This window comes from Sciurus vulgaris (genome assembly GCF_902686455.1).
Source record: "Sciurus vulgaris genome assembly, chromosome: 5".
In the NCBI taxonomy this organism is placed as follows: domain Eukaryota; kingdom Metazoa; phylum Chordata; class Mammalia; order Rodentia; family Sciuridae; genus Sciurus; species Sciurus vulgaris.
The window spans coordinates 96,981,156-97,053,244 of NC_136465.1; positions in this window are offsets into that span (position 1 = coordinate 96,981,156).

Here is a 72,089-nt window from a genome sequence, read left to right on the forward strand (position 1 = left end):
ATAATAAATGTTCAGAATTAAAGCAGAATAAAGCAGTAGAGAATGTCTGGATGTCCACATTTTTCTGGATGATGTGGATCAGGAAAGGCCTCTTTTAGGAGGTAACATTTAATCAGATCCAAGATGAAATGAGGGAGGAAACCAGGGGATGTTTTAGGGAGAGCAGGCCAGAGAGTAGGAAAAGCCAACAGAGGCCTAGAGGCTGGAGTAGGTTTTGTTTTCCTGAATAACATCAAGAAGTTCATAATGGCTGAGCATGAAGAAGGAGGAAGAGTAGGAGGAGATGCAGTTGGTAAGGAAGGGAAGGGTCATTGCATAGGACTTGTTCACTGGGGCAAGGAATTTCAGCTTCATATGGAACACAGTGGGAATCTACTAAAGGATTTTGAAGACTGGAATAATGCAGACTTGGTGTAGGCAGTTATGGCTTTGAGGACTCTGTTTATTCTTGTGTATGCATTCTTCAATTTCTTTCAGTGAAATTCTTTATACTCGCTTTTTTACAATAGTTCATGAAGAACATAACCTTATGCTCAAATGGTTTATAGAAATTTTATCCATACAGTCCTACCTGTTATAGGCCCCTTTCCCCATGTAACTAACTGGTCCAAGACCTTGGATCAGAGTTGCAAAGCTTTGGAAGAAGAAAGGAGCAGATATTCCACTGTTCCCCAAATTCTCTTTTGAATGTCACCCATCGTTTTTGGAATAATGCTTCCCAAAGAATTCCCCTCTGTCCTTAGGATCAGTTTTCTTCCCTGCAGATCCTAGGTATCATGTGTAAGATGACCTCTGGAGGTTCCTTTCCACCTTCTAGATGCAGAAGCATCCCTGTCTCATGCACTTGGACAGAACCCTATCTAGTGTGGCTTTAGCAATCTTGGCCTCTGGACTAGTGACTCATAACATCAGTCCCTTGTGGCTTCTATGGCTTCTCCTGTTTTCTCTCTAGGTTTTCCTCTAACATTTTAGAAAGCAATGTCCCAATGCTTCTTGAATTATTAACCAAATTGCCAAATGTTCCTCTTCTGGACATCTCGCCTTTAGTCTGTTTACCTTAAAGCCTTGAAGGAAGGTGAATGCTTTTATTTTTATCTTCATTTCATTTTGTTATTGTTTGTTAATTAAGCATGTGTTTATTGACTATAGTGACTCTGTCCTTGACATCTGGTGAGGAATGGGATGCCAGTGACAGCTGATGAGTCAGGGATGAGGAGCTGCATGATGGGTGTATGAACTCCTCAAGGTCAATTGAACCACTGAGGATCTGGGTCCATCTGTACCTTTTGCTACTGTTGTTGTTTTGCTTTTGGCAAAGACAAACCTATTGTTAATTGCTTAGACAAACTAAAGCTTCTACCACTTGGTAGAAGTACAGAGGATAATATGGTTCTTATTTCTACCAGTAGCATCTTTAGGGTTTTCTGATCTGTTTGCCTGAAGAATTAACATAGAAAACAATGTTTGTCTGTTTTATGAGGCCAAGATGTCATCCCATTAATGTGCTTAGATGCTCAGAAAGAATGTTTTTGTTTTTCCAAGGGAAGATTTTCTGCTAAATGGAAACCTGACTTGACTGTACTCTTCTTGTATTTAAAAATGAACCTGCTGGTTCTATCTTGATGATATTTATCATTTTTAAATCTTTGATTTGTATATGCCATTATCAATAGACTTTTCTTTAAGAATTTGATCCCCTCTTTAGTTATTGCATCTTTTGTTTAAAACTAAGTTTCATACTCAAATAAATCTTCATTTTATTCTCCAAAGGGCTGTTGTTTTCTGTTCAGCTTAATATATCCTGCTTTCATACAAACTTATAAAAGTCCCTGCTTCTTCTCCTCATTAAAAAAGTGGGTATTACACCCAAAGGCACTGCTCACCATTTAGTTTAGAAATACATGAAATGAGCTGGGCATGTTGGTGCATACCTGTAAACCCAGTGGACTTAGGAGACTGAGGCAGAAGAATTACAAAGTTAAGGCCAGCCTCAGCAACTTAGCAAGACCTTGTCTCAAAATAAAAAGTAAAGAGAACTGGGGATGCAACTCAGTTATTGAGCACCCTGGGATTCAATCCTCAACACTAAAACAAAACAAAACAAAACAAAACATGAAATGCTTGGAAAATATTAATTCTCTAAACCTACTGAAATGATGGAATGAATAACCCTGCATTCCCTTTAAAGAGGCCATGATGCTCCAGCAAATGAGACACTTAAGGGGATACTGGCCCAGGACCCCTCTGGCAGTGTGGGGAAGGTACTCCTAGCGGTTCATTCCTGCTGCCTTCATCAAACAACACTTGGAATGCAAAGTCCTAAAATTACTTCTTTGCATTTTTGGACCAATCTCATTCTGGAAACTTCTTGATGCTGCTTTTTTTGTTTTCATATTTTAAAAATTGTCCTTAGCATGGCTGTTTTAACATTGTTTGTTCTTCTCTAGTCTTTCTTCCTCTGCATCCGTCCCTTGCTCTTGATGTTAAGAACATTTACATTGAGGACATTTATTTTATTGTTTAAGCCTCAGTTCTTGGAGTTCTCTATTTTCACTCCATTGTCATTGTTTTTCTTTCACCCTGCTGCCAGATGTGCCCCATGGGACTGGAACCTGTCTGCGAGTCACAATCCGGACTCCATCAGTTTACCACTTTCTTTACTTGCAGACGAGCACCTCCATGAAAGGGGTGTTTACTCAACATCAAAACCTGCCAAGGAAAACAGAGGGAAAAGCAGAGAGGCAAAGAAGGTGGAATGGGTGGGGGTAAGACGTGTTTAGAGATTGAAAGAGCTTTTTAAAAAAGTGATTGTTTAGGAGAGGTTGCCAAAAGCATCCCGTCAGCACAAGATCTAATATCTGAGTAAGGGGAAAATCTTGAACTCCTCACTTCTGAGACAACATGAATTAACATTAGGACAGACTTCGGACAGGGAAATGAATATAATGACCTCACAGGGAGTCTCCGTAGGGTGGTAGCCCGTTGGATTATGAAATAATCTCTGGGAATTAAACACTTTTGACCTCTTTAGTGTGTGGGAGAAGTCATGCATGAGCAAATAGGAGCATTTGAGTTTCTGCTGGAAGTAGGGTGGTCTTGCTTAGATAGGGTCAGCTCTAGGGCAAGGAACAGGGACAGAAGCAAGTACTTTGGCTGGATGACATAACCCCTGGATAATTAGAAAACTGAAGTCATGTCTTGACATTCTCATGATGCCACAGCCTGAGCATAGCAGGGAGAAGGGAATGAAGATGCAATTGTCAGTCTGGGTTTATGTCCTGCTGAGCTGGTCTTGGTGCTTGGTGCTAGGCTTTCTCCCCCATTTAGTTAGCCAACAATGAAATATAGACTATTCTTTTCTTTCTCCTTTTCTCTGACACTCCAATAGAAAATGGGTGTTTAGAAAGTGGCAGGAAATACAGAAACAGAATGATATCTTTTCTTCCATTCCAGAGAATGAATTCTGCCTTATCAGCTACACCTTCCCCAATGACGTGCAGCTAGCCACAGAAATGAGAGGCATGTTACATGGGTGTATCCATCAGAAACATTGTGTTTCCCAGCTAACTGCTGTCCTCTGTAGATAGAAAGCTCCAATTAGGAAGATTCCAATTTGGACCAGGAATGCCTACAGTTCCTTTGCTGTCTTTATAGAATCATGGTTACCATCCCTTGTCCCTATACTGTTCTTCAGGACTGGGAAAGCCAGTGAGGAAGAACACTGGGCTGCCGGAGACTAAACTCAGTGGAACAGAATCAACAGACTGACCAATCACAGAAACCTGAACCTTTCTTTCTTCTCCCATGTGACTTAGGCTCCTGTACACCATGATGTTCCAACCTCCATTATGCCGAGGGTCTCTCTCCTGAATCTTAGATTTTGATCTAGGTCTTAGTTCTTAGATCCTGGATCTAAGACTCTAAGGTACTCCTCTCCATGCTTTACAACTGCAATTCAATTACAAGTGAAATGTTAAGTGGTGTCTCATGAACAAGTACTTCTTAGTCAAGTAAATCCCTCTTCCCCAAGTGGCTTTTCTAAGTCTTTATAAATCTAACATGTAATTGAAGAACTAAGAGTGCTATAATAGGAAGCATTCCCACTTACCTTTGACTATGAAACCCTGTTGTTGTTGTTGATATTTTAGCCAAAAATCTCACAGGACTAGAGGTGGAAGAAATACATATGTGGAATTTATTAGAGCTCCTGTTTATGATTCAGAGGAAGGATAGCCCTACAGTTATAAGATTATATGGACTTGAACTATTTTTCGTGGATCTAAAATATTGGAGTCACAGCTTCCAATTTCAGTTTAAAGGATTTTCCCTGAACTCTTTGACTACAAACTATTTATAAACCATACATCTGATAAGGGGCTAATATCCAAAATATGTAAGGAAGTTTAAAATCTCAATAAGAAAACAAACTGATTTAACATGAACAAAGAAAAATAAAGTGAACAATAATTTGAATAGACATTTCTCTACAAAGAGATATGAATGGCCAAAAAATATATGAATAATGATTGATATCTCCAATTATCAAAGAACTGCAAATAAAAATCACAAGATATCACTTCATGCCTGTAGAATCAATATTGTAATAAACAGAAGTGATAACGAGTGTTGGTGAGGATGTGGAGAAAAGGGAACCCTTGTACACTATTGACAGGAATGTCAATCAGTACAGCCATTTTGGAAAATAGAATGGAGGTTTTGCAGAAAACTGAAAATAGATTACCACATCTATTTTCCCACCTTTAGGTATGAATGTAAGGGAACTGAAATTGGTATGTCAAAGAGATCCGCCATACCATGTTCATTTCAGCATCATTTACAATAGCTAAGATATGGAAGCAACTAAGTGTCTATCAGTGGATGAACGGATGAAGAAAATATGTCTGTCTATCTATCTATCTATCTATCTATCTATCTGCACATATACACAATAGAACACTACACAACCTTTAATAAAAAAAGGAATCCTTGCTGAACATGTTGGCACACACCTATAATCCCAGCTACTTGGAGACTGAGGCAGGAGGATCACAATTTTGAGGCCAGTCTGGGTAACTTAGTGAGACCCTATCTCAAAATAAAAAATAAAAAGAGCTAGGGATGTAGTTCAATGATAGAGCATTTGCCTAGCTTGCATGAGGCCCTGTATTTAATCCCTAATGCTGAAAGAAGAAGGAGAAAGAGAAAGGAGGAATCTGTCATTTGACAACATAAATGAAACTGGAAAACATTATGCTAAGTGAAATATCATGCATAAAAAGACAATTACTGTATGATCTCACTTACATTTAAATTTTAAATTTAAAAAATATAAAACCCAAAGGGGGGAAAAAGTAGAAAGGTGGGTACCAGAGGTTGATGGGGAGGAGGGATGAAGAAAGGAAAGATGTTGATGAAAGCGTGGAATGTTTCATTTAGAACAGAGAAAAAACTTTAGTGATCTATTTCACTGCATGGTAGCTGCAGTTAGTAATAATGTATTGTAAACTTCAAATTTGCTAAAAAAAGACTTCTGAAATTCTCACAGAAAAGATGAATTGTTGAGGTGATGTATGTGTTAGTTTGAATCTTTCGTAAGTATCTGTAGATCCAAACATGACATTGTATTGCAGAAATATACACAATAATTAACTAATTAGATAATTTTAACTAAAATTAAAATTTTAAAAACTTTCAAAAATAGCATTTGAATCCTTATATATGTAATTGGTTTATTGGCTTTGGAATTATGTCCTTGTATAATGAAGCCACACAGGTATAAGTTAATATTAAAAATCCTACTGCTAGGAGTATGTGTATAAGGGTCAATTAATTTAAAACACAAGTATTAAATTTACCACGGATTATTTTTGCATTCAATGGTACTAAAAGTTTATATATTCAGAGTTTATAAATGCCTTTCATCAAATGAATTTAATAGAATTAGGCTATCTGAGATGTATATTTTCTAACTTGATTGTTGAATTCAGCTTATTCACTCTTGGTAGACAGTTGCCACCTTCCCCTCTTTGTTCCACCTAACTAAAACAAGCCAGAATCTGACATTTTCCTGATTAAAACCCATCAGACCATGCTTCTTTCTTCCTACTGTTTTGAAGGAAGACTGTATAGTGAAGGGCTAATGGTTCAAATTCTGTTTCTGGCACTTGGTGGTGTGCAACTATCCTGTTTTCATCTATGAACTGGGTATGTTATTACGTTTCCCACTCTACTATTCTTGCAAGTACCCCTTTAAAATGTAGTGCTACACATAGATGCTTCAACATCTAGCATGAATTATGCATTAGTCAAAATATTACTTTTGCTTTAATCAAGTTAAGCTTGCTTGCTTCTTGTCTTTACTAATTTCAGTCTCTCAACCAGAATGCCTCTTTCCTACTTTTCACCAACTAAACTTCTTTTAAGTCAATAGTTTTTAAACCCCAACCTAATTTTAGCTTCCTTTCTAAACCTTTTCTTAATGTCTCCTGGCAGAGTTAATTGTTTTTGTCTGGATTCCTATAGCCAGCTTACAAATATCTGTGTTATTTAACTTTTATTAAAGATCTACTATATGTGAGACACTGTAATAGCCATTAGAGATAAAAAGGCAAATATGACTTGATCTCTGTTCTTGATGTATCACAAGTTGGACATATTGCATGGAGTTTTTTTTTTTTTTTTTTTTCACACAAGGAATCCTTTATTTTTGCGCAGACGAATTCACGTCTGCACGGAGGAAGGGGAAAAAGAAAAAGGAGAAAGATGGCGCACGGTTTCTCTCAGACATAGGAATTTTGCGGGCTGAGACGAACCAATCATGGAGAATCTTACAGGACTGACTGATGGACCAATGACATATAGGACGTAATGCTGGAGGCAGGAAGATTACAGCAATGTAAGCCGGAAATTCCTGTAACGTGAGAGGTGGGGAGACTGCGATTGACAGGTGGTGGGGAGCCTGGGAATTCCTATAACCGGGGAGGCGGGCAAACGCAGATTGACAGGTCGTTGGAGGTGGGCAAATTTTGTCACGGGAGAGAAAGGTGGCTTATATCTCACATTCCCCATTCATTTTATATAAAAAATAAAAAAAAATCTTGCTCTCCAGTTCTTTTGAAGCCTTCTCTCCTTCCTGCCTAGGTGAATGGGGTTGGTTTTTGCAGGTGAGATGTAAAAAGGTTCATTCTCCTCCCAGGCTTCCAAAGGCAGATGATTTCATGGACTTCATTTTCTCGATTGATTGATCCCCTATTTCTGCATTAACTGCCTGTCCCCAATTCTGACTTCATTTACCCCTCTAATACTAGGAACTCCTTCATTGCTGTAGGGAAAAGGGCTGATGACCAATCTGACTTCTTCGAGCTGGTAGTGGACAGCGTGGGGCAAGCAGTTTGGAGTCTTCCTTTTAGAAATTGGGTCAATTGAGGGGTTCATGGTAGAAGTCCAGTTGCAGGGAGATCAGGCTGTAAAGGCATCTGGGGATGGGTGGCTTCTATGGAGAAGAACAAAAAGCCATGAGTACTGAAATGAGATTGATACAATATAAATGTTGCAGGATCTGGAACATGCTAATGCATATTATAAAGATGACAGAAATCAATAATTTCTCACCAAGGGGTGGAAGAACTGAGAAGTTTGTTCCCATAACAAGGTCTAGCAAAGGCTGGAGAGGACAGGCCTTTATTTGGGAGCTTTAACATTGTCTAGGTTATCAAGAATGTGAACACAACATTTAGTAGAGATCTCTATACTTCTGTTACTAGCAAACATAGATTAAGCCTACCTGTGTCTGTAGGCCTTAAACTGACTAAAAACTTCTGACTCTGGCAGTTTCTCTTGATAGTTACTATTATTTTTAAATGCCCAAGAATGGCTATACTTTGGTTTTAACTGATTTGCTAGGTGTTTAAGATCAAGCTGGTCGAAGTGACCTGTTCCTGTCTGTTAAAGAGTCAGCTGAGTTTCCACAGGGGTCACTCATAGAGAACTTAAGAGCAGCTTCTTAGCTCCATTAGTGCCATTTGGTTAGGCAGGGTCTTCTCCATGATGTGGCTTTCTTTGAAAGCATCAGGGATGTCTCCCTTTTTCCATGACCCTCCTCTGCAGCAGGTGCACTGAGTGGCTTTTCTTCTAGCGGCCTCATCAATCTCCTTGGTAAGGAGGTTGTGTGACTCAAAGTTGCAAAGCTCCTTTGAGAAGTCCTCTTGTTCCCTGGGTTCAGGCTGACTTTGAGGGCAAGACCCAAATATGGACTTTTCTTGACCTCTCTATTTAAAATCTCTATTTCTAAGTTTGATCTTAACCATCAAGCAAGTCAGTCTCACCAGTCATAAAGTAAGAGTACTGGGCTTTGGCTTTAATGTCTATAACTTTACAGTTATTTACCCCCTTTTATCTAATTGGGGTTTACATTATCCATTCTATAGGTGATGGCTTACTATTCCAAGTTAATTTTTGATGTTTCCTCTTGAAGCAGTACTTCTGTAAAATATTGATCAGGCAACAATTAGAGTTTATAAGGAAAATACAAAATGGAGTCATCAACAGTAAAACATTCAGTTTGTGCAATAGCTATTTTGAATTTTTGGCTGAGTGCCATTTGAGATCACAGTAATCTTTACAACAAACATTAAACTTTTGAACACAACTTTAAATGAGTTAAAGTCAGGCTTACTTTGGAGCCATTGTAATGTGTAGCAGGGTGGTGAGGCAGAGCCTTATCTCAGGTAACGTGGGGCTTTTCAGTGAGGGGCAAAAGAGTATATAAACACAGATTTTGAAGATTAAGCTGAGATCAGATGGAGCTCTGTTCTCTGATGGAAATGTGGATCTAAAGAGTTATGTTAGCAATCTTACAATCTTTATATGTGTGCAATGTTAGGTTATATATACCCTATTGATGACAGGTAATAGAACATTAAATGATAGGTTTACCATTACAGACAAGTTTAATTTGGAGAACAGCAGCTTAATAAATTTTCTGCTTTAAAGGCTTGTATACCTGGAAAATATGAACACATTTAACATACAAAGAATAATGTTTTTAAGTATGTTACTCCATGGAATAGCTTTATAAATTAATCAGATGTCTCTAACAAACACATTTGAGTAATCCCATACATGTTGCTTATTGTAGAAAAAACCAAGACATCAGACAAGTGTGCCAATAGAATTTGCCATCTCTTTCCTGTTGAAGAAAAGTCCTAGAAAAATTGATGTTAGACATTTTATAAACATTAATATTTTATTAGTTTGACGATTTAGAGACTTGTGAGTTAATTTTAAGGACATTTTACTTTATTAGTTTACCCAATTTAAATTGACCTTGTTAAATCACGTGACTTAAAATATTTGGATCCATTTTTAAAATTTTAATTTTTATGCGCGCTTATATTTAACACAAAAGCAAAGGCCTTGTAATATTTATTTCCATTGCAATGTAATGGATGTTCAAAAATAACTCTAGAGTTGGATAAAAGAACTGATCAAAAATTATTAACCTAGGTCTGTAGGATTAAGATTGTGAGCTCAAAAATACAGCATTTAAGAAAAATAAAGTCCTGGAAGAAAAATGATAATGGTTATTAATTAAAGCATGAGAAAATGAGGAGAGAAAAGTTGAAAGGGAGAAAAGTATTCTGAGTTGTAGCCGAGGAGAAATTTAAAATGGACACTTTTACACTTTTTTTTTCCTTAGGTTTGAAACTGGTTTCCTACTGCACCTTTCTTCATTTACATGTCAATGTAACCCTTGACTGAGATCTGAATCTGAAAGGGGCTAATATGTTCTAGCAGAAACTTGATGCTTAGGTCCTTTTAATTTCTTGATCCTGCAGGAAGAACTAAGAGAGAAAGAAAAGATTTGAAAATAAGGAATCAACGAAGAGAAAGTGTTGAGGTTTTACTCCCTCTGCGCCAGCCACCTCCTATAAAGGAGCTAGAATGTGTGTACGAGACCACGTGGTGGGGGGGCTTGGTGGGCTGAATGGCGGAGCGGAAGGAGAAAAAGAATGAGGCAAAGGAGAGAAATGAACAGGAGCTTCTGCAGTAGGAGACCTGTAAGGACCTGACTCATCAGCTGGATTAAACTTAGAAGAGAAAGGATTAAAAGGGGGAGGAGAAGCAGCAAGAAAGAGAGGAAAAACACGAAGGGGAAAGCTTCCTTTCCATTCACCAGGCTGCCCACATATGTACTTAATTATAACTAGTATAATTAGGCATATAATTTTACCTAGTATAAAGCTAGAATTTAAGGTGCCATAAATAGACCATTCTGACTTACTATCTAGAGGACAATTTAGCTCTGATTTAGGGAATAGGTGAAGGGGTTCGAGATGATTTAAACATCTCAGGGGCGAGTTTGCTGGGGTGGATGTCCTGAATCCCATGGTAAACTGAGACCCACCTGGCTAGTGATTTCGGCGTCCCGAGACCACGGTGCCAGACAACGAGAGGTTAGAACAAAGGCTTGGTCGTCACCAAAAAAAACCCAATGTTTAACCGGGCATAAGCCGAGAGGGTCTGAACACCTGGCCAGGATTTCGAGCGAGATGCAGCGGGAAATAAGAGAGAGAGAGAGAGGTTCAGACCCTGAGAAAGAATCTCAGCACCATAAAACCCAGGAGTCCACCCAGCAACTAGGACCAGCTCTGGGGACCATGGAGATAGGTCCACAACTCCGCAGTCCGGCGGCAGGAGCCGTGGCCCAGGCGGCGGAAGCCACGAGAGGGAAGGGGTGGGCGGCACCACGACGGGAGCCACGGGTGGTGAGAAAAGCTGAAGGCAGAAAACCTCAATGCGGCGAGAGGGAACGGCAGCACGGCATGCCGCGGGATGCAGAGATGTGTTTCTGGTCAGGGGCCTAAGGGAACTCACCAATTCTGGAGTCCGGTGTTGTATGCAGAAAACTGGGCATCCAGGTAAATGGAAGATGAGCCTGTATAAGGGGGGGCACAGGAGCTTGCTATCGGATGGGGTACTGCCTGCTTAGGCAGCGGAAAAAAACCCATCCCCAAGTCTTCGGCACCAGATGTTAGGTGGTAAAAAAGGGCGCAGTTATGGTTCGTCGCTAGCTCCCAAAAACGCTCCACAGATACAGGTCTCACACAAGGAACCCTTTATTTTGCACAGACGAATTCACGTCTGCACGGGGAAGGGGAAAAAGAAAAGGAGCGCATGGAGATTTCTTGATCCCCCTCACCAGAATGTGTATTGACTAAGGCATGACTCCAGTTTTCTTCATCTTCGCACATTAGCACAGTACATGCCAAGTAGAAGCATTGATAAATGTGGCTTGAATTGGGTTGAATTAGAGCAAAGATAGATTTTCATTTACTTCCCTTTAATACCACTATATGCATAGTCGAAGCATCCATATGAAAACATGCCAACTTTGTTCTGTGGCCTGGCAGGACCCTGCATAGGGTGTAGAGATCCAGGTTGTTTTGGTATTGCTTTACTGCAGATGGCTATCAGCTGAACCCCTTTCAATCACACTGCTCTGCAGAGAGAATAAAATATCCTCTGCTGAAATGAAGTATGGGATATGCCCATCTTTTTTTCTCATCTTTTCCAAATTTCTTCTAGCTCTCTATGACCTAAAACAGTTTTCATCATAAACTCTTCAGAATGTAGCACAAACTTCCTCTCTACCAGGCCTCTTCTAGAACATGCCCTTAGTTCAGTTTAAGTTGAGGATAACTAAACCCTATTACTCACTTTAGTATTAGAACAAAATATTTTATTTAAAATTCTGAATGTAAATCTTTCATCAAAACCATAAAATCTCCATGACAGTTCATTTTCACATGCTCTTTGCCAATCCAGAAAAATAAATAAGGAGATTAATGAATGTTGAATCACACCTTAAAGAAGAAATCCAATCAACCTCTCTGACACAATACCAAAAGGAAAAATAACCTTTTGGTTTTGAAACATAAATAAAACATGGACCACATCAAGAATGTATCATAGTGAATGTATCTTGGAGAATCATTTAAAAAAAGAATCAAGAGATTTTTGAAGTGACTCTTTGAGGAAATAAGGGGGAAAGAGAAAAGAATGCAAAGAATACTGAAAAACCAATGGAAAGAAACTAGAACCTCTGTATTAGTTTTCTAGGGTTGTTACAGCAAAGTATCACAAACTGAGTGGCTTAAACTGAGTCTCCTAGACCAGGAGGCTGTAAGTTCTAAGATCAAGGTGTGAACACATGAATTCCTTCTGTGGACTGTGATAAAGAATTTATCCCATGCCTCTTTCCTAGATTCTGATGGTTTTCTGGCATATATATGGTTTTTTGGCATATATTAACATCATCCTGATCTCTGCTTTTATCTTTATCTTCAAAAGGTATTTTCCGTGTGTATGTGTGTGTGTGTTTCTTTGTTCTATAAGGACACCATTCATATTGTATTAGGGGTCCACCCTTCTGCAGTATAGCTCATATGAATGTATTTACATTTGCAATGACCCTATTCTTAATAAATCACATTATGAGAAAGCAGTTAAGGCATCAACATATCAATTTTGTGAGGACACAATTCAATCCATAACAAAACCTTTTTATACAGAGAGCTCATGTTGTGTGACTTTGAAGCACACATGACAGTGAGGATTCAGTCCAACACTAAAGATCCCCAGAAATGAAGACATTTAGAGACCATGAATAAAAACAAAGATGGAGAGTAGGAGTGTATTTTAAGAAGACAACCAAGAAGACAGCTGCAATGACTAAGAAAACACATGTAGGAGAATCTCCAACATTTGCAGCAGCCCCCAAAGAGGCCACTCACTGAACAGTGTCTGACATATTGCTGGAGAGTGACTTTAGGAAAGGGACAAAATACAGGGAGTGTTACTTGACCTCTCAGGCTTACTTCCTTCAACTGTTCATTTGTTCCTTTGTGACAAAACTGAATTTTTTTTTTTTTGCTTGCATGGCATCTCAATACATGCAGAATGTCATAAATTAGTTAATATCTTCCAAATACATATTTCAGTGCCTTTAGCATTCATAGTAATGAACTTATTAAATTACCAGCTAAGACCTAATTACTTCAGTATCAGTTCTGACTGTATTCAGCTCTTAATGGTATAAATCTAAGTAATAGTGTATTAAATACTGATGGCTTTATTCATATCATGTAATAATAAATAAAGAGATAGTTCAGGGTATTTTAGTGATCCAGTTGGGATCCTTTCAACTCTCTGCTCCCCTATTTCAATTTGCAGGCCATTATCTTTCCAGAGTTGTCAATGGATACGAACTGGCTTCCTGGAATCCCGTTCCTGCAAATTTCCAATTATATCTCATTAGAACTGTAACACTTTACATATACAACTCTATGATAGATAAAGAAAAATTAGCTTATATTTTCAACTCTGAAATTTCTATTTGATTTTCTCTTGGAATTCAGATTTGTTTATCTACTTCCACCTGTTGTCCCACAGAGGCAACTTGAGCACCAGACTCTAATTCAAACTGAATTCTATTCTACTCACCTTGTTTATCAATACATGTTCATCATTCCAGTAATGACCTTAAGACAGAATTTTTGGAATGATGCTCAATTCGTCTTTCCACACTGTATTTAATTGATAATCACATTCTGATCTTCAAATATCTTGAATTTTCTCTTTACCTCTATTTCAATAGTTTTTGCCTTTATTTGGGCCCTCACATTTCTTAAGTAGAAGATTTTAATAGAATTCCAAAATATTTCTTCACCTCTTCCAATCTAACTCTGTACTGCTCAAACAATTATCTCCTAAAATGCATATCTTCCTCTTCAGACAAAGGGGAATGAAGGGAAGCGGGGGATGGGAATAGGAAAGATAGTGAAATGAATCAGACATAACTTTCCTATGTTCATGTACGAATACATTACCAGTATAACTCCACATCATATACACCACAAGAATGGGATCCTAATTAGAGTAAGTTATACTCCATGTATGTATAATATGTCAAAATACACTACTGTTAGATATATCCAAAAAGAAAAAATTTTAAAAAAGAAGCAGTGATCTTCTAGCAAATGTATGCACTTTCACGTATACTATTTTATTTTCATAAAAGAAAAAAGCAAAGACCTATGGGCAGAAATCTAGAGATAAGAAAAACGTTGCCCCAGGAACTCAAAAAGGTTTACAAAGTCCCCCAAGTTGTAGATCCCGAATTCATACCCAGATCTTTTGATTCTGCTTCCACCTGTTTGCCACTATTGCACAGAATTGGCCCGCAACAGTGTAATATTATACCTTCAGATTTATAGAGTGTCTACTCAAGAGCTGTGCATTCTAGCAGCATTTATGTATCTTTTCAAAGTCAGAGAATCTCTGAGTAACTCTTGCAATAAATTCATGCTTGCATTTATGAAAATAAGATAAATCTAACCAGGTAGCCTACCACCACCTATATACTCCTTAACATCATGTATATGTCTATTAATGGTCTTCCCTGTGGCTACTATTTTAGTTGTTTTTTTCTGTTGTTATAACAGAATACAACAGACAGATTAATTCATAAAGAAAAGAAATTTATTTCTAACAGTTCTTATGACTAAGAAGTTCAAGAGTATGGTACCAGCCTGTGGCCTTTCTTCTGTGTCATAACATTGTGGGAGGGCAAGTGAGCATGCATGAGACAGAGAAGAGAAAAAGAGGGATCAATAACCAACCCACCTTTGTGATAACTCACTCCCATAATAATGGCACTAATTCATTCAAGAGGGTAGAGTCCTTATGACCTAATCATCTCTTAATGACCCACCTCTTAGTTGTGCTACAATGATGATTAAATTTTAATGTGGATTTTGGAGGGGACAAACTATAGTGATAACTTTCAATCTTATAAGTTATTTGCAATTCCCATGCATAACAAACCTTCCCATCTTGCTGTAACTAGTCAATTAAAGACATTGAGTAAGTTACAAACAGAAAGTTCATTTATTCCTTTTTGAGCCCATTCTTTTGAGTTGCTCTTAAATGCACTTAAATAAAATATTGTGCTGACCAGACCATTCTTAAATCAACAAATATTTTCAAGTTTCAGATATCAAAAGTTCTAATTCAACCCATATGAAAGTTTCTACCTCAAATTCAAACTATAACTTTTCCCATCCTTGATGTCAAGCTTAGAGACTTGAATCTAGCAACTTAGATGCTTATCCTGTTTCCTCTTGGATCTAACACTTTTCTCATGCACTACACTATTTCTGGGTCCTCTGTGATCACTCTCACCAAAATTTAAGTTCTACTAGGGAATGTAAACAATTAAGATGCAATTACAAATTAATGTGCCAGATGTCACAACTATATAAATACAGGACACCATAGAAGCATATAGAAGGATCACTTGACTTGTTAGATTTGGTTGTCAGGGACTATGTCCCAAAGGAACAAAAATCTAATTTGGAACCTGAAAAACAAGGTGGGGATAGTCAAGCACATTAAGAAGGGATATCATTTTTTAAAAAGAGAAATGCATACTCAGAGCTCAAGAAAAGAGAATAATTGCACATCCAGAGGAACTAAAAGAGCTTATGTCTGGACTAAAGTACTAAAACATAGAAATAATCCCATATCTTCTCATAGACCAAGCAGATGTTCTTCGGCCCTTGCTTTAAAAACAACTCTGAGCCATTAACCCCAAATAATTAAATAATGTAGTCTTCATAAAGCATGCACAGAGATTACAATTATTATTTATGCCTTTGGAATATTATATTTTTAATCATTTATAAACATCTCAACATCTTTGGGTGACACATCATTTTAAAAACTCAGAGTACATAATTACATCATTGAAAATAATAGAGTATATGGCCAAAATCTCTTTTGCTCCATAAAGAAATGAGAATTGATTGAAAAAAAAAAAGTCAGAGCCAACTGAACCAACTTTACAGAACTTTGGAAAAATAATCAAAGGCTTATAAAAGCACAGACAGCATTTATTCAAGATAAAATAACCGAATCTCAGGAAGAACAATGAGATTTGTGACATTTTAACTTGTTCTATTGCAATTTTACCTTCTACACTGAAGTCTTTGAAGACTGACAGACTCACAATCAGACTGAAAACCAGCAATCTGGCAATCACCAGATGGGAAAGAATGGGGTTGGAGCTCTTTCAAAACCTCATTCCTAGAGAATTTTTATTATTTCACTTCTCTGGTGGTTTCCTGCAAGACCCCACTTGCAAGGCTGCCTTTATTTTATCTAAATATGAGTTCACTCAGTGTGAACAGCCTTTATTCCTTGGATGGTTGTCAAAAACAAAACAAAACAAATAAAAATACACAGATGCAGTTGTCTAATAGAGTGGATCCCTTAAGAGGTGGATAAAAGTTTGAAGGAATAAGAGGTCAAAAACATTTAAAAATAAAAATGGAAGAATATGAGATCTATAGAGAACTTTGAAAAACTCTGGAGTATTCCTGGAAATCTAGAAGACCACACACATGTATAGAGCTATACCCATCTTCAGGACAATATGTGTGCTAAGAAGGAGGGAAGGCCCTAAACCTTTGTCTCTGGCTACTGTTGAGGTTTTGCAAAAGAAGAAAGTTAAGACTAAAGCAGAGTTGTAAAATGTCTGGGTGTTGAAGTCATGTTTAAAAGTATACACATAGAGCAAAGACTGGGAGATACATGTTTTAGACACTTAAGGAAATCTCCATGTAATCATTAGATGACTGCTAGAAAATAACGAAGACTCATCACCAAACATGTCAAAACCACACTTTCCAGAATTAGTTCAGAAAAGTCACTTAACATAAAGAATACACAACAATAATGAACCATAGGAAGGTGGGACGAATCTGATTTTGAGTTTCCACATCATATTATTATTTTTTTCTGTTTTTATTATTTTTTTAATTAAATTTTTTTTATTTTTACAGACATATTTTGATTCATTGTACACAAATGGGGTACAACTTTTCATTTCTATGGTTGTACACAATACAGACTTACACCATTCATGTAATCATACATATATATGGGTAATACTGTCTGTTTCATTCTACTGTTTTTCCATCCCCACCCCTCCCACCCCTTTTTCCTCTACACCATCCAAAGTGCCTTCAATATTACTCAGCCATAAAGAAGAATAAAATGATGGCATTTGCTGGTAAATGGATGAAGCTGGAAAATATCATGCTAAGTGAAATAGGCCAAACCCAAAAAACCAAAGACCAAATGTTTTCTCTGATAAGTGCATGACAATATATAACGAGGAGGGGTGATGGAGGAAAGAGAATAATGAAAGTACATCACATTATTTTAAATTTCCAATTTTAAATAAAAAGTTATGAGATGTGAAGAACCAAAAAAATATGACCTGTACACACAAAAAAACAAATCAATCAATATAAATTGACCAAAGGGAAGCCCAAATTTTGGATTTATAATTTGAAGACTTTAAATCAGCTCTTTTAAATAGTTCTTTGAATTAATGAAAAGCATGTATAAAGAACTAAAAGAATGAGAATGTTTTCTCATCAAATAGAGAATACAAATAAATAAGTAAATAAAATTCAATTTTTAAAGGATCAAATAGAAATTTTAAAGTTGAAAAGTATGACAAAAGAAATAAAAAAATCACTAGAGAAACTCAGAATGAGAAGAAAGAGGACAAGAAGGAACAAATAAACATGAAGTTAGTTGAGATTATGCAGTCTGAGGAACAGGAGAAAAAAAAAAACTGAACATGGCCTAAGAGAACTAAGAATACCACCGTGCTCATCAAGGTATAAATAATGAAAGTCCTCAAAGATGACTGAGAGAAAGGAACAAAATAATATTCAAAGAAATGGTAGCTAAAAACTTCTCAAATATATTGAGAGACATTAATTTACACATTCAAGCAGCTCAATGAATTCCAAGTAGGATAAACTTAAAGAGGTCCAAACTGTCGAAAAAAGAATGTTTTAGAAAGCAAAAGTGACTCATCACATGCAAAGGATTTTCAATAAGATTTGCTTCTTATTTCTCATTAGAAACTATGGAGACCAAGAGGCTGTATGATGAAATAAAAGAAAGTCAACCAAGAATTCTATTTCTACATTCTTTGAAAATCTATATTAAGATATTCTGAGATAAGCCAGAATGAGAAAATTTGTTATTAGGAAGTCTTTCCTACAAGAAATACTCATGGAGTCCCTCAGGCTGAAATAAAAGAACTCCAGACAGCAACTTAATAAGCATGGAGAAATGAAGACTAGTAAAGTTAATTTCATAGGTAAACATAATAAAACAACATGGCTTTTTCTTTGTAACTCTCTTTTTTTCCTTTCTGACTTAAAATGAAATTACATGAAGCATTAATTATAAATCTAAGTTACTGGGGACATAATGTGTAAAGACATAATTTGTATGACAAAAACAGCCCAAAGGAAGAGGGAGGAACAAAGTTATATAGGAATAAAATTTTATATGCAATTGAAACTACATTGATATTAAACAAAACTAGATTGTTATAAATTAAGATATTGATTATAATTCCCAGGACAATAATAAAAAATATATAGTAAGGAAAAGACAGAGGTACTGAAATAGTATATAGGAAATATCTAGCACAAAGAAGCAATGATGGAGGATATTAAAGGACAAATAAGATATGACAAATAGAAAACAAACAGCAAAATAGCAGACGTCACTTCTGTTTTATTAATAGTTGCATTAAATGTAAATGAATAAAATTCCCAAATCAATTGGTAAAGAGATTAAAAAATGTTCCAGCTATATGGTCTGTAAAAGAAACTTTTAGATTCTAAGACATAACTAGTTGAAGTTAAATAATGAAAACTTTATAAAGCATATACAGTAACCAAAAGAGAGTAAGTAGTTATACTAGTATCAGAAAAAGTAGACCTCAGAACACACTTGTTACTAGCAACAGACAAGAGCATTTTCATAATGGTAAAGGGCTAATACATCAAAAATATATAACAATTATAAGTATGTATGTTATGTATACATAATAATTACATAATATAACAATTATGTAATTGTTATATAAATAATATAATATGTTATATAAATAAATATATAACAATTATAAACATGTATAAGAAAATTCCAAATTATGTGACTCAAAAACTGACAGAAATAAAAGGAAAAATAAATAATTCAATAATAATAATTGGAGATTTCAATACCCCACTTCCAATAATGGATATAACTAGACAAAAATTGGAGTTGGACATGTAGCTGAGTGATAGAGTGCTTGCCTAGCATGCATGAGGTCCGTGTTTGATCCCCAGCACCATAAAAACAAAGTAAAGCAAACAACGACAAAGATGAACAAGGCAATCAAAGCTTTAAACAATATCATAAAACTGAACTTAACAGATATCTATAGAACTGAGCAGAACATTCCTCACAAGATAATCCATATTAAAAATGGGCAAAGGATCTGAATACATACTATGATTAGTGTCTTGAATGTTTCCCGAAGGCCCATGTGTTGAAGACCTGACTACCAGTCTCTGGTGCCATTTGGAGGTGTGGAACCTTTGCGAGGTGTGGCCTAATGGGAAGGAAGTTAGGTCAGTATTTACTGGAAGGGAGTCTTGAGACCCCAGCTCCTTTGTCTCTGTCTTTTCCTACTGGCTGCCCTGAGTTGAGGGGTTTCCTCATCCACATTCACCCACCATGATGTACTGCCTCACACAGACCCCGATAAAACATACTCATGTTGGGTATGAAACCTATAGACTGAAACCTCCCCAACTGTGAACCAAAATAAAACTTTCTTTCTTAAAATTTGATTACCACAAATATTTTGTCACATTAATCCAAAGCTAACACATAAGATATTTCTCAAAAGAAGAAATGGACAAAAAAACAATCAAAAGGTATGTGACATCATAGAGATTCACAAAAGATCACAATATTGCTTCTGAAGAATAACTTGCAGGAAGCGCCACATTATCCCTTTATCGACGAGAGCCATGGGCTGCCTGGTAGAGTCCCTGAGCAGGACAGGGGTACTCCTCCATGTCCTGCAACTCTGTACCAGTGTCCTCAAATCATTCATTCCCTCAGACATCTGGTCTTCTCTTACACATGCTGGAGCCAAGTGATGGGGATAAATCACAAGTCAGACATGACAAGCACCTCTCTTCAGAACTTTTCTGTACTTATTTCCTATTATTTTCAGTTTTAGGATTTTAGAAAAAAAAATTCAAGACGAAAATTGTCTCAGCTTGCTTACTTCAACTTTAGACATAAGTAGAATATGAATGCATCAGTACCACTTTGAATCTTCTCTGTTACAACCATAATATCTAATGATGTCTTCAGGGGTTATTTCTCTCATTGTGGGTGCTGTTTTCTCAGTGGAGTCTTTTTGGTTACCCTACTTAAGGACTCCCCTCACCAGACCCTGTTTTTTTCACATCTCCAAGCTTGCATCCTTTGAAGCACTTCAGAATCTCTGAAATCACCTCGCTCATGTATTTATCTATTTATTGTGCTTCTCTTCCCCCTAGAATGTAAGATTCATTGGGGTAAGTGCATCTTGTTGTCCTGATCATCCTTGTGTCCTAAATGCCTGAAATAATTCCTGACTCATAGTAAATGTGCAATAAATATTTGTTGAATGAATAATTAAGTGAATAAGCAATGTTCTTAAGAAAAAAATAAAGAAAAAAGAAAAAGCCATGGCCCAGTTTGCTGCTTATCTTGATGTAGGAGTATTTTTGCCCTCTGGCAGAAGAATTTCATCCATTGCTCATTTCTAAGATGCTCTCTATTTCTTGCATTTTGTCCACTATTATTGCCTAAAGTTTCTTAGTATTCAAAGAGTCCTTGTAATTAATCTACTGTGACTATCACAGCTCAGGACCTCCCAGCAAGCCACCAGGCAACGTAGACTAAGAAAATTTCCATGAGCAAGTTTGACTTTGCCTACAATGTACTATCATAGTTCTCAAGGCAGCTTTATCCGAGAAACCTATACTCATGAAAAAAAAAAAAAAAAAAAAAAAAAACCAGAATACTTATTGAGTCATACCTTTGTTTTATACACCTAATCATTTCAGATAACTTATCTTCAAAATAGCCCCCAAATCTGACTACTTCTTTTTAGTTTTGCCAGCTCTTTCCTTGCATGCATTACTAAAATAGCATCCTCTCTCCCTATCTTCAGTTTTTCTTAACCAATCTACATGGCAGCCAGAATGATCTTTCCAAAAGAGAAATGCTATGCTATCTAGCTTAAAAAAAAAAAAAAAAAAAATATATATATAATCCTTAAATATTTTCTACTAGTTCTTAAGGTAAATTGCAACTTTCTGAATATGGCTTGCAGGATATTGCTGAGAATCAGAAAATGATACTCCAAAGTAAGGCACTTCGAATGCTGAACACTTAAGCTAAAGGATGTTGGAAAGGCCTCAGAAGGTCTTTCTCTCTGATGCTATGCTTGCTGTCCTGTCGCCTGCCTGTGCCCCTGATGTGTTTCATACAAACCTGAATTCTTCTCCAGGATGAGTCATACAGACAGGAATCAATTCTACTCAAAGCAAGCCATTAAAACCTAGAAAAGTCATTCTGTCCCTTGAAAACTCTCTTTCCAGAGGGGTCCTGCTCTATGCTCTCTCTACTCAGGGGGAGGCATACTACCCACAGTGGCCAAGAAGAATTTGAACAGACAGGCCTTGCTGCCTCCCTGGTCTCTTCCATTTGATTTTACCCTTTTGTCCAATCACCTTTCTACAGAACTCACTTCATTCTCTATCAAACCAAAGTATGGAAATGGTTTTTCCTGGTTCTTTAAGTATTCATTTCTGAAGGTTTTCATTCAAGACTATGGTTAAATTGGCTAAAGTTTTTGCTATACTTCCCTCTTGTTAAGCTGCCTTCTTTCCTTCCTTCCTTCCTTCCCTCCCTCCCTTCTTTCCTTCCTTCCTTCCTTCCTTCCTTCCTTCCTTCCTTCCTTCCTTCCTTCCTTCCTTCCTTCCTTCCTTCCTTCCTTCCTCTCTCTTCTTTTTCTTTTATTTATAGGCATGTAGGTCATGACCCTCATTATGAGTGAGGAAATATGTTACATCTTTTCTACCCCTTATATATTCCACACTTCCTGTGGCCCCCTGTAAATTTATTTTAAACCATTATTCAACCTCTTTCAGTTCCTAGAAAACTATTCTGACTCACAATTAACCTCTCACTAATAGGAATATTCTGTTAAATGGAATATTTTTCCTAGTTTTATTGTCGGATTACTCATTGTTAATATGCAAAAACAGTTGAATTGTATATTGACCTTATATTCTGTAACCCAACTGAAATTGCTTATTAATTCAAATAATATTTTTATAGATTTCATAGGATTTTCTTTATAGGCAATTGTATGTCTATGTCTCTGATTTCTTTTCCTTGCCTTTCTGTCCTGCCTAGAATCTCTAGTATGATGTTGAATACAAGTGGTGAGAGTGGACATCCTTGCCTTATTCTCTGTCTTAGAAAATATTCAGGTTTTGATCACTAAAAATTATGTTAGCTGTTATAGTTTTGATGGGTGTATCTCATTCCATGTCCCCTCCTCCCTGTCTTTGTCTGCTTCCTGGCCACTGTGAAGTGAGCATATTTGCTCCACCACATCCTCCCTGCCATGATGTTCTGCCTCACCACAGACCCAGAATCAATGGAGGAAAGCAATCAAGGTTTGAAACCTCTGAAACAATGAGCTCCAAATAAATCTTGCCTCCTCTAGTTAATTTTCTCAGGTGTCTGTCTCAGTGATGGAAATGTTGCTAACATATCAACCATAGGTTTTAAAATTTGCCTAATATTAAAAACCTTGTAGCTAATATCTTAGTAACATTTAATACCAGGTAACTTTTACAGTTATCAAGTCAAAGAAGTTTCCCTCTATGTTAGTTATCTATTGCTTCATAATAAATCTCCCAAACCTTAGCACCTAAGGCAATATACATTTATTACATGAAGAGTGTTCAATGTGCTCATGAAAAGAATGCGGATTCTGCTGCTGTAGAGTGGAGTTTTCTATATTGCCAGATAGTTGTAATGATCCAGAGCTATACCAGAGTCTCTTATTCTGTCTACCCTGCTGGTTTTGAGAGAGCTAACTTAGGGACTGAGGGTGGCCTTTGGCCAATGATTTGCAAGAAACTGAGTTCAGTGCAATAACTGCAAAGGAGTAAATCCTGCCAGTAAGTGAGCTTAGATGACACTGAAACTGTCACCTGGACTGTAGCCTTGTGAGGTCCTCCGCAGAGGACTCAGTGGGGACATGAGGATTCTTGACCCACCGCAATTGAAATACATGGGTAGAATGTTAATGTAGCTCCTGTAGCCCTCTTAAGGTGGTTGTTCAGAGTACTGTTTTCATGGAATAGTTTTTATCAGTCTTTTAAATTTGAGATGATGCGTGTCTTTGAATGTCAAGTGTATCTATTGGGGAAGCATATAATCTATCATTTTAACCCAGACACTCTATGCCTTTGAACCAGAGTGTTTAGTCTGTTACTTTTTGGCATTTGTATTCTATGTGTCCCATCTCTCTCTCCTTCCTCTGCCTTTCCTTTACCACCTTCTTTTGGTTAACAGATTCTGTATAATTTTAATTCCTATTTTATTAACTATATTTTTGAGGTTTCTTTGCTCTGGAGATGGTTACATGAATCTTTATTTTATTGAAATCTTACCATAATTAACTTTATGTTAGACTTAAATTTCAGTAAACTTAGTAACATTGTTAAGTTGCAAGTTTCTGTTCCCTGACTGAAATCAAGTCTGCCTCCTGTGGTGGCAAAAGTGAAGGTTTTTGAGTAGAGTTCCAAAGTACTGAAGTTGCTGTTATTACCAACTAAGCTAGTGGGGGAAGGGGCAGAGGGCGGGAAACCCCCAGCAAGCAGGCCACACACCCAGGCATTCTTACCTGGCACTCTAGGAATGTTTCCACAAAGAATGCCTCTTAGTTTATCACCTGCCTGTAATCAACAAGAAATGGTTGTTTTGCCAATTTTGCTCTCTTAGTTTTTTCTTTTGTGTGCTGTTTGGAGAAGATTGTCCACCTCAGGGCAGTCCCTTGAGCAGAACGCCCCACTGCACCTTCATTTTTCTGTGTTTGTTTGTTTGTTTTTGGTACTGGGGATTGAACCAGTGAGCCACATCCCCAGACCTTTTTAATATTTTATTAGAGGCAGGGTCTTCCTGAGTTGCTTAGGGCCTTGCTAAGTTGCTGAAGCTGACTTTAAACTCTATCTTCATTTTTAACCTTATTTCCACTCTTCTTGAACCAGAGCTATCAGGTACTCGGTCTATTATTTAGTGATGAAAAAAAAAAAAAATCCAATGAGTTAGAGAAGACTGTTTCTCAATACATAAATCAATAGTCCTGATTTAGGGGAAATGAATTAATCTGTAAACCTATTGATTTATACCTATTTACTATCACTAAATAATTATTCAATTAAATTAATCATTGTTTTACATGCATTGAAATAGCTTAATAATTAAAGGATTAAGCTAATTAAATAATGATTATTCTCTTTATCTTGTGAGATTTTTGATGTTCTTATGTGCCTTTTTGTGGTCTATATCCAGGTGCTGATTGAGTTCAGAGCATATTTTCCCATTTTCAAAATTCAGGTGAGACAAAACACTACATATTCAGTGTTTCTGTTTTTTTTTTTTTTTTTTTTTTATTGTTAACCACAAAGATGAGTCTGAACAAGACAAGAAACAACACAAAATTTCATCTACTATAATGAGAAAAGACTTTTAGGTTAAAACAATCACTGAAATTATTTTATGGAAAATATAGTAACTAAAATGTTTTCATTATCTTCATTGAGAATGTGCTATGTGAGATTATTCCCTATAATGAGAATTTATTACATTATTTCCAATTTTTTTTTTTTATGTAAGAAGAGAGAAAAACAGATGAGGGAAATAAAATTTCAGAATTTTTAACACTCTGGCTACTAGTAAACCAAAGAAATACAACTTGTTAGGGAAAATTTTTTATGCAAGGCAAAGTATTGCCCCACAAGTCTCATGTGGGTCATCTCCATAAGGCCACTTGCTCACAAGGGAGTGTATGTGAGAATACAAGTGATGACTTCCATCAGTGACATCTAAAGCCTATGGAGGGGAGGCCAGCCATTGTGCTGGGGACAAGTAGAAACACTGTGTTTATTAACACACCCTGATACAGTCTGTCATTTAGCCTGCACATTGAGCCTGTGGGACAAGAAGCACTTTGTGGCACATGTTCAGTGAGGGAGGGATTAGCAGTGACCTCCCACCCTCGGAAACTCTGTCTGGTGCCATGGGAATGTTCTTGGCTTGCTTGGAGAAGGTAATCCGAGGCTGCTCTTAGGCCACAAGCATTGCAGTTTAGCAGTAATTACCTGGAAACTCAGCAGAACGATAGAGTTTAAAGAAGCCTCCACAAATGACTAAGTTTTTCCTAGAGAATTTCTCAAGCACTGGAAAAAGGTAGCTTATTATATGTAAACATTGCTGAGGGTGTTTTTGTGTGAGAGTGAAGAGTGAAGTGTTTGGGTGGTGGGGACATGAAGGGAACATTGAGGGAACTGCAAGACAAGCCCCAAACAGGCATGAAATGATGAAAGAATGGGCTGCATTGGCAGGCTGAGGCAGTTGATTGAGGGGAGTCTGGGGACCCTTAAGCAAAGTCATGTAAATAGAACTCCCAGAAAAGCAATTGCTAATAAAGAGCAAGGCAAGAGTCTCAGAGAAACATCCAGAAATTTCAGGAGAGAATTAGGTTACACCCCAAAAATAGATGTCAAAAAGGTGGAGGTGCCAGAAAGATAAAATCAACTCCAAGGGGAAAAAAGTCATTGCTCAGTGGTGATGATGACCCCCCACAGGTTAAAAGAGATTCTTTTCTCTAAACAGCTGCTGGCCACATGTTCCAAAGCAAATGGCAAATGATAACTCGCAATCCATCTCCAGACTCTCCCCCACCATGGAACCCAGTCAGAACTGAAATTCTCTCTTGAAGGCTCCCAAACCTCAAGTTTCAGTGCCTCAAATCCTGCCAGTTTTTCATTTGGGAATTTGTTATTCATTCTCATGAGGAGTTTCCTGAAAGATCAACAAACTCTATCCTCACAAATGTGACTCACCCTGGGAATGATGAGGGGAGCCAGGTCTCCCCAGGCTACATGTTATCTGGGACTCCCAGTGGTGGCCTTGGACTATCTCCCAGGGGTGGGGACAGTGGGCAGCCTCCATACAACCTCTAGTGGAATTGGATCTCAGTGGAGGCAGCTCTTGTTGGGTATGCATTCCTGGGCATGTCTCATCAGCATGTCCCAACGATGGTGACTCTTGTTGGCAAGGCTTGCCCTTGGCAGTGGCAGTACATTCTTCTGTCAGCACCATTCACAGGGCCCACGCTATTTTCTCTTTTATGTCAGTCTTTTGTTGACAGTTCGGTAGGGACAGTTAAGTGTCACTGAACTCCTGCCAGTGACATTTTGGTAGGGGTTATTCCACACTAGTCTGTAACTGACCTGGTTGAACAGTTTCTGTAGGTGCCACAAAGGACAAACCTAAATAAAACCACATACAGCATTTTCCTCATTTAAGGCCATTTAGGCTTAGAGCCATTATTCTTTCTTGACTTGGGATAAGTTACATCCACTTACAAGGACTTCCATCAAAGGATACAGCCTATCATTCTCTTGGGCCAGTGTTCACACTTACTAGAAAACTGACTTAATGTGGAGGCAGTAGATGTGAGTTTTAATCCAACCTATACACCAATTAATTGTGTTTCTTCTTAGCTACCTAATTTATTTACCAACCCGACTCAGCCTCAGTTACCAAACCTAAAAAAATATTTATTTCACAAGATGACTATAAGAATTAAATTGAATGTCATAATTAATTTTACAACAGTTTAGTTTCTGGTTACATATTGATTTTCCTAATAGAAATAAATGAACCAAAACAGGTAAGAATTCATTGATATTTTAATTCACATATTCCTGAGACTGGAGATTTCCTGACAAAATCAACACTAGGTGAGCGTCACTTGGAGTCTTACTTCTTTTTTTGTTATAAGTGAACTATGCAATTTGCATAGACTGAATATGTTTGTGTCTTTCCACAATGTCAGACTTTATTAAATAATATTATAATTTTGATGTGAGGTATAACCCCAAACTCCTTTTAATGCAAGAATATTCAGTTGAAATGATAAGCTTATGAGAGCTATAACCTAATCAGTCCATCCTCATTTGAATGACAGGATGGAACTGTAAGCAGGTGGATCATGGCTAGAGGAGGTGGGTTACTGGGGTAACACCATAGAAGGGTTCATTTCCTGTGGCTCCTTCTTCCTTCTGTCCTTCTGTTTTTGATCCCACCATGAGCTAAGCAGCTTTCCTCCACTGGACCTTTCCCTCACGATGTGCTACCTCACCTTGGACCCAGAGCAATGGAGTCAGTCATCGATGGACTGCGACCTCTGAAGCCATCAACCCTAAATAAGCCTTTTGTCCTCTAAGTGGTTCTTGTTAGGTATTTTTGTCACAATGATGCAAAAACTAAAACACATAACAATAAATTCACAAACTATATCACTTTCATCAGCATTATATCACAGAATATTCATGGCTATCTTGGTAGCCATTAACAGTGCATTGACAGGTTCTTCTAATCTTTTAAATTTTTTAAAAATTTTATTTGTTTTTTTTTTTTCGTTATACATGACACTGGAGTATATTTGACTTATCTATACAAACATGAAGTATGTCTTATTCTAATTAGGCTCCCAATCTTGTGTATGTACATGATGTGGAGATTCACTGTGGTGTATCCACATATGTACATAGGAAAGTCATGTTAGATTCATTCCACTGTTTTCCTATTCATTTCCCACTCCCTTCCTTCCTTCCTTTTTGTCTAATCCATTGAGCTTCTGTTCTTCCCCTCGCTCCTTACTAATCTTTATAACACTGAACTCACACATCACACTTTACACAATGGTATATGAGTTACAGAATAGCTAAGGAAGGGTTAATAATGGCCAGGGTTTCAAGAGGCAGAACCCAAAGCAAAGGTAGCAACTGATACAGATGCAAAATAATCACTACAGATGGTTAGATCAGGAATCAGCTGAGGAATTTGTTCAGGGTGCCCAACTGTTCCTGTTACAGAACTTTTTCAAGGCAAGGATCCCCAGGGCAGGCAATTTCAAATGGATTAGGGAGACTGACCTACTGTAATTCTGGAGAAAGAGTTGGGATTTTGGTGCCTGTTGGCCTCCTAGACATTTACAGATGGTCTGATAGATGAAAGACCAGTTAGTGCCACCATACCACAGTCTTAAATACCACTCCATTAATGTGTTTCAGGGGAAGGGGTTGCATCATTCAGTGTCTGGTGTGGTTGATAAGCTTATGAGCCTGATATACCTGATGTGGGTTTGACATGCCCATGCATCCATCTTTTCAGAATCCTTTCTCCTTGTTAATGAAAAGGAAACTTGGAAAGAGTTTCAGCTATCTCCACTTGAAGTGACTGGAACATGTCTGACCATGTCTGGTGGCTTGGTGTCCAGGCCTGCAGAATTTGCATGAAGAACTAAGGAAAGAAATGAATCAACCATTCAAAACAATCAATAATTATTAAACATATGCATGTTCCAAGTACTGTACAAAGCTCCCATATACAGTGATATAGACAGATTGTATAGAACAGGAAGAGAGAATCAGGCAGAGGAGGAAGTCGAGGAGCAAAGACTTAGCTGAGGGGTGAGACAGCTGTGAGTTGGTCCTGCAAATCGCACTTTGATGTGAATCTCCAGAGGTGTGGCAGGGCCCAGAAGGGACAACACTTTTCTCCCTGCAGGTGCACAAGTTACATCAACCTTAAGTTCAAAAGCACTTCCAGAAAGAATGTGTTGGCCACTGCCTGGTGCAGGGAGATTTTCGAGAGAAGCTGCAGTTGTGACAGCCTAAAGAGTATTGTCTGTGGATATAGAGAAAAGGGTTGGAAATAGGAAAATTTGAGGAGGGGGAGAAAAACAGAAGGTACCAAGTGGTAGCTGACAGGACTTACCTATGAATACACATGAACTAGCCAGGGGATTCACAGACTCAAATGAGGGGACTTTGCCTTTGCTTAAAGGTTGGAGAACTACACCTATTCAAATAAGAGGGTATCCCACTGGTGGCACTGTTCTGAAGGGACTCAGAATAGGAGCATGAACTAAACCTCAGACACAGAGGACAATTAGAGATGGCAATAACAGCCATGGCAAGGGGAAAATGGTGTATTTCCTCCTCTGACCCCCTCAAAGATAATGGCTTCTTACCTGTGAGTAGGTAAGATAGATGTTTTGATGAGTGGGTGCTTTGGGCAGAGGATGAAACCAATGGAATTGTTCTTCTGGGCAGTGGGCCACCATTTCTGTGGAGGCAGAGGGCTTCACACCTGTAAGGTACACACTCACACCTGTAGGATACATAGTCTTAGGTACCCTCCTACATTCTGATGACCTACGTGTACAGTGACCATTTTCACAATCTTACCTCTATTATTATCATTCATAACATGAAATAATTACCATTTACTTCCTAAGATATACATTTTAGAGCCTGCTTTATAGCAACATGGACTAAGTTAAATTTGCCTATGGTAGTATGCATGACCTTGGGTAAATTACTTAACTCAGACCTACTTTCAAATCACTTGGTGACCTCTTAAATTGCCAATGCAGATTCCATGGTTGTTGGGAAAAGTCTAGATTTCACCTTTCTTACAGGCTAATGCTGCTGCTACTGCTGCTCCTGGACCACATCTTAAATACTAAAGACCTAAACTCTTTGAGCCCCAGTTCACCAATCTGTGAAACAGGGATAATAAAGGTTAGGTTATTGTGAGGATTGAATGAGAAGATACATTTAGAACAGTGCCTAGAAACTGGTAGGTGTTCTATAATAACATAAAATGGTTTAGTAATACATGTTAGTTGCATTTTATAGGAAAACCCATAAAGGTTTATACCACATAGCTTTGATGTGAATTTGTATGTGTGTCCTGGAAGAAATATCCTATTGCACATTTTCTACTTTACATTTCCAAACATTGTAGTAATTCTTTTAAGTAGCTATTTTGGTTGTTTATACAGTCTTTCAGTGCAGTGAATAAATGTATTATTATTGTTAATAATAAAAGTAATAATGTATTTACTTTTGACATAGTACTGTATATTAATTCTCCTTGTATCCAGACCTCTGGACAAGCTACAAAAGAAATCAGAACTTTATTCTTCCCTGGTGGCCTTGCCTATGTTCTGGTGTTGTTAGCATGTTAAATGTTTGTTCTGACTTACTTTCTAGAATTACCTTTTAAGTATGGAATAACTTAATTATGGATCCCTCAATACTAGTAACAAACTGCTATGAGATTTATGGGAGATTTTGTAGATTGAAAGCAAAAACCATCATAGTACATAGTCTTCCAAATAAGATTATAGAAAACTTTTGAGTTAATATTTATCCCAAAATAGCTTAAAGTTTTCTTTGGTACACATATTAAAGCTTTCCTCTTATTTTCCTTTTAAAGTATTGTAAAGAAATAAATATCAAAATTTTAGAAAATTTGGCATAACTGTCATTTAAATTTTGACTCATTACTAATTGATTTCCCCCTTATTTTTGCATCAAATTTTGTGTGAAATTAGAGTATCTCTGAGTAATAATTCCTAAATTGAAAAAAACATTGCTAGTATTAAAAATTCTGGCCTCTTCTGTTTTCACAGAACCTATAAAACCATATTCAAGGGCCTTCATAGGTACAGACAAAGAAAGAAGAGAAGCTGCATGGAATGGTCCCTTTCCTCCAGTACTGTGAACCAAGAGTAGGTGAGAACAAACTGTTTTTGTAACCCACAGATTCTTGTCTTTCCCATGGAGGCTGAAGTATTATTACCATTTTATGTTTTCTGAGAAGATATTATTCATCACCACCCTAGAGTGATGATCGCTAACATCCACTGAGCCCTTGCCTGATAGTTTCCATCACTGGTGCACATAAGAATCACCAGGGAAGCTTTAAAAAATACCACTTCCAGGACCTACCTGAGGACGGTTGAATCATAAGCTTTGAGGCTCAGACACTTGTGTTTATTTTTAAGTACCCCAGTGTTTTTGTGCACAACAGGTCTGAAAAACACTTATTTAACTTGATGAATAGAATCATATTATTCAAAATTACACATACAGATACTAATTATATATTAGTAAGATGAAAGTCATTTTCTTATATCATGCTCATAATAAGTCTGTGAAATCAGTACAGTTGGTCATAGTTTAGATTTAAGCTTGGGAAGGCTAATTAGCTCAATCAAGATCACAAAGCCAGAACAAGTGGTAGATTTATTAATTGGATCCAAGTTTAACTCTCAAGTCCTTCTGGTTCTACTAAGCCACACTGCAAGAGGAAAAATAATATGATACAAGAATGAAAATTAAATGAGATGAAATGAAAAACGAATGATAAAACAGATATTACTAATTAGCATTATGGCACTAATAAATGCATTTTCATCTTCTAGAGTGTTTTATTGCAACTGAGGTCCAGGAAGTCATGAAATGATCCACATTTAAGAAGAAAGGAGCAAATAAAACGTCTAGAGAAACATCTAGAGGTTATAGGCACACTAATCATGATAGAGTAAAAATTAAGAATAATAAGTAAGAGCACCTTCTGATACATAAACACAGTCAAGTCCTTCTATAGTAGTATAATATCCTGAAATTTCTTCAAAAGACTTTGAGATAATGAGTGCTTGAAGGCATACCCTCACCCACACTAAGTATCATCTATGAGGAATGTGAAGTTGACTAGTCCAGAGAATATCAAAAAAGTGAAATTAAGCCGTGTGTTTTAGTCAGCTTTTTCATTGCTGTGATCAAAAGACCTAATAAGAATAATTTTAGAGGAAGAACAGTTATTCAGCACTCATGGTTTCAGTCCATACATGGTCAACTCTATTGTTCTAGGCCTGAGGTGAGGGTCATGGTAGAGGTGTGGAGGAGAAAAGAAGTTCAGGACATAGCAATCAGGAAGCAAAGAGAGTTCTGCTCACCACAGACAAAATATGAGCCTCAAAGGCAGGCCCCTAGGACTTACCTCCTCTAGACACACCCTACCTGCCTGTAGATACCATCTAGTTAATCCATTCAAGTGGATTAGTGTAACTGATTAGGTTAAGGTTCTCATAACCCAGTCATTTCATCTCTAATCTTTCTTCCATTGTCTCACACATGATTTTTTTGTAAGACAAAATTACAACAACACCATGTTTTGCATTACGTTGGGAAGTCAACACACACATATTATACATTCCATTTTAAATTCCCTAACTTCAGAGTTATCTACCATTCAAAGAACAAGTATAGTTATCTGCTTTGGAAGCCACTCTTTAAATGCTGCTACCTAGTTGAGTTCACTGTGGTCTTATTTCTAACAACTGTTCTAGTCCAAAGAAACCTCATTTGATAAGCCAAGGGTTGCTTCTGCTAAGTGTCACCAACTCAAAGACACAAAAACTTGAAAACACCACTAGGATCATTCAGAGCATAATCTTGACACTGAATTAGTCTCTAACCTGTAAAATTGAAAATTGATTTAAGATGGAGATTGCACCCAGATGAGCTATCATAATAGAATTGCTACAAAAAGATCCCACTGAGATCATAAAAATAAAAACTGTTTCTTTCCAACATCACTTTCCCAGCTAACAGCATGAACAGTTTAATGTAGATGAGCATTGAGTAAATCTTAATTAAGGGTAATGGACAATTACTCAGGGAATGAATTTCTAAGAAACACTAGAAATGTAATGAGATAGGTAACATTGAACATACGTGAACTCCTTATTGACAAAGAACCATATGAGTCACATTGGATTAACTATGAGAAGTTGAGACATCATCCACTCAAGAGGGACAACGTAAGAATCCTGAAAGAGTAAAGAAAATAAAGGAGATTAAATTATTAAAGAAGAAATAGGAGAAAGCTTCTCAGAACAAAAGATTCCAGCTAAATGAATAAAGATGATCAACACTGAGGCACAAAAATAACCTGACTTATAGAATAACTGGAATAGAAAAGAAGATCCTAAAGATTTCCAGAGACAAAATTATGTCAAAATTATTGAAAAAAGGAGAAAAAATAAGCATGACTTATTATCCAACAAAATTGATAGATGGAATACAGAAAGACAATACTTTAAAAATTATGAGGAGAGTTTTAAGTTTATAACTAAGTAATTTAAGCTTAAAATATTTGACATTTCAACTATCCAACCAATATGTGGATATGAGAAAAAATCATTTTGAGGCATGGAAGTTTGCAAATTACTTATCTCCCATTCATTTTCTTTTTCAAGAGACTTCGAGTGGACATGCTGCACTAAAATGAGAGAATAAACCATAGAAAAAGAAAATACAAAAACCAATAAAAGGGAGAATTCAACCAGGGAAGGAAGCAAAAGCTGGGTAAACTCACGTATGCCCTTTGCTTTTAAGTTGGGGTAATAGATGTTGAACAGATTGGGTTAAGTCCTTTGGAAGTTCCTGGAACATAGCCATTGCCCTGTGGCCTCCAATGTTTGCCTTGGTAGCACATTCTTTATCTAGAGTAGCACTTCATAGTCTCATAAACTAGAAGAGGTATTATTTATGCATAAATGGTCAAAAAATAATGCAAATCTCCCCAACTTAAGGGAACATTTTCCTCAGAAGCTGTTTGTAGTACAGAACAGACCATCTGACTTTAACTTGGAAAACAATGCTATTTCCTACCCATCTCTTTACTGAAAGATAAATGGTGGTGGTGGTTCTAAGGCAGGGCTTTCAAAATATGGTGAATTGATGATCTTAGCATCGCCTGAGATACTTAACTAAGAATAAGATTTAAAAATAAAAGGATATAAATTACCTAATATCCAACTGTTCTTTTGTTTTTTGAGCACTTCCTTACTTACTTGAGCCACAAGAGTTCTGTGGACTCATCTTCCTGTCCCAATTTTAGAATCAGCCTCTCCTCCAAGTAATGTATATTTTAAAGAACAATATTCCAGTACATAGAACATTATAATGAATCAGCACTGCCTAGGTAAAAATTCAGAAGAGAAATCTGACACAAACCCAGGCACTTGTGTTTCTCCTAAGTTAGAAATTGCACTCTTGATGAATCACTAAGTTTACTTTGAATCCACTTCTAGGGTTCATCTCATTTCATGGCCTCTACTTGGAATGTTTGCATTATGGTGGTGGAGGTCATTCCTTGGGCCTGTGTTCTATCAGTCTGAGGAGACCATTCACAGTATTTCCCCTCTTACCTCACCAGCATGTGCAGAGTGAGAATCTGACATTTTGGGCATGTGTACACTTCTGCCATGCACACCTGCATTGCAGAAAACCCACCTCATTTGTACTGATGAATGAAACCCAGTACAACTTGTGTCTGTTATTTAATTATCATGGAGATCAGCACTGTAACTTTAAAAAAAATCTTGGCACTCTCAAGTGTGAATGGATTCATGTAACATTAGTCGTTCCCCTCTTTGTTTATAAACTGTGATAGTATCTCTTTCCATCTCTTCCACTTGCACACTGCCAAGACTTATTAAACTGATACGTGTTAGTCATGCCTGGTACTAAATGAGTTAGCATTGTAGTAACTTTAAGAAATTCACTGGGGTGTAATTTACTTTAGATAAACAAACTTGTCTATAAACATTCCAAAGTTGAAAGCATGGTTTTAAAACTAAAATTTGTTAGTAAGATGCTGCTGTCTGTCTGCATTCAGTCTTTTTTCAGTAAATATTCATTCATTGTAGAAAATATAGAATTTAAGAGTATTAATTCTCCATTCTACCTCTCCTCACCAGGGATTGAACCCAGGGGTGCTTAACCACTGAGCCACATCACCTGCCTGTTTTATATTTTATTTAGACAGGGTCTTGCTTAGTTGCTTAGGGCCTTACTAAGTTGCCCAGGCTGGCTTTGAACTCGTGATCCTCCTGCCTCAGCTTCCTGAGCCACTGGAATTACAGGCATGCACCACTGCACTGGGCTTCTGTTTCCTTTTTTTGTTAGTTTTATGATTGCACTGTTTATAGAGAAAAGAGATTTAGGCATAGTTTGCTTGTTTCCAAAACTTTGGGTATCAGATGACTTATTTTTAAACTTATTTTATGACTTTATGACTTTATTTTTGTTTTTGCTATATTTCAGTGTTCAGTGTTGATGAAGATAGTTAAGATCAAGAAAATCCATCCCTACTGTGCTGTCTTGGGATATATTTGCAAAGGTAACTCCACAAACGAGTCAGACTATCAGATGATTTGACACAGGTCCTCATTTCTCAGAAAAGATCTGGTAACCATGTTTTAATGTTTTGCTTATGAGTGGTAAGAGTTTTAGTAGAGTCCTTCCAGCATTCAGCTTGACGTAGAATCACAAATCATGAGACTGAGCTGCATTGTAATACAAAAATGTCACAGACTGACCTTGAGATGGATCTGTGATTACCATGTTTCCTTGGCCACATTGGCCTCAGCACATAATGAGACTATTATTAACCAATCAGTATAATCCTGATTCATCCTCCGTCTTCAGAATAGGAAAGGCCTAGCCCAACTCTAATTCTTCCTTATGGGCCCCAGAACTCCCTAAGCAGTTGCTTGTCCTCCTAATATTGGTCTCATGATCACCAAATGATGTCCCTTTTTTGTCTACTCTTGAAATGAGTCATGTAGCTTTCTACTCTTACAACCTTGATTTCTTCTCCCTTGGCAGGTCTTCTTTTGCTGTCATCTTGGGATGGTTATATGCCAGGAGTTCATCCATGGCAGAAACCCCCTGTCCTTGCTTCTTTCCCACTTTGTTTTGTCACCATTCTTTTTGGTTGCTGACATTGGCTCTGGGGTTCAGAGTTTAGTCTGGAGATTGCCTAAACAGGTCCTATTTTTGGATTGCATTCATTCATTAATCAATAAATATTCACTAAGAATCTATGTTGCATGAGCCATGGTTCTGAGGAATGGATATTCAGAAAAATAAAATACAAAGTAAGATATACAATAAAAACACTTAAATATGTTCTTGTGCAGGGCATGGTGGCACATGCCTGTAATCTCAGCAGCTCCGGAGGCTAAGGCGTGAGGATTGCTAGTTCAAAGTCAGCCTCAGTAAAAGCAAGGTGTTAAGCAACTCAGTGAGACCCTGTCTCTAAATAAAATACAAAATAGGGCTGGGTTGTGGCTCAGTAGTGGAGTGCCCCTGAGTTCAATCACAGTACCACATGACCCCACACACACAAAAAAAATTCTTGTGAATACTGCTTTCTAGTAGGAAGCAAAAAAAAAAAAAATGCAAATAAACATTTAATTTTAATTTAGGTAATAATAAATGTTCAGAATTAAAGCAGAATAAAGCAGTAGAGAATGTCTGGATGTCCACATTTTTCTGGATGATGTGGATCAGGAAAGGCCTCTTTTAGGAGGTAACATTTAATCAGATCCAAGATGAAATGAGGGAGGAAACCAGGGGATGTTTTAGGGAGAGCAGGCCAGAGAGTAGGAAAAGCCAACAGAGGCCTAGAGGCTGGAGTAGGTTTTGTTTTCCTGAATAACATCAAGAAGTTCATAATGGCTGAGCATGAAGAAGGAGGAAGAGTAGGAGGAGATGCAGTTGGTAAGGAAGGGAAGGGTCATTGCATAGGACTTGTTCACTGGGGCAAGGAATTTCAGCTTCATATGGAACACAGTGGGAATCTACTAAAGGATTTTGAAGACTGGAATAATGCAGACTTGGTGTAGGCAGTTATGGCTTTGAGGACTCTGTTTATTCTTGTGTATGCATTCTTCAATTTCTTTCAGTGAAATTCTTTATACTCGCTTTTTTACAATAGTTCATGAAGAACATAACCCTATGCTCAAATGGTTTATAGAAATTTTATCCATACAGTCCTACCTGTTATAGGCCCCTTTCCCCATGTAACTAACTGGTCCAAGACCTTGGATCAGAGTTGCAAAGCTTTGGAAGAAGAAAGGAGCAGATATTCCACTGTTCCCCAAATTCTCTTTTGAATGTCACCCATCGTTTTTGGAATAATGCTTCCCAAAGAATTCCCCTCTGTCCTTAGGATCAGTTTTCTTCCCTGCAGATCCTAGGTATCATGTGTAAGATGACCTCTGGAGGTTCCTTTCCACCTTCTAGATGCAGAAGCATCCCTGTCTCATGCACTTGGACAGAACCCTATCTAGTGTGGCTTTAGCAATCTTGGCCTCTGGACTAGTGACTCATAACATCAGTCCCTTGTGGCTTCTATGGCTTCTCCTGTTTTCTCTCTAGGTTTTCCTCTAACATTTTAGAAAGCAATGTCCCAATGCTTCTTGAATTATTAACCAAATTGCCAATGTTCCTCTTCTGGACATCTCGCCTTTAGTCTGTTTACCTTAAAGCCTTGAAGGAAGGTGAATGCTTTTATTTTTATCTTCATTTCATTTTGTTATTGTTTGTTAATTAAGCATGTGTTTATTGACTATAGTGACTCTGTCCTTGACATCTGGTGAGGAATGGGATGCCAGTGACAGCTGATGAGTCAGGGATGAGGAGCTGCATGATGGGTGTATGAACTCCTCAAGGTCAATTGAACCACTGAGGATCTGGGTCCATCTGTACCTTTTGCTACTGTTGTTGTTTTGCTTTTGGCAAAGACAAACCTATTGTTAATTGCTTAGACAAACTAAAGCTTCTACCACTTGGTAGAAGTACAGAGGATAATATGGTTCTTATTTCTACCAGTAGCATCTTTAGGGTTTTCTGATCTGTTTGCCTGAAGAATTAACATAGAAAACAATGTTTGTCTGTTTTATGAGGCCAAGATGTCATCCCATTAATGTGCTTAGATGCTCAGAAAGAATGTTTTTGTTTTTCCAAGGGAAGATTTTCTGCTAAATGGAAACCTGACTTGACTGTACTCTTCTTGTATTTAAAAATGAACCTGCTGGTTCTATCTTGATGATATTTATCATTTTATAAATCTTTGATTTGTATATGCCATTATCAATAGACTTTTCTTTAAGAATTTGATCCCCTCTTTAGTTATTGCATCTTTTGTTTAAAACTAAGTTTCATACTCAAATAAATCTTCATTTTATTCTCCAAAGGGCTGTTGTTTCTGTTCAGCTTAATATATCCTGCTTTCATACAAACTTATAAAAGTCCCTGCTTCTTCTCCTCATTAAAAAAGTGGGTATTACACCCAAAGGCACTGCTCACCATTTAGTTTAGAAATACATGAAATGAGCTGGGCATGTTGGTGCATACCTGTAAACCCAGTGGACTTAGGAGACTGAGGCAGAAGAATTACAAAGTTAAGGCCAGCCTCAGCAACTTAGCAAGACCTTGTCTCAAAATAAAAAGTAAAGAGAACTGGGGATGCAACTCAGTTATTGAGCACCCTGGGATTCAATCCTCAACACTAAAACAAAACAAAACAAAACAAAACATGAAATGCTTGGAAAATATTAATTCTCTAAACCTACTGAAATGATGGAATGAATAACCCTGCATTCCCTTTAAAGAGGCCATGATGCTCCAGCAAATGAGACACTTAAGGGGATACTGGCCCAGGACCCCTCTGGCAGTGTGGGGAAGGTACTCCTAGCGGTTCATTCCTGCTGCCTTCATCAAACAACACTTGGAATGCAAAGTCCTAAAATTACTTCTTTGCATTTTTGGACCAATCTCATTCTGGAAACTTCTTGATGCTGCTTTTTTTGTTTTCATATTTTAAAAATTGTCCTTAGCATGGCTGTTTTAACATTGTTTGTTCTTCTCTAGTCTTTCTTCCTCTGCATCCGTCCCTTGCTCTTGATGTTAAGAACATTTACATTGAGGACATTTATTTTATTGTTTAAGCCTCAGTTCTTGGAGTTCTCTATTTTCACTCCATTGTCATTGTTTTTCTTTCACCCTGCTGCCAGATGTGCCCCATGGGACTGGAACCTGTCTGCGAGTCACAATCCGGACTCCATCAGTTTACCACTTTCTTTACTTGCAGACGAGCACCTCCATGAAAGGGGTGTTTACTCAACATCAAAACCTGCCAAGGAAAACAGAGGGAAAAGCAGAGAGGCAAAGAAGGTGGAATGGGTGGGGGTAAGACGTGTTTAGAGATTGAAAGAGCTTTTTAAAAAAGTGATTGTTTAGGAGAGGTTGCCAAAAGCATCCCGTCAGCTGCACAAGATCTAATATCTGAGTAAGGGGAAAATCTTGAACTCCTCACTTCTGAGACAACATGAATTAACATTAGGACAGACTTCGGACAGGGAAATGAATATAATGACCTCACAGGGAGTCTCCGTAGGGTGGTAGCCCGTTGGATTATGAAATAATCTCTGGGAATTAAACACTTTTGACCTCTTTAGTGTGTGGGAGAAGTCATGCATGAGCAAATAGGAGCATTTGAGTTTCTGCTGGAAGTAGGGTGGTCTTGCTTAGATAGGGTCAGCTCTAGGGCAAGGAACAGGGACAGAAGCAAGTACTTTGGCTGGATGACATAACCCCTGGATAATTAGAAAACTGAAGTCATGTCTTGACATTCTCATGATGCCACAGCCTGAGCATAGCAGGGAGAAGGGAATGAAGATGCAGTTGTCAGTCTGGGTTTATGTCCTGCTGAGCTGGTCTTGGTGCTTGGTGCTAGGCTTTCTCCCCCATTTAGTTAGCCAACAATGAAATATAGACTATTCTTTTCTTTCTCCTTTTCTCTGACACTCCAATAGAAAATGGGTGTTTAGAAAGTGGCAGGAAATACAGAAACAGAATGATATCTTTCTTCCATTCCAGAGAATGAATTCTGCCTTATCAGCTACACCTTCCCCAATGACGTGCAGCTAGCCACAGAAATGAGAGGCATGTTACATGGGTGTATCCATCAGAAACATTGTGTTTCCCAGCTAACTGCTGTCCTCTGTAGATAGAAAGCTCCAATTAGGAAGATTCCAATTTGGACCAGGAATGCCTACAGTTCCTTTGCTGTCTTTATAGAATCATGGTTACCATCCCTTGTCCCTATACTGTTCTTCAGGACTGGGAAAGCCAGTGAGGAAGAACACTGGGCTGCCGGAGACTAAACTCAGTGGAACAGAATCAACAGACTGACCAATCACAGAAACCTGAACCTTTCTTTCTTCTCCCATGTGACTTAGGCTCCTGTACACCATGATGTTCCAACCTCCATTATGCCGAGGGTCTCTCTCCTGAATCTTAGATTTTGATCTAGGTCTTAGTTCTTAGATCCTGGATCTAAGACTCTAAGGTACTCCTCTCCATGCTTTACAACTGCAATTCAATTACAAGTGAAATGTTAAGTGGTGTCTCATGAACAAGTACTTCTTAGTCAAGTAAATCCCTCTTCCCCAAGTGGCTTTTCTAAGTCTTTATAAATCTAACATGTAATTGAAGAACTAAGAGTGCTATAATAGGAAGCATTCCCACTTACCTTTGACTATGAAACCCTGTTGTTGTTGTTGATATTTTAGCCAAAAATCTCACAGGACTAGAGGTGGAAGAAATACATATGTGGAATTTATTAGAGCTCCTGTTTATGATTCAGAGGAAGGATAGCCCTACAGTTATAAGATTATATGGACTTGAACTATTTTTCGTGGATCTAAAATATTGGAGTCACAGCTTCCAATTTCAGTTTAAAGGATTTTCCCTGAACTCTTTGACTACAAATGATTGCACAATTATACACTTGTTTGACTTGGATAGATAATATAGTTCACTATCTCCTTAGAGTATATATACCTGATGCACGCTATCTGTAAAATTAATGTCAAGTTGGAAAGATCTTCATAGTGACTTGCTTTAGGGCTCTGTCTTTGATCTTATTCTTTTCAACAACTTTTTTTTTTTCTTGGTACTGGGGATTGAACCAAGGGGTACTTAGCCACTGAGCCACATCTTCAGTCCTTTTTTTGTATTTTATTTAGAGACAGGGTCTTGCTGAGTGCCTGACACTGGCTTTGAACTTGCAATCTTCCTGCCCCAGCCTCCCCAGATTGCTGGGATTATAGGCGCATGACACCATGCCAGGCTCAACATTTTTATCCGTGGCTTAGATGAAATCCTAGAACACATGCTCACCAGACATACTGAGGACCCCAAAACGGGGTAAATGACAAATTTGCGGGATGACAGAGTTTGATCTCAACAGACAGATATAACTAATGGACAAAATAAAGCAAGCTAAAATAGAGTAAGGGAAAATTTAAAGTTCTTTACTAAAGCCCACAAATCATAACTTGAGGATAGAGAAGACTAAGTAGGCTACATGAGAATTTTAGAGTCTTCAACTGACTACAAGTTCAGTATGAGATTATGATGAAGTAACAATTTGAAGCTGCATGAAGTTTAGAGAAAATGCATGAAATACACCTTTTGAGGCAAATCGAAGACCATTTGCGTAATGTTTGCAACTCTACAAGAAGTAGCACAGATTGAGTGAGGTTGTGTCCATAAACATCAGATCCCCTGTGAGTGAACAGGCTGGCCTGTGTGAAAATGTGAATGGGCGTTACACCCGACACTCCCCAGTGCAGTAAGTGCAGTATGACTCACTGGAATTGTAATTCAGGAATTTTTACACATTTAAACAATACTTGTAACATTCTCTTCCAAATTCTTATCATTTAAAGAAATTCTGTTTTATTGGCAAGCCCCAACACTTTCCTTGCCTAATAATGCCTAAGTGGTTCCTACCACTCTATTTCCATGGACAAGACCTTGTTTATTTGGGGGGATGGTATACATTGTTGTTAACTATAATTATAACACTGTGCAATTAGAACACAGTAGCACTCATTCTTCTGGACAACTTGTAACTTTACCCATTGGCCAACCTGTCTCCATTTTTTCCTCCTCAATCTCTGGTAACTACTTCCATGTCCTACTTCTATGCAGTAAACTTATGCGGATTCCACATATAAGTGAGAAGAGAGGTTTAGGAATGTTCTCACCACAAAGAAATGATAAATGTATGAGGTGACAGATATCCTAATTACTCTGATTTATCCATTAAGCAATATGTACTTGTGTCAAATCATGACATTGTACTCCTTAAATATGTATAATTATTATGCGTCAATAAATTATTTTTAAATTTCTCATTTGGAAACCATTAGACTGGGGCAACTCTGGCACTTTAAATTCCTGTGTAAACAAAACAAAGCCCGACATAAATGGCAAATTTAAACTAGAAACTGTACCAATCAGAACCTCCAACTAATCTCTGGGAACTTTCAAAACTAACCAATCAAAATTGTTTTCTTTCTTCTGCAACCACTTTATAAAAGTCTCCCTTCTTGCCCTCCTTGGGGAGTGCTAACCACTTGTAGTGTGGTGTGACCCTGATTCATGAATTGCTGAATGTGAAAATAAACTTTTTAAAAGTAAATGTGCTTAGATTTTTCTTTTATCAGTTTTGTCTAAGTTCTCACACCTACAACTGTAATTATCACCTCTTGTTGACTTGCTTTTATGTGTGTGTGTGTGTGTGTGTGTGTGTGTGTGTGCATGTATGTATACATTACAGTTGGTATTTTACCAGAATTTTGGTTATTTTGGTCCTATTATGATCACAATTTAAAAGAATTAATTTTATCTTAACTCATCAACACTACTTGTTGGAATAATGATAACTACAAACATTTCTGGAATGCTTACTATATGCTAAGCATTATTGTAATTGTTTAACAGCTGCTCTCATAACCACATGTAAGACATGGATTATATACTCCCTTTTGCTGCTGAACCTACTCTCATACACAGAGGTTAAGAATCTTGCCCACAGTCAGTGCTTGTCTCCAGGGTCAGGGTTCTTACAATTCCTCTGCTGTTCTCTTTCCCCAGGCTCAGCTGCTTCTTTCAAGATTTCCCTTGTGCTTCTAGCCTGGCTGCCTCCATATAATCCTCTTCTGATTCCTAAGAATGCATCCCAGATTTGTCCATTGACTGAAATATGAAATCTTAATTTTGGCTCACTAAATTTTATCTGAAAAACCCTGTTATTTAATGCCACACTTATTTTTTTAATTAAAAAAATTTTCGTTCTAATTAGTTGTACACAACTGTAGAATGCAAATATACATTTTGATAGATCATACACAGATGAAGTGTAATCTCTCATTTTTCTGATTACACAAATTATAGGGTCACATTGGTCATGCAGTCATATATGTACATGAGGTAATGATGTCCGTTTTGCTTTACTATCACTTCTACCCCCATGTTCCTTCCCCTCCCTTCACTCCCCTCTACTTAATATGAAGTATCTCTATTCTTCCACCCCCTTATTATGAATTATCATCCACATACAGAGAAAACTTTTGGCCTTTGGGTTTTGGGGATTGGCTTATTTCACTTAGCATGGTATTCTCCAGCTCCATCCATTTACCGGCAAATGCCATCATTTCATTCTTCTTTAAGTCTGAGTAATATTCCATGTGTGTATGTACCACATTTTCTTTATCCATTCATCTGTTGTAGGACACCTAGGTTGGTTCCATAATTTAGCTATTCTGAATTAAGATGCTGTAAACACTGATGTGGCTGTGTTACTGTAGTATGCTGATTTAAAATCCTTTGGGTATAAGCCGAGGTGTGGGATAGCTGGGTCAAATGGTGATTCCATTCCAAGTTTTCTGAGGAATCTCCATGCTGCTTTCCATTGTGGTTGCACCAACTTGCATTCCCACCAGTAATGTATGGGTGTGCCTCTTCCCCCACATCCTTGCCAACATTTATTATTGTTTGTATTCTTGATAATTGCCATTCTGACTAGAGTGAGATGAAGTCTTGGAGTAGTTTTGATTTGCATTTCTCTCACTGCTAGAGATGTTGAGCATTTTAAAAATATATTTGTTGATTGATTTTATATCTTCTTCTGTGAAGTGTCTGTTCAGTTCCTTAGCCCATTTATTGATTGGGTTATGCTATAGTTACCTTCTAGTCAATCTTTCTGACATATCCAACATAACAAGGAAGACACTTCTCCATATGCAATCCCACATTAAAGCATTAATGTATGTGTAAAACAATGGATCACTGCTGCTAATAGCACTTAAGAAATCAAAATTCATCTTCCTCAGGACATCCTCTTTGACTGATTTAGAGCTACTCAAACTATACCCTCCATGGCATTCAAACATCTCTCTGACTCTTAAGTTTAAGGATGAAGCATACTTAGTTAATTCTTTTTTATGATATGTGCTGTGTATTTTATTTTTCATAGATTATGAATTAATGATGACAGAGAGCCTACCCATCAAATTTGTGAATTTCTACTATCATGTATTAAAGATCATATTAATAATACAGACATTGAGATAACCCATAGGAAATACTTGGCATGCAGAAATGTTCATCAAAAGTAGCTCTAATATTCTTAGGATTTTTATACTCTTGAAAGAATACCCTCCTTTCTCTCCTATTCACTTATGTATTGTGTTAAAATTCTTAACACAAATTTACTAATTACTAAATTGTGTTTATAGTAAGCAACAGTTTTTAATGGGGAAAAGTTGATGTTTCAAAATTTCTTTAAGTCTCTTTTTTTCCTTTTGTGAGGGCATCCTAAAAATATTTTTTCACTTTAACCTTGTTCATGTGTCACAAATGTTCAACATGTTACTTAAAATAACCCAATAAATTATCTTGACTCTCAAAGGACTCCCCAAAGTCACTATTTTTTGAGTAGGCTCCTTTCACAAGCCAGTAATAAGGACAATGTCAATATAAAAAAGTGCTTATAACTGTGCCTGACACATAGTAGGGGATCTATGTAAATGCATCACAGACATACACACACGCATTGTGTGTGTGTGTGTGTGTGATTTCTCCACTAAATATGCACTATCCACAGTTATGTTTTATTTCACATATAAACAGGGAATGGTTTCTAACCTCTCTGTATTCTTTTCTGCATAAATATCACAATATTTTAACATATATGTAATATATATTTATAGTATGTATTGATATTTGATAAGGCAAATTTTCCTAATATATTTCCTTCAAAATTACCTTGATTTTTCTTGGTTCTTGATTCTTCCTTATGAATGTTAGGACAATATTTCTTTAGGGATATTCCTTGGAGTGAATTGTTGGGTAATAAGATGTATACATCTTTCAATGTATAAGATACTGTCAAATTGTTTTCAACCATCGTTGAGACTACATATTCTTCTAAGAACAGTGCATGAGAGTCCCCATTGATTCACTCCTCCCCCTGATTTTATCAAGACTTTAAAAAAATGAAGTTTTATTGAGTCATAACTTACAAACAATAAAATGTACCCATTTTAAGTGTATAGTCTGATGAGTTTGACAAAATCATCCATCCTTGCAAAAAGCAATAAAATCAATTTATGAAATAATTCTGTCATTTCTAGGTTGTTCTTTTGTGCCCTTTTTAGTAAATTGCCACAACATTTCTGGCTTTAGGATCTATCCTGATCTCTCTACCACTATGTATTAGGTCTATCTTTCCTAGAGCTTCACATAAATGAAAACCTACAATAAATATAGGCTTCCTTTACTCAGTCTCATTTTTTGTGGCTCATTAGTTGCTTTTGTATGTGTTTATTTAATAGAATATTCATTCATGCTCCTGAGTAGTGCTGCATTGAATGGATATGTCACAATTTGTCCATTCACCTGCTGACTATTCGTATTGTTTCCAATGCAAGGTCACTATAAAAAGCTACTGTGAACTTTCATGAATAAGTCCTTCTCTGAACATTTTTATTTCTTTTGGTTATTATACATTGGAATTACTTGGGAATATAGAAAGTATATATTTAACATGATAAGACATTTTCAAAGTATTTTCCAACGTGGTTGTGCTATTTTATATCCCCACCAGCAACTTATAAGAATTTCACTTTCTCCACATATTCTCCAAAGTTGTTGTTCATTTTTATTATAGTAATATTTTATTTTTGGCTTAATTTACATTTCACTAGTTATGATAGATATTCGTAGCTTTTCATTTGATATTGGCCCTTCACATATTACTTTATAATACAACTCTTCAAATGTTTTGCAAATGAGTTGTCTTATTAATGTGTTGCAAAATCTATAAAAATTCTAGATATAATTCTTTTATTTATTGTGAGGGGATGGAAATATTTTCTTCTTCAACTTTCTTTTTAAAGTTTAAATGGTGTTTTTCAAAGCACAAAAGTTTAAAATTTTGATGAACCCCATGTATTATTTTTCTTTTATGATTTGTTCTTTTTGTGCTTTATCTACAATAAAGTTCAAATTTTGCAAAGATTTTATCTCGTGTTTTGTTGTAAAATTGCATGTTTGGTCAATTTTTTGTATTTGTTTGTTAATTGTTCCATTTCCTATTTTAATGATATTGTAAACTGTAGTGATTTTCTCATTTAAAATTCCAATTATTTATTGCGAATATAAAATGCAATTGAATTTCTATATTGACCTTGTTTGCTTTAAACTTATTAAAGTCATTTTTACTTTTAGTAACTTTTTGGCAACTTTAAGCTTTTTTTTTTACATAGAAGTGTATGTCAATTATGAATAATGTCAGTTTATCTTCTTTCTCTCCAATCTCTAGTCATTTGATTTATTTTCTTACCTTGTTGCACTGGCTAGGCTCTCCAATACAACATTGAACAAAAGTGTTGAAAGCTAATATGCCTTCCTTATTTCTGAAAGGAACAATTTCAGTTCTTTATCATTAATTATAAAGTTAACTTTTGAATTTTATATATGCCTTTTATTAGGTTGAGAAAGTCACCAATTCTTAGTTCACAGAAAGTGTTTTAAAGTCATGACAGAGTGTTGAATTTTTTAAATTACGTTTTTGCATCTACTAAAGTGACATTGTGACTTTTATTCATTCTCTTAAAATGGTGAAGTTCATTTATTGACATTGAAATGTTAATATCATATAGATAAACAGTGCGGTAATAAGTGATCACCCTTTCCCCTTTTATGTACTACTTGATTCGATGTGCTAAAGAATTTGCTCTGTACTTCGTTTGAGTAGTTTCTATTGTTATGCTTTCTCTTCAGCTATAAATTGCTTAATCCAATTCAGTGAATTTCTAATTTCAGACATTATATTTTTCACATGTTGTGATTACATTCAGTTCTTTTTTACATCTCCATTTCTCTCAGCTTTCATGTTTTCTTTTGTATTTATAATATATTTTTAACATTCTTATCTGCGAATTCTGTAAGTTCCATCTGGGTCTATTTCTAATTGATTTTTCTCCTCATTTTTCCTGCTTTTTCAAAGGTTTAATATTTTTATTGGAATCTGGACATTATGAATTATATATTTTTTGAAAGTCTATCTTATGTTGACCATTGAGTTTTGTTTTTATAGATAGTTAAATAACTTGAAATTCAGTTTAATCTTTCTGAAACTTGCTTTAAGTTTTGTTAGTGAAGGCCGAGAATAACCTTCAATGTAGGGATGAGTTGGTACCCTAACACAATGAGCCTATCTAGGGTCTCTACTGATGATGCCCCAAGTGATCAGTTATGGTTGAAATGGTTAACTGGTAACAGTTCCAGCAGATTTTGGTATTTGTAGTAAGTTGGTATTCAAGTTATCAGATCCTTAATATTGATAGATTCAGAAATTCTTCAGTCGCATCATCATAGATGATAGTACTAGAAGAAGAGGAGGAGAAGATGAATTGTGAGAAATTGGAAGATGCACCTAAGGTAATAACTATACTCTCCTTCCTTCATAAAATGCCCATTAATTTCTCTTTGATGTCATTGAATAGTAAAAGTCTTTTTTTAATCGTTTAAAACATTTGTCCTATTTAGGTATACATGACAGTAGAGTGTATTTCAACATGTTAGACATATATGGAGTATAACTTCCCTTTCGTGTTATTGTACATGCAATGGAGTTACATCGGTTGTATATTCATATATGAACATAGGAAAGTTTTCTCTGATTCATTCTACTGTCTTTCCTATTACCGACCCCTCTCTTCCCTTTATTCCCCTTTCTCTAATCCAATCAACTTTGAATCCGTCTTGACAGCATTTTCTGTAGTTTCTATATGTTCTTCTTTTGTGTCTATTCATGATATGATATCAAAGCTTGGAATGAAGTATTACTATATACCTTTAGAGAGAAAAAAAGAAAAAAAAAAACAATACGAGAATATGGTTGAATGCCTCTTTTGAAAGACAAACCTTCAACCCCAGCCAGGAAACCTTGCAAATGCATTTCTTAAGTCATTAATTTCTTTAATTTCTGCCTTTAAAAGTAAAATAGTGAATAGATTTTAACTTCTTTTTAAAAATCAGATCTTAGCTTTATCACTATATTCCTCATTGTTCCATTGGAACTGTCGCTCTATGCTGAATAAGCATCCCTGTCCTCAGTTGACTCTGAGAAGTTCCACTCTACCCCAGAGTCTGTCCCTCATCTGAGGACTTTACAACTTCTAAAGTGATCAAAGCTCACTATGGCTGGCTCCTATGCTTCAGGGTCACACTTATCCTCTACTTATCACATTCTTAGAAAAGGAGGGAAAAGCATTCAAGGAATACCTCTGTTTCTCATGGCCTCACCCCCCCAAAAAAAGGAGTAAGAATTCGTGGCTCAACCCTCTTCTAGATTTTGTCCTTTGGTATCTGCCTTCCCAAAGAGAAGGCAACTTGTGCTCTGCTCCTCAGGCCAAGATAAATAGACCTTGGTCTTGATTCAAGCTGCCTTCTTTTTTTTTTTTTTTAATTTATTTTTATTGTAAACAAATGGGATACATGTTGTTTCAGTTTGTACATGGAGTAACAGCATACCATCTGCATATTCATATATTTGCATAGAGTAATGATGTTTGATTCATTCCGTTATTTTTTTCCTCCCCCCCACCCCTCCCACCTCTCTTTTCCCTCTATACAGTCCCTCCTTCCTCCATTCTTGTCCCCCTCCCAGCCCCCATTAAGTGTCATCATCCACTTATCAGTGAGATCATTCCTCTTTTGGATTTTTGAGATTGGCTTATCTCACTTAGCATGATATTCTCCAATTTCATCCATTTGCCTGCAAATGCCATAATTTTATTATTCTTTATAGCTGAGCAATATTCCATTGTATATATATACCACAGTTTCTTTATCCATTCATCAATTTAAGGGCATCTAGGTTGGTTCCATAGTCTGGCTATTGTGAATTGAGCCGCTATGAACATTGATGTGGCTGTATCTCTGTAGTGTGCTGATTTTAAGTCCTTTGGGTATAGGCCAAGGAGTGGGATAGCTGGGTCAAATGGTAGGTCCATTCCAAGTTTTCTAAGGACTCTCCACACTGCTTTCCAGAGTGGCTGCACTAATTTGCAACCCCACCAGCAATATATGAGTGTACCTTTTTCCCCACATCCTCTCCAACACCTATTGTTGTTTGTATTCTTGATAATCGCCATTCTAATTGGGGTGAGATGGAATCTTAGTGTAGTTTTGATTTGCATTTCTCTTATTACTAAAGATGTTGAACATTTTTTCATATATCTGTTGATTGCTTGTACATCTTCTTCTGTGAAGTGTTTGTTCAATTCCTTAGCCCATTTGTTGATTGGGTTATTTGTATTCTTGGTGTAGAGTTTTTTGAGTTCTTTATACATTCTGGAAATTAGCACTCTATCTGAAGTATGAGTGGCAAAGATATTCTCCCACTCTGCAGGCTCTCTCTTCACATTGCTGATAGTTTCCTTTGCTGAGAGAAAGCTATTTAGTTTGAATCTATCCCAGTTATTGATTCTTGCTTTTATTTCTTGTGCTATGGGAGTCCTGTTAAGGAAGTCTGATCCTAAGCCCACAAGGTGAAGATTTGGACCTACTTTTTCTTCTATAATCTGCAGGGTCTCTGGTCTGATTTCAAGGTCCTTGATCCATTGTGAGTTGAGTTTTGTGCAGGGTGAGAGATAGGGGTTTAGTTTCATTCTGTTGCAAATGGATTTCCAGTTTTCCCAGCACCATTTGTTGAAGAGACTATCTTTTCTCCATTGCATATTTTTTGCACCTTTGTCTAGTATGAGAAAATTGTATTTATTTGGGTTTGTGTCCGTGTCCTCTATTCTGTACCATGGATCTACCTGTCTATTTTGGTGCCAATACCATGCTGTTTTTGTTACTATTGCTTTGTAGTAGAGTTGAAGTTCTGGTATTGCGATACCCCCTATTTCATTATTCCTGCTAAGGATTGCTTTAGCTATTCTGGGTTTCTTATTCTTCCATATGAATTTCATGATTGCTTGCTCTATTTCTGTGAGTTATGTCATTGAGGTTTTAATTGGAATTGCATTGAATCTGTATAGCACTTTTGGTAGTATGGCCATTTTGACAATATAAATTCTGCCTATCCAAGAACATGGGAGATCTTTCCATCTTCTAAGGTCTTTCTTAATTTCTTTCTTCAGTGTTTTGTAGTTTTAATTGTAGAGATCTTTTACCTCTTTGGTTAGATTGATACCCAAGTGTTTTATTTTTTTTGTGGCTATTGCAAATGGAGTTGTTTTCCTCATTTCCCTTTCAGCTGTTTCATCGCTTGCGTATAAAAATGCTGTAGATTTATGCGTGTTGATTTTATAGCCTGCTATTTTGCTGAATTCATTGATGAGGTCTAGAAGTTTTCTGGAGGAGGTTTTTGGATCCTCTAAATATAGAATCACGTCATCCACAAATAGTGACAGCTTAAGTTCCTCTTTTCCTATTCATATCCCTTTAATTTCTTTAGTCTGCCTAATTGCTCTGGCTAGAGTTTCGAGGACAATGTTGAATAGAAGTGGTGAAAGAGGACATCCCTGTCTTGTTCCCGTTTTTAAAGGGAATGATTTCAGTTTTTCTCCATTAAGAATGATGTTGGCCATGGGCTTAGCATAAATAGCCTTTACAATGTTCAGACATGCTCCTACTATCCCTATTTTTTCTAGTGTTTTCAGCATGAAGGGGTGTTGTATATTGTCAAGTGCTTTTTCTGCGTCAATTGAAATAACCATATGATTCTTATCCTTAGGTCTATTGATATGATGGATTACGTTTATTGATTTACAAATGTTGAACCATCCTTGCATTCCAGGAATGAACCCCACTTGATCGTGGTGCACATTTTTCTTAATATGTTTTTGGATACGGTTTGCCAATATTTTGTTAAGAATCTTTGCATCTATATTCATCAAGGATATTGGTATAAAATTTTCTTTCCTTGATGTGTCTTTTCCTGGTTTGGGTATGAGGGTGATGTTAACTTCATAGAATGAGTTTGGTAGGTACCCTCCTTTTCTATTTCCTGGAATACTTTGAGAAGTATTGAAATGAGTTCTTCTTTGAAGGTCTTGTAGAACTCGACTGAGAATCCGTCTGGTCCTGGGCTTTTCTTGGATGGTAGATTTTTAATGGCTTCTTCTATTTCATTGCTTGATATTGATTTGTTTAAATCGTGTATGTCCTCCTGGTTCAGTTTGGGAGGAGCATATGTCTCTAGAAATTTGTCAATGTCTTCGGTAGTTTCTATTTTGTTGGAATACAGATTATCAAAGTAGCTTCTCATTATGTTCTGTATCTCAGTGGTGTCTGTTGTGATATTTCCTTTTGCATCATGTATTTTAGTAATTTGAGTCTTCTCTCTCCTTCTCTTTGTTAGTGTGGCTAAAGGTTTATCTATTTTGTTTACTTTCTTGAAGAATCAACTTTTTGTTATGTCAATTTTTTGAATAGTTTCTTTTGTTTCAATTTCATTGATTTCAGCTCTGATTTTAATTATTTCCTGTCTTCTACTACTTTTGCTGTTATTCTGTTCTTCTTTTTCTAGGGCTTTGAGCTGTAATGTTAGGTCATTTAATTGTTGACTTTTCATTCTTTTCTGGAATGCGCTCCATGCAATGAATTTTCCTCTTAGTACCGCTTTCATAGTGTCCCAGAGATTTTGATATGTTGTATCATCATTCTCATTGACCTCTAAGAATTTTTTAATCTCCTCCCTGATGTTTTTTGGTATCCATGTTTCATTCAATAGCGCATTATTTAGTCTCCAAGTGTTGGAGTAATTTCCTTTTTTTACTTTGTTATTGATTTCTACTCTCAGTCCATTATGATCTGATAGAACACAAAGCAGTATCTCTATTTTTTTGCATTTCCTAAGGGCTGCTTTGTGGCATAACATATGGTCTATTTTTGAGAAGGTTCCACATGCTGCTGAGAAGAAAGTGTATCCGCTCGTTGGTGGATGGAATAATCTATATATGTCTATTAAGTCTAGGTAATTGATTGTGTTATTGAGTTGTATGGTTTCTTTGGTTGGATTTTGTTTGGAAGATCTATCTAGTGGTGACAGCGGTGCGTTAAAGCCACCCAGAATTATTGTGTTGTGGTCTATGTGATTCTTGAAATTGATAAGGATTTGTTTGATGTACAGGGATGCACCATTGTTTGGGGCATAAATATTTACTATCGTTATGTCTTCCTGATTTATGGTTCCCGTAAGCAGTATGAAATGTCCTTCTTTATCCCTTCTGACTAACTTTGGCTTGAAGTCCACTTTATATGATATAAGGATGGAAATCCCTGCTTTTTTACTGAGTCCATGTGCGTGGTAGGTTTTTTCCCATCCTTTCACCTTTAGTCTGTGGATGTCTTTTTCTATGAGATGAGTCTCTTGCAGGCAGCATATTGTTGGGTCTTTCTTTTTAATCCATTCTGCCAGTCTATGTCTTTTGATTGATGAGTTTAGGCCATTAACGTTCAGGGTTATTATTGAGAAATGATTTGTATTCCCAGTCATTTGGCTTATATTTGGTTTTTAAGTTGGCTTGGTTTCTCTTTTGAGTGTTTTTTCTCTAAGGTATTTCCTCCCTTTGCTGACCTCCATTGTTGTTTTTCATTTCCTCCTCATGGAATATTTTGTTGAGAACATTCTGTAGTGCAGGCTTTCTATTTGTAAAATCTTTTAACTTTTGTTTATCATGGATTTTATTTCATCTTCAAATCTGAAGGTTAGTTTTGCTGGGTATAGGATTCTTGGTTGGCAACCATGTTCTTTCAGAGCTTGAAATATGTTGGTCCAAGCCCTTCTAGCTTTTTGAGTCTGGGTTGAGAAGTCTGCTGCTATCCTTATTGGTCTCCCCCCTATATGTAATCTGATGCTTTTCTCTCGTGGCCTTCAAAATCCTATCTTTATTTTGAATGTTAGGCATTTTCATTATAATGTGCCTTGGTGTGGATCTGTTGTGATTCTGTGCATTTGGTGTTCTGTAAGCCTCTTGTATTTGATTTTCCATTTCATTCTTCAGGTTTGGGAAATTTTCTGATATTATTTCATTGAATAGGTTGTTCATTCCTTTGGTTTGTATCTCTGTGCCTTCCTCAATCCCAATAATTCTTAAATTTGGTCTTTTCATGATGTCCCATAGTTCTTGGAGATTCTGTTCATGATTTCTTACCATCTTCTCTGTTTGGGCGACTTTATTTTCAAGATTAAATATTTTGTCTTCATTGTCTGAGGTTCTGTCTTCCAAGTGGTCTAGTCTGTTGGTGATGCTTTCCATTGAGTTTTTTATTTGGTTTATTGTTTCCTTCATTTCAAGGATTTCTGTTTGGTTTTTTTTTTTTAGAATCTCTATCTCTTTGTTGAAATGATCTTTTGCTTCCTGCAGGTGCTCTTTCAGCTTATTGGTATTATCATTCATTGCCTGCATTTGCTCTCTTATCTCATCCTTTGCTTCGCGAATCATCTTAATCATGTATAATCTGAAGTCCTTTTCTGACATTTCTTCTATCATACTGTCATTGGATTCTATTACTATAGAATCTAAATTTGTTTGGATCATTTTCTTCTCTTGTTTTTTCATGTTCATGTATCTTTCCCTCTAGCGCTGCAGATCTGGGGTATTGCAGATTTCCCCCTATAGGCTTATAGTGGCCCTGTAGGTTTCCAAAACCCTTTCTTTAAGGAGAGATCAATATTAGCAGTGCCCATCAGACACTATGCAATCCTAGACCAAATAGCCCCTATGGGGACAATAACAAAATTGTCATAATAAACAAAATGTGTTCAAATGTTATCTTCGTTAAAACAAACAGGTTTACAATAATGTCTGCAGCTTCTAATGGGGGACAAAGAGGATGCAGAGGGATGAAGAATATGGCTGTTAATGGGATAATAAAAGAATATACAGAAGTTCTAGAAAATAGAAAGGGTGAGAGTGTAATCAAAAGAAATCGGATGTTAGCATGTAAATAAGGGAGAAAGCGACTCTGAGGGAACAGGTAAACAGAAGGAAAAGGAAGCAAGAAACGTAAAGAAATAAAAACATAATTTTTTTTAAAAAGGAGAAAAAAGAAAATCTACTGTATAACAGTCATATACTAATGAAACCTCCCAGTATTCAGTAGCCTGATGTATGAGAGGTACCTGACAATGAGCTTCAAGCCTCCAGCAGGCATCTCAGGATGGGATTTGCCCCACCTAAGATTGGAGCTACAGCTTCCAGGATTATCCAAGATGGCTGCTCTGGCTTCCAAATGTGTTGGCAAATGGGGAGCTGCAGCTCAGGGGTGGACGTGGTCAGCTGGAGGTTCTGGAGACAGGATGCAGTTGGTCCGGCAGTGGTCCTGGAGGTCGGGTGTGTTTGGTGTGGTTGTGGGATCCAGGAGGCCGGGTGCAATCAGTTGGTCTGGGTTCCCGGTGATAGGGCACAGTCAGTTGGTCTGGGGGTCCTGGCGGCAGGGAGCAGTCAGTTGATGTGAGGGCCCCAGAGGCAGGGAATGATCGGTCAGGCTGAGGGATCCTGGAGACAGGACTTAGTCTGGTCAGGGGTCCTACAAGGCCTGGCTGTTGTGTCAAAATGGCGGCAGCCGCGTGTAATCAAACCTGCAGGTACTGTAACAGTGAACTTCCAGGCAGCAGCAGGCAGCTGGTTCTCCACTGGCAGTCTGCGGTCAATCTGCTGGCAGCTGTCAGACGATCGGGAGGTGAACCTTGAGCGTTGGGTGATAAATAGGGGTCTCAAGCTGCCTTCTTAAGATTGTCTGAAGGCCTGTGCCTCTTTTCCCCTAAGTCCTCAGAAATTGTAAGGAAGAAATACTTAACTATGAAGACTGAAACTGTCACTTGGCTGGGTCAGTCCAAGGACTCAACTTAGAATGGGAGGAAGAAGAAATAAGAAAGACAAGCCATGGTGATGTATCTAATTGAATATCATCAGGAAAAAGTTAATATTTTGTCTTCCAGTTGTCTGACTTGTAATTCTTTTTTGTCAATGAAGTCAGAAAATTTAAGATTATCAGAACTAAATCTTCTAAAGGTTCTTTCTCCAATGGTACAACCTTGATAGTGTTGTTCTACTAGAATAAAGAATTTCAACTGCTTTCTGTTTTGATGTCTGAGGCCTCGTGCACCATCAATTAGCTACTGCTTTCCTCCACAGCATCATTTCTCATCCCTTTCTCAATTGTGTTCTCTCATAAAAGTTCTGATACAGAACCTTATTATTTTCTTATTATTTTACACAGTTGTGGCAGGTTATTACTTTTGCTCCATAGAAAATTTTGAAAATGTCTTCTGTACAAAATCCAGGAAATAATGATTTTTGGCACAGACAAAGCATTTTTGTATTTCAAGTATTTAACAATTTATCTTTGATTATGATAAATATGACAGCAATTTTAAACATTTTTATTAATGACATGTTTATGGTAAAATTTCAAATAGTTTAGAATCATGAAAATGAAAAATAAAATCATTCTCTCTTCTACAATTTCACAAATTCTACTCCTTAAAGGAAATGTTATATATCTTTCTGATATCTTCTATGTCTATAAAAACATTTAGAATACTTTAATTTTTTTACTTGAATAAAGCCATAATTTCATGGTGTTTTGCAACTTTACTTAGGGTTGTAGATATCTTTATATTTATCCTCACACAAATATATTAATCATCTGCATATGTGTGCATATATATGAATTTTGAACATCTGCATATTTCATAGCAAAGATATAACTTTATTTATTTATCATAAGCCAAACTGATTAAGTATTTTTCAATATATTTGGGATTTGGTTTGAACCAGAGACAAGAATCTTGATGTTTTTTAAGTTTACCCAGTTTATGTTTATTAAAGTAGATATATTTAACAATGTTATATCTTAAAATTATATTGTAGAGTTTCTTATATTTTCCTCTTTTCATCATTTATCTAAATTTTACATACTTAAGTTTTTGTGTATTTCTTTTATTCTCCTGATAAGCAGATCTATTATTGCTTAATTCTATAATTTTAAATAATACACTTAACACTCGGATTTCTTTCTTTTTTGTTTCTCAATTTCAAATAGTACATATTGACTCAAATTTAAATGTAAGAAACATGAAAAAATTGTTTCATCAATGCAAGTAGGAGATGACCATGACACCAAAAAGATTTTTAAAAAATCAGCAAAATCTGAAAATCAGGATCAAATTGGTTGAGAATGTAGGTGCATCCCTACATGTTACTTACTTTCTGTTGGATTCAACAATTTTTTTTTTCCAGCAGAAACTAAGATTTTGGGTGGGAAGGAGCAGTTTGACATAACCCCACGAATACTGAATTCCAAACACAGAGTAGCAGGTAGGAAGAGTCTGGATGAGGTATGACAGAATCATGTTGTCTTTTTAATTTTTTTCTTAAACTTCTAGCCGCAAACCAGATAGATGAGAGGAGGACTGCTGTAACCAACTAGTTGTATATGTATCTTCTACCAGAGTGAAAATAAAAGCTAAGTCATAAACTGAAGGACTTGGCACCACTGAGCTTCAGGAGGAGTCATTGTGTCCTCCTGCTGAGCAAAGTTCTTTCTCTGAGGCATGTTTAAGAAGAATGTGGAAAGAATTCCAGAAAGAAGAACATAGACTTTCCCCAGAGAAAGACAGCAAAAGTGCTGAGAAGCTGTTCCAATATGCTAGATTCTAATGCTGTCCAGAATCATTTTCCCTATCTCTTCCCACCAAATAACCATCTGGATAGGACATTACACATTAAAACATAAGCAATGAATGGAAAGGACTTAATGTGCAATCTAGTTACATATTCAATAAAATGAGAGCACAACAAAGTTAAGCAATAGCAGATGAATATACTGCAGGAAAGTTACCTAGGATAGTGAGAGAATATTCCAGAGAAACCATTTTCTAGGTTTTCAAATAAATTAGTAAGACAATGAGCTGGAAGACATGCAAAATATCAAAGATACTTGCCTTGGGGTTGTCAAGTGTCCCCTCACTACCAGATATTATTGCCCCAGCAAAGACCCACTGAGAATTCATGACTCCTGGGATTTCTCTTTTTGTTGCTTTACCCTTCAGATTCCACCACAACCCTTGGTTTTGATCTGCGCCTGCTCAGCCCAGAGGGTACACAGTGTCTGCTTGAATTTCACCTCCTCAGTTTCCTGTATTCAGGCAGAGGGTTGAGACAATTCAAAATCTCACTCTGTGCATTTCTTTGAAATTACAACTTGCATTGTCTGTTGGTCAAGGCTTGACTATAACATCTGAATGGTGAGGTGTCTATTCTATGGCTGTTGACAGGAGAGTTAGTGTGGCACTCTACTAAAACCAGAAGCAGAAGAGATCACTTGTTTTTATGTGAAAATTGGCTTTCTTTTCCCACCAGTACTTGGTTGGATATGCAGAGTAAATATAATTCATAAGACATGTGAGAATATGCACAAACACAAACCAACATGCCAGAGACGTGTTGCTATCAGTTCTGACAGAGAGTTTGTAAAAGCAGTGCTCTGTCATGTATCTTTGATTGCAGTAGTGAAAAAATTCATAAAAAAAGAAGTTCATAAGCAGAGAACCTTCTGGATTCAAATCCCTAATCCCTACTCTTGCCAATTAGTGACTTAATTTAGTCGATATTGTAAATCAATGTCAGAGATCTATTTATACCATACACACACCTTGAATCTCAAAACTGATGAACAACTCACTCAGGTCAAAATCCTCACTACCAGAAATTATTTCCTAAGTAAATAAGTACTGAGTGAAAGTGTGGAAAGGTTATGAAGGTGCAGAGGAGAAATACTCAAGGAAGGAATTTGAAGCCCCTAATTTGAAGGCAGGCAAGCTGAGTAATAGCTATATGCCAAGTATAGATTTCTAACCTATGTTTAACTGGTTTAAGAGCTTCACAGTCTGAGGGTGCTCTTGGTAAAATGCATTTTCAGGGATGTCAAAGACGGTTTGAGACTCTATTCGTGATTGCTTTTGCCATCTCCTGTCTTAGCTTTTGTAAGCACCAGCCTTAGTGCTGAGGATTAAATGGGCCTTTTAACCCACTGATGAAGAATTGATCACAGTTCCTTCTCTGTTAGAATGCTAGGTTAAATCCATTGCCAAATTAGCATCAGTGCCCAACTACTAGTCAGTCATTGTAACAAGAGGAAACACTGATGCACACTAATTGAAATACTTTATGGTGTCAACTCATGTAATTATCACAAGAATCATATGAAGTGTCATTATGATCAGGCCAGTTTTAGAGATTAAAAATTTGAAAAGAAGGATTGTTATCTTCCCAAAGTCACATGGCTGGTAAATGCAGAGCTGAAAGTCAAAGTCAAATAATGTGACCCCAGAATCTGATCAATTCATTCTCTGCTCTCCTTACTCTCTGTATACTGAATTGCTTACTAAACTCTGGAGATTCCTGGAGAGCTGAGAATCTCTGTGCTACCAGTAATCTTCCATAATATTCAGCTTGTTTTGTAGGTAAAAATATACTTTCTCCTGAGCCGTAGCTATCACTTTTCAATGGACACCACCTATTTCCTTTTCTCTTCAATGAACATCTGTTTCACAGCATCTGGGTGACCTGGTTAGAATATTGCAACTGGAGAGAGGTGGGTGGCGTTACAATGAATTCAAGCCAAGGCAAACCTTAAAACCCAGGAGCCCTGATGCTCTTTAACACAGTGCACAATTTTGTTTGGTGAACCAGTTTTGATTTAACCATCCAAGTAACTTGTCACTGCCTGGTTTACATAAGAGTGTACTGTGTGAGAGCGTGCATGTGCATAAAACTAAGTTTCCACCTTTATATCCAGGCCAAATGCCTCCAGGAATATAATTTAAAAACATTGTATGTGGAAACAATTATATTTACTTTTCTATCACATATTTTCTGTGTAGAGGGGGATTTTTTTATTATTTAAAAAATGTGAAAGAACATTATTTTATTTTATATACTGAAAATAATTTATTACTTTTCAACTTCAAAGTAGTTAACTGATGTGAATGATTTCAACAAAACTCCTATTGGTAATGTTAGTAAGACATGCTCTGTGGATACAAAGCAGGGTAGGTGATATTGAGTTTTAAATGAGGTTGAAATTCAACTGATGAAGTACAAAATCTGTACCATCTCTGTTAGATATAATCTTTACCTTCATTCCTGTCCCTGAACACACAAGTCTCTGTGCCTTATCAGTGAAATTCATAATAACGAAAGCTTAGGTCTTAATTTTTGTTTATTCCTCTGTCTATTATTTATTCATGTATCCAAACAATGTTTGGAGAATCTGCTCAAGGCATTGGGTTAGGTGCTGGCCTACAATTATGGGCCCACTCGGGAAAGTCTTTTAGTCTTAAAGCTAAAACATACAGACATATGTCTACCGTGTGGTGACTACCATAAACCATGCATGAAATCCTGGAATACAAGGGATCATTAAAGAGGGGTAGGTCTCTAAATGAACTGTGGAGGGAAAGAAAGTACAGCATGCTTCAAAGAGAAGGTCATAATTGAATTGTTTCAAAGACAAATAGAAATCTGCCGCATGGAGAAGGGGACAGTCTTTGTGATCAGAGGATGAGATGTGTGAAGAAAGGACCGTTCTGAAAAGTGAGTGATGTGCTAGGCCAATCACTCAACAAACAACAAAAAACAAAACCAGGCTGAGGCCAGATTGTGAAAAAATTTATATTCTATGATAAGGAGTTTGGATTTTATTCTGTGAGTTTTAATGAGCTCTGTGTATAAAAAAGGAGAGAGTGAGAGGAAGGAATAAGAAAGAGTGTGGAGTAAGCTGTTGAATTGGAAAAGGTAGATGGTGCCTACTTTCTCAAAGAAAACCAAAACACAAATTGGAAATCACAATAATCAGTAGAAGGCATTAATTTTACCTTTAAGCTTGAATCAAAGCATCTCCATGAGACATTTTAATTTCATAAGATATTTATGTTCCCTAATAAGGGGAGCTGGTTGGCATCCTCTGACTCCAACCATAATACTAGTGCTATACTTTGTTTCAGCATATTCTGCCCATTGTCTAAAAGGCTCAATGTCTGTTCTAGCCTAAGAAATTCTTTTATCATCACTGTAAGGAGGAAATTGAAATAATATGCTGGTTAGAGAAACTCTGAGTAGCATTAGACAAAGTGCAATAGTTGACACTATTGTAACCCTTAAAACACTCCACCCAGTGTTTATGAAAAGGGGAAGTGAGATCATTTTGGCTACAGGCAGAGGAATATCATTTTGTTGAATATAAAGTTAAGGATGAAGATGGACAAATATAGTGACTTTAAGGAGAAGGAGAAGATACTTGCGAGTAGAGAAATCTGGAAGTGCTTCATCAAAGTGGTGGTTTTTCAGCCACACTAGGTCTTTCTTCCTCTGTGATGGCAGCCCTCCCATGGGAACAGACTGGGTGAAACCTCTTTCAGAAGGTCAGAAGATGCACCCAGTGTGTTTGTAAACCTGCTAGAGAGCATTGATTTTTCACTGTGAGTCTTTGGGTATGCATGAGAAGGTGGCTCAAAGAACTGACATCCATTTTCTCCAGCCTGTTTTTTCAGCTTTCTTGATTTTGCTTAGAGTACATGATTCTATGGAGCAATTTCTTTTAGGGAATATCAGGCATATGACTATGAGCAAAAGGTTCTCGCCCACTTTCCAATGAAATACCTTCAGGATGCAACTTTACCTCCATTTGAAGATGGTGAGAACTGGCAAATGCCTCTAAAGGGCACAAGGGGACTTTTTGGTAATTAAAAATTTCTAAATGTGTAGTTTAAATAGGCTCCAAGCAGAAACAGAACCTTCCAGTGGTGTTTGAAATGGCAACTCTCTATGCAATAGCAGCAGGCGGTAATGGAAAATCCTGCTTTGGCAGAAAAGAAGAAATAGGTTTCATCGTTAAAGGTGCAGCAAAAAGATTTTGTAAATTAACACATAAATCAGTCAACTTTTATTTTTAATTAACTTATCCAAAAACAGTTCTATGAAAATAAAAATCCTTGTTGAGTTTAGAATTAACTATAAATCACTCACTAATTAATGATGTATAATACACATACAGAAAAGTGCAGAAATCATAAGCATAGAGCTCAGTGAATATTCATAACTTAACACACCCTCATAGCCTCTATCCAAAAACAGAAAGAAAACATTAGCAGAACTCGAGAAGGCAAGCCCTGTCCTGCTCCTTCCCTGATACTGTCTGCTCCATCCCCAAAGTAACAACTTCCCTGACTTTGAACTTCACTGATTAATTTTTCCTATTTTGAGCTTTATATAAACAAAATAAATATAAATGGAATAATATAGTACTCTCTCGTGTCTGGCTTTTTTTGTTCACCATTATTTTTCTGAGATAAATTTCTGTTTTGTGAAGTTCTAGACTTTTCATCCTCATTACCATATAGGATTCCATCGTGCAAATAATATTACAATTTAATATATTTTTTAAATCAGCGGACATTTGGGTAGTTTTCAACTTTTAGCTATTATGGACAGAGCAGCTACTACCATTGTAATACATCTAATTTTGGTGTATTTCCATTTCTGTTGGGCATATGCCTGAGAATGAGATTCCTGGGTTATGGAATACATATGTGTTCAGTTTTAAGAGATACTATAACAAGTTCTCCAAATTGATGTGCAAATTTAAATTGCAGTCTATAGTATATGTAAAATCCAACTTGTCAGTCATTGGTATTTTCTGTCTTTTTCATTTAACCATGTTGGTGTTAATTTAGATTTCCATCATGACTATTAAATTTGGACATTTGGACTTCCTCTTTTGTGAAATGTTTGTTCAAGTCTTTTGCCCATTTTTGCTGGTTTAACTATTTTATTTATTTGTATCAGTTTTACATGTTCATGTATATTTGTTAACTTTATCTATGTACATCAAAGTCCCTTATTATATACAGGCATTGAAAATATATTTACCCAATCTTTATATTCTTCATGTTATATTTTGGTAAATGAAAATTTGATATTAAAATCATAATATTCTTTATTATTTTTCATTATGGTTAGCACATTTGAAGTCTTTTTATATACTTTTCTTCTAAAAACACTTACACTTAATTTTTTTAAAAATGTTTAGAATAGAAACCCTCTGGAACTGATGCATGATTTGACAACAGATAAAGGTTAAGATATATTTGCATAGATATGAGTGCATATATCCATGTCACCTAGTATCATTTGTTGAAAAAGTGATTCCCCCATCACAATAAATTGTCACATCTGCCATTAATGTAAATTACAGATCTTTTCCTAGACTTTAGTCTATTCCATTGGTTAGTATATTATCTTTGTTCTACTATCACACTATCTTAATTATTATAGCCATCTAGTAGTGTATTACTTCAAATCTATTCTTTTCCTTCTTCAACATTATAATAGCCAACCTTGGTTCTTGTCATTTCTATACTAATTTTAAAATTAGCCTATTAATTTTCATAACAAAACATTCTCTTGCTTTGATTCAGATTTTGTTCAAGTTTGTGGACTAATATTAACATCTCTTAAGCATTGACTCTTACAATTCATGAGCATTTTATACCTCTCCAGTTGTTTGGGTCTTCCATAATTTCTATCAATAATGTTTATAGTTTTCAGTGTGAAACTGCTACATATGTCTTCTACTTGTTACTGATATATGGAGGTCCAGTTAGATTTTGAAAATTGACCTTCTTTTTAGAAGTTTGGCCAAATTTACTCTAGATTTTTTGGATGTTTTTGTCCACACAATTATGTCATAATTAAATAATTCTTTTTTTTCTTTTCTGTACACTTTTAATATTTTACTCTAGTTTACTGAACTGCAGAGGCCTCTATTCAGTACAGTGCTGAATAGAAGTGATGCTGGTGCACATCCATGCTGCAATCCCAATCTCAAGGCCCAACTTTTATCATTAAATGTGTCTGCAATAAAATTTTTGTAGTTTTTCTTTATATAATCAAGAAGTTCCCATTGATTTTTGGTTTCCTGAGCAAAATTTGAACTACCATTTCATTATAGTAAATGTGCTTTCTGCTTTTGTAGGGTGATTAAATGATTTTTCTTTTTTTTGTTTGTTCTCTTACTGCAATAAAATATATTCATTATCAATATTAAATAAACTTGAATTTTGTGAGTAAGCAGAACCAGGGTATAATGTATTGTTGTTTTATGTTTCCTTGCTTATAATTTGTTTAGAATGTTTGCATCTAGGTTCTTGAGAGATTGATCTATAGTTGTTCTCTCATAATGTCTTTGTCTCATGTTGGAATCAAGCTTATGTTGATCCCATGAAATGAAATCTAAAGTACCCTCACTGTTTTTGAATCTCCAGAAGCATTTCTGTAAGACTGAATAGTTCCTTCTTAAATAGTTGATAGAATTCACTGATGAAGCCATCAAGTGAGCCTAGAATTACTTTTGGGAAATTACTTTTGAATTATGAAATTTAATTGTTATATAGATATTTTGATTTTTTCTATTTCTTCCTTTTATTATTTTGAGTTTTACTAAAAACTTAACTACTTCCTCTATCTTTTGAAATTTATTGCCTCAAAATTGATAGTAATATCTTATTTTTGCCTTTGTAATATCTATAGGATTTGCTTTGATGACCTCCTTTTCATTTCTGATATTAGCAATTTGATTTTCTCTCTCTCCTTTATTGTCTACCCCAACCTGGAAGCCTCTCTTTTAATAATATTGATGCAGGTTTAAAATTCTTATTGATCCTTTTAAAGAACCAAACTTGGGTTTTGTCAACTTTCTCTGATTTGTTTATGTACTTGTATATTTATGTGTGCCTGTAAGATTTATTTGTTTATTTTTGCTGTTGTCCTGCTTCCTTCCTTCTTTAGGGTTGTATTTAATTCCTCCTTCTTAATGCAGATACATTGATTTTTAGCCTTCCTTCTTTCAGAATTATAAATTTCCTTGTTATCACTTGCTGCACTCATAGGATTTGATCTTTTACATTTTTATTATCATTGAGCATAAAATATATTCTGATTTCCAGTGTGAGTTCTTTGACAGCGGATTATGTTTAAGTTTATACTTTTTAATTTCCCATACCTTGGGAATTTTCTTATTTGCTGTTATACACTTTTTTGTTTGTTTGTTTGTTTTATTGTACTGGTGAAGACTTCTAGTAGTATGTTGAAATGAAATTGTACATTATCTTCTTTTCAATATTGTGAGTAATCTTTCAGTATTTACCCAAGTAAGATGTTTGCTGTAGGAGTTTTAAAAATACATTATCATGTTAATTAAGCAGAACCTGTAATCTTAAACACTGTGATATACTTACTCTCATTAATAATATTAGAACATATTCCCATATTTCATTTGTATTCTAATTGTGGTGTATGCCCACTCAATTCCACCATTTTCCTGTAGAGGACAGGGCAGGCAAACCAATACACAACCCAGGGTCTCAATTTAGCTAACTCCTGATGGATTTCTCCATGAACCACTGCATTAGAAACAAGCTTCTTCCTCTGCTACAGAATCCACTGAAGCAGATTTCTGAGACATTTCAGATCTGAAAGATCATGGCTAATGGAAGGGGGAATTCTAGAATATTGTCTTTCTTAATCTTTTTTTGCTGTAATTGGGCATCTCTGCTCCTTTCTCCTCACACACAAACTCTACCATCAAAGAGAGAGGATCTGGTATCTATCACCTCCTCTCCACCAGGCAACCTTTAGTGCATCAAGTGTTTATGTGATTAATACCTTTTGCAGGTGCCTCTAAACCATACCATTAAATCTAGAGCTAGGGAATAAAGAGAATTTGTGCTTCCCTTTGATCTTCTGGTGGCACAATAGACAGTTATCTTTCACAAAATGAAGTCTTGCAATCCTTCCTAACTCTATACTTCAGACATCTCTAAGAATATCTTCTTCAGAACTGAGACAAACACCTACTCTTTTCCTCTGTCGAAAATCCTTCTTTTCCATGTGGACCCTGTGGATGGCCCTTTGATGGTTTGTTTCTTATAAACAAGTATGATTTTTCTTTTCAGCCACCTCCAAAGGATGAGGGAAACACTGTCCTGAATATAGCATAGGAATACCTTCATTTTAAAAAGTGGATTTCACTTTTTTATATATTGAGAATGTCAGTGTTCTAAGAAATGAAACTCATTGTCAAAACAGTCACTCATTAATGGGGCAGAGGTTGAAATTTATATTTTCCTGATAGCTTTAAATGAAAAAAAAAAATTTAAAAAGCCAGATGAGTCTCTCTGTTGTGATTGGTTTTCATTTTGTTTTGTCTTCAGCTTTCAATATTCATCTGTCCTCTCTAATCTCATAACTGTGAAGTTTTAAGAAGTCTCTTTCCTTTTCCATCTCTCTTTTTTTCCTCTTCACTCCCAGAGTTCCACTTATTAGATGAGCAAGTGATAAATATTTTTATGACTAGTGTAGCCAAGCAGATTCCTTCTTTCCCTAGACTCTCAGCAAAGGCCTGGTCAGTCTTGGTTGTTCCAGACATGGTTTGCTCTCAAGGCAATTTGAGGTTTCTAGCTTTCTCTTAAAGAAGCAGTTCTCTGAACCACATTACTCTGTTCTTTGGAGAATTATTGATACCACCTTTGAATCATAAAATGCTTTAAATTTGTGAAAAGTAGGTTAAGAATGAACTGTTAAGAAGGCATTCATAATTCTGCATAGAAGTGAGCAGGAATCTCTTTTCATAAACTTGAAGAATTTAAATTACCTTATTTTTCCTGATTTTTATGAATATGTTAGTGAAAGGCAATTTCTGTACAAATTGAAGTTGATATTAGTGTTCCAAGTATATTTTCCTTGTAAAAATAGAACAAATTTGTTCTGTGGAATAGCAGCTATTTTGGATGGAACAAGGTACTACATTTCTATCTTTCTGCCTTCTCTGACCTTGAAAATGGATCACTGAGTTGTGAAGAAAGAGGTCACAGTCACCGAGGTGGCTGTAGTTGTTGAGCCCTCTTCTCTATCTGCAAGTGCTCTCTCTATCCCTCTGTCTCTTCCTTCTCTCTTGCTACTTCTCTTAACTGGTATTTAGGATCAGGCATAAAAGCAGCTGACATGAAAGCCCCCACTGTATTGGAGAAAACATGAAGGGTTTGAGATGGAATGGAGAGGCCATTGTGTAAGAGCCAGCTTCTGTTCCATTTACTTCATGTGTATTTCTCAAGAGAAAGATGTTCCCTTTCAAGAGCCTGAGACCACCCAGGACACTGAAACACACTTGAGACAGATGGCCTCCTCAGGTGGGCCTCTTTGGGCACAAGTTGTCTTACTTCTCTAGAGACTGACTGGGAAATTTGGTCACATTGCACAGCAGGTCCTGGACATTTAAACTTTAACACACAAATTTCAGGAGTACGGGAGAGTTGATTTCCAGCAATTCCTTATGTGCCTTCTTTCCCAATCCCTATTGTCAATTTCATAGACATATAAAAATGCCTGAACCTCCTTTCTTAGTTTTTCCTTGCTCCCCACTCCCTGCAAAAGTCCCCGTAATTGTGCACTGACCTACTTGAAAGTCAGCTTGCAGATTTGAGAATACTAGTCCTTTCCAAGTCTCTGTGGTTGCCACATTCATTACTCATGAAAGAGACAGGGAGCCCCAACTCTCCATGGAGCCTCTAGTCTTTACTTTACTTTATTTATTTGTTTATTGATTTTGCCACAGCTCACACTGGAGCCCAGGGAGATTCAGTCGTCTTAACCAAGTCTATAAGCCCTTAAGCTTTGCTAGAAAGAGCCATTTAGTCTAGCATCTTAGGCAAGAGTTGGGGTGTTTTATTTTATTTTCTATTTTTTTGAGATGTGCTCAGCCCAAAAAGTGTGTTTATATGTTTTATTGCTATTCATATATGTGTGATTTTAAAAACATGACTATTAACAGAAGCAAAGGAAAGAAGTCTTTCTACATGTGTAATATGTACTTAAAAATAACAATACCAAATGTAAATAAAAAGGGAAGGTACTTCCTGTAAGTTTGTGAAGGATTCTGAAAATAGCTTCAAGCCTAAGCCAAAGTTAACACCAGTTCACAGCCAGAATTTCCATGAAAGCATTGGTACCTTGGGTGTTTGTACTAGTAAAATTGTGCAAATATCTACAGCTTGAATGCTTTGCTCACTAGACCTTCACTGTCTTGCATACAGTGACTTGAGATTCCTTAGTTCTCCTGCTCACTTTTTAACCCCAAGTTAAAAAGGTGGTAGTCATATATATGTCTTCTGATATCACAAGGTTTTCAAACCTGGACTGCACTTTTTAAAACATCATGAAATCTATCTACTATTAAACCACCATGCCGAAGGGGTTTTCATCATTGTGTGTGTGTGTGTGTGTGTGTGTGTGCAAGGATAAGCAGAGAAACTTTGTTTTTCCTTACCCTACTGCCATTTAAAGTCACTCCTATATCATAACATCATTAAAAAATGAAAACTATTTCTCAATGTTGACAAAAATAACTTATGCGTGAATCATGATTTTTCAAAATTGTTTCACTTATGGTATCTCATTGAATCTTTACTTAAATTCAGGGCAGTAGGGAAGCCATAAAATATGATTTTTACCATAGAGACTTAGAAATGTTGTAAAATCGAGCAATTGCTGGATTCTCAATTTCATAGACAAAAATAAAAATTTAAAAACACAGTTTTCCTTTGCTGTGTGATAAACACCTGAGATTAACAACTTATAAGGAGGAAAGGTTTATTTGTGGCCAACAGTTTCCATGGTTTCAGTCCATGGCCTGTTCCCGTTGCTTTGGTTCTGTGGTACATCATAGTGGAAGTATGCGGTTCAGGAGGTCTGTTCCCTTCATGGCAGGTGGGGAGCACAGAAAGAGAGAAAACAGGACCCCCAAATCCCCTTCAATGCAATCCCCCAATGACTTAACTTCCTTTAACTAGACCCTAACTCCTAAATGTTCCACACCTTCCAATAATGCTATAGCTTGTGACCAAATCTTTAGCATATGAGCCTTTGGGGGACATTAAGATCCAACAAGCCATTTAGGATACTAAATTTAGTATTTTAACAAAAGAGGATTAAAAAAAAAAACACACACACACTCATCAACAGTAACAAAGATGATCAATACCACAAGCTATACCATGCACTTTACCACAGGATCCGAAGTTACACTTCCTTAGTGAGAATATTAGTCCTTCCCTTGCAGCCATGTGGCTGGGTAAATCAATTAGATTCTTGGTGCATCATTTTCCTCTCCCATAAGGTAAAGCAATAGTGACTCTCATATATTTTGCTATGAACTGTAAAGAAATTAACATTTGTCAAGTGCTTGCAGCAATGGCTGGCTCAGAATAAGCACTATATGCACTATGGCCATTCTGAAATAAACATATAACCCCTTTTAATCCTTATAGTAACCCTAAGAGTTCAGTAGCAAGGTTAACCAACTTGCCCAAAGCCACATAACTAACTGGTAGAAAGATGATGCTTTAACCAAGAAAATGTAGCTCTAGAGGCTACATACTTTAAGGGCCATGAAACATTTGCCTCTCAATTTGATTTAAAAAGGGGGAGGACATTGTTTACCTCCCAAATTAAATGGTGTAGTGTCAGAATAAAGAACAGCCCTTCCGAAAGAAAGACAGCTTGACATTATACATAGGCACAACTGTATATTTTACTTCCTTAATTTATATGTATACATACAAACATATATATTTATATCATATTTACATATATACTATATGGTACTCTTTAACTTTTTATTATGTAGCAGTAAAAACTTGATGGTGGGTGGCCCTGGCCTATGGAACATGTTGAAACTGTTGATTTGGAAACCGTTTTAGGAGATTCTCAGACAAGTTATCTTATTTAGGTCTAAAACCCATCTCATTGCCACCCAGCAAGCATGATACTGGGGCATCTATGTGCTGTTATCCCAGAAAGAAAAGTTCACATATTGTAACACATTAAAGTTATAATGTTTCTTACATGCTTTTTAATGTTGCTATTAGAAGAGAATAAATGGCCCATGGAATTCATCTCAAATAAGGAATAGACTCACAAGTGGATGCTACCATGGCCCTCCATTACCTTCAAGGGAGGTAATCAGACTTCACAACATGCTCAAAGGCCTGCTGCCCTTTTGAAGAGGTGGTCCAGTTGTCTTTATTTGATCTCTGTTCACTAGAAAAAAAGGAATGGTGAAAATTTTAGAAAAAAATCCTTATAGCGAGGGAGGAAACCCGCAAGGATAATTTCTAAATAGGGTTTAACTGTGTTTTCTGTAGAGAATAAATGTTCAAAGACAAACCTTTGATCTCTTGGTTCATAAATACTTCTATCTCACTACTTAAAGAGACTCCTGATTTGAGTAAGGTCCTGAACAATTCCTCAAGCTTTCATGGCTAAGTCACAAAAACGTTCCAACTCAAGAATCCTGATTCAGAAGGAATTTCATTCCATGACACTGGTCTTAGTGGTGTGACCATTAGGACTTTGACACATAGTCTAGTGTCCTAGTAAACTTCTCTCAAAGATCTTTCTTCTCCCTTATTTGATCTAGTGGGTTTAGTAATTACCATGTTTTCAGTGGATTATAGAAAGACCTTGGTGCTGGAAGCTTTGCATCCGGTCACACTAGAATAATTTTAAGGTCAAAGAAAAATACCTTATTTTGCTTAATAAACCTGGGAGTACTCAAAATAGCAATGACAACCCCAGTTTCAGAAGGATTAACTTGTCTTCTTGTTTTTTGACCATATATATGGTTAACAATATGGAAAATATATTATTCATATAACCCATGACTTAAAATCTTTTCTTCATAAGTTAACTCTTCTCTCACTCTTTCAGTTTTCTAAGTGATTTAATCCACTTTTTAATGAATACAAAATGAATTCTAAGATCTTTTTTTATATAGATGTCTAAGATCAATTAGCAGTTGATTGCAAGATCTACTTTTTTTAACTTTGACTTCTTATCTATACTCTTTGTTATTCTATGTTATTATTGCTTGCCCCGTGCATCTATTTAGACAATCCATCACCTCAAGTCAACAATTCCTAAAGAGACTCTGTCATGCTATTTCTGTTTTTTTTTTTCTCTTTTAGTGGTAAGTTGGATCTTCCAACACAAAAGTCTGAAGTACTGGGTTGACTTTTAGAAAAGTTTTTGGTCATTAGTAGCCTCTAAGTACCTTTATGTTATCATTTCCTCTTCATTTTGATTGTCCTGCTGGGTAAGCTTCACCTCTCTGTTACCATAGTAGGCACTGCTCTCTTCTCTTTGGTAATTCTTTTTTCCATCTTTGTCCCACCTTATATAGTCTTCTTTAATTTTGAACCTCTTGATATGCTAGTATCATTCTGCCATTTTTTAGCTTAAGAAAATGCATGGCTCCTTACAATCCTATGAAGCCCTTTCAAGTTTTTATGGTGTCCCATCATATCATATGCCTACTCTTCTTTCTAAAGTTTATTCAAACTTTGACATATAGTTTGATTTATTTACAGTTCTTTCATTTATTCCCATCTTTACCATGATTTCCCTCTGGCTAGAATACTGGTATCATGCTTGGACATGCCACTTGATTTTGCCAAATGTAGTGAATGAAAGTAACAAAGTGTTATTTCTGACCAAAGACTTTAAAAGGCACAGCAAGATGTCACCAGCTCTCCTGAGTGTGTGACATCTTTTAACAAGCATGCCCTTGGTAGCCATAGATCCTGCAACCTTAGTCCTATGATGAAAAATTGTAGTAGCCTGACCTGTATTCAAGAGTCAAATCCAGTTGAACCCAAGAAAGCTAAATCAAATACAACAGAGGCAAACTGACCTAAATACTCAAGAGCAAGAAACAAATGTCTACTGGCAAGGCTACTTGAATCTGGAGCTTTTTGATACAAAGCAACATTGCAACAAAATTGACAATACACTAACTTCAAACTCCATTTTTTTGGCAGGGGATTAACTCAGGGGCACTCAACCACTGAGCCACATCCCCAGCCCATTTTTGTATTTTATTTAGAGACAGTGTCTTACTGAGTTGGTTAGAACCTCACTAATTTACTGAGACTGGCTTTGAACTCGTGATCCTCCTGCCTCAGCCACCTAAGCTGTTGGGATTACAAGCGTGCACAACCCTGCAGGGCCAAACTCCATTTTTTACCTTGAATTTTATCTTCTACTTCAATTACACTTAATGCTTTCCACATATGCTAGGTTTTTCCCCCTGTCTCTTTTGTTCTTTTTGTGATGCTTTTTTCTACTTTATCTCTAAAAATTCCAGGTCAAACTCTCTTTCATATATGAAACTTTCTCTGATCTCTACAACCTCTGAAAACCTCTCAGATTTAATATAGAATGAAATAAATACCTTGTCTTTTATCTATGACATTTCATTTTAAATGATATAATTGACTTATTTATATTCATTTAGCGGTCTTTTTTATGACACTTTGTTGAGAGAGCTGTTTATTAATGTCATAGGAAGAACCTTGGCATTGGTCAAAAGACAATGGTTCAAATCTTTCTTCTGCCACTTTCATGTCTTGTAAACTTGAGCAAGCTTTGTAACCTTTCTGTCAGTCTCTTCATCTTTAAAATGGTGGTGGATAAATACCAAATTCAAAGGAAAGATTAAACAAGAAGAAGCCTATTATAATCTTTGCAGTCCTTTCTCACTCACATTCACTCTTCCCCACTTCCCTACAACCACTTCCAATCT